This window comes from Sturnus vulgaris, chromosome 2 (genome assembly GCF_052056855.1).
Source record: "Sturnus vulgaris isolate bStuVul1 chromosome 2, bStuVul1.hap1, whole genome shotgun sequence".
Lineage (NCBI taxonomy): Eukaryota > Metazoa > Chordata > Aves > Passeriformes > Sturnidae > Sturnus > Sturnus vulgaris.
In genome coordinates, this window is record NC_142244.1 from 91,145,737 (window position 1) to 91,206,684 (window position 60,948).

General features: G+C 37.9%; 1 protein-coding gene across 1 annotated transcript; it reads left to right on the top strand.

Moving 5' to 3' along the window:
- Positions 1 to 26,310: 26,310 nt before the first annotated feature.
- Positions 26,311 to 60,390, top strand: MRPS9 (mitochondrial ribosomal protein S9). The gene is made up of 11 exons (XM_014893348.2): positions 26,311 to 26,400; positions 33,110 to 33,292; positions 41,747 to 41,809; positions 41,900 to 41,930; positions 44,175 to 44,254; positions 50,541 to 50,623; positions 53,355 to 53,430; positions 56,102 to 56,270; positions 57,668 to 57,776; positions 58,605 to 58,774; positions 60,181 to 60,390. The coding sequence occupies exons 1-11, from the start codon at positions 26,311 to 26,313 to the stop codon at positions 60,270 to 60,272; spliced, it is 1,146 nt and encodes a 381-aa protein (XP_014748834.2). The 3' UTR covers positions 60,273 to 60,390.
- Positions 60,391 to 60,948: the final 558 nt, after the last annotated feature.

Sequence of the window (60,948 nt, forward strand, 5' to 3'; positions counted from 1 at the left end):
TCTGAGGAACAGAAAGCCAGCCAAAAATAGGGTGCTAGCAAAGGCCAGGAGCTAAACTTGTGATTAATATTCACCTTCACAGAGGGTAGTGTGTCCCACCAAGCAACCACTCTAATAAAGAAAACTCCTATATGCCTGGCAAAGGTGAAGAATATACCCCAGGTTTTGCTGCGTGCAGGACACTTCCTCCCCTTATTTACCAAGCACATCGAAAATGTGATTTTTCTGGCAGAGGAATCAATATTCTGGGACTAAACGGAAGCCCCTCTGTAGGATTGCCTTGTATCCAAGTACCTGCGGTTTGAGGGCCAGGGATGAAGGCAGTGGGGACAGATGCAGGAAAGCAGCGTGCAGCTTCTTGTGAATTTTGTTCAACTCTCCACAAGTGCTGTGTCTAACTGGGATCACACCATACAAGGCCAAAGCTACAGCTAAGGATAAAAGCAGTGGCGACAAACAAATCCTTTTCCTTGCCACTTCACAGTAATGTATCTCTCTGCAGTTGTTCTAATTTCAGTGGACAGTAGTCCCTTTTGGTCCAATTTGCCTGTCTCAGGAGACAGATGATGCCATCAGGGTGGGTGCCTGAAACATTGAGGATCTGGCTTGCAGTCTTTAACTGTGCCCAAATTTCAGCTCTAATAACATGTAATTATGTAAAATAATTGTAAAAATTACAATCACACATGAATCGTGTATAATTATGCAAAAGAAATGTAAAAAATGTAAAAGCAGTACAAAATCCTTATGATACATTGCTGGTATATGGACATGTGCTATTCACTACTCTTAAATACAAGTTGATTTAAAAATATTATTTTGACCATAAATCAACCGTGTTCTATGCGATTCCTGTTGATCTACAGCTGTGACACATTCTCAGAGAAGAACAGATGTAAATATTAGGCAAAACTGGGAAGTGTTCTGCTAAGTGTTTTTCACTGGAAGATGTGGATTTGTCAAAAGCAAAGCCTTAGGGAGGAGATGGGATTTTTTAAATGAAAATGCTATATTCAAATACAATTGGAAAATGTTTTTTTTTAATTATCAAAATACCCTCTTTCTATAACTTTCAAAAGAAAAGATGTATTTTTCAGACTGAAAGTAAGTTTCTGTTTTGAAATCTAAGTAAGATTAGACCAAAAACATCAGGAAAAAATACTTAAGTAAAAATACTTCAAGGCTTACCAAAACCCAACACTGAAGAATTTTCAATCTGATCTAAATATTTGCATTTTACTCTTTAAATTCAATTTTTTTTCAGGATTTGCACTTCTGCACATGCAAAAAGTGATAAGTGCATAAACCCTTTTTTTCCCCACCTCTGCAGATCTATAAAAAGTGTGTTTTCAGCAGATCACAGATCACACAGGCTTCAGCATCTTTTCCAGAGATGCTTCACCCATTGAGTGGGCAGCAGGGGGAATCTCAATCCTTCAGCCCTGGGGAGTCAGGAAATAATCTCTACTCTGCTTCCCCAGTCTCATTCTGGACCTCAGCAAAAGCTTTTTTCCCCCCAAAGAGAAATGCAGAGGTGCCTTGCAGCTGGTCCTTCCCCCTCTACACAGAGGTAGCACCGCGGTGGGATCCTTTCTTGCACAGGCAGGTGACCTCTGTGTTCTAGTCTGCTCAAGGTCAGAGCTTGGAGAAGCAGGTACCTGCTACCTGATATGAAGCCCTGAATGAAAACTAAAAGATTTGGTTTTTGACACTGTGCCTTCCTGACAGTGACGTCTTTTCAGGAGCAATTAAATGCTAAGCATCGGTCTGTTAAATTTAGTGGCAATTTCAGTTGTATGCAGCATCAAGTCAAGGACAATTTCAGTTTCAGGGCAGCTTTTATTTCATGTTTTGAAATTGTGAGTGCTTTTTATTCAAGAGCAGCTTCTGTTTGAAATAATACAGCCTAGCTGTTTCTCTGTGGTCCTGATCCTGCATCTCAGAAAGGACCTCACTCACAGCCAGAATCCTGCTGATAATCAGATATTTTCAGCAGGGAGACTGAAGTGCCCTAAGCACAGGCTGGGCCCTGCTATGCACATCTGTCTTTGTGTGGGGAGTGTTTTTAGGATCCAGGGGTCTTCTTCCTCTAATGCCCCCAACCCACATATTGGCAAGACTCTTTGGGAGAAGAGTCACCTGCAGGATTCGACTTCAGATGCAGACCCAGATCAGAGGTTTGCAAAGGCATTTGAATGAGGCATGTCATTGGGTTCCCTGTAGGAGAAGGTTTGTGTACCCATTCATTCATGTCTGAATAGCTATACTTCATCTGTCTACAGGCAACAGCTTCCCTGAGTTGCCTTCCTTAAGACTCAGGTTTTATATTACCAGGTAAATTTCCTTTCAGTTTTATTTGCATGGAGCAAGAGTGACATTCTGTGGCCAGTTAGATTTATGGCAGCATTTCCTCACTCTTTTTCTGGTCCCATAAATACCTCGGGGTATCAACCATCCTCTTTTGTTTTGTTTGTGGCTTCTATCACAGTTTGTGAGAAATAAATATAGAGGAATTCTCTAACACATTTCTGTGGCATATAATCCTTAGGGACTGCTTTACCATGAATTCCTGACAAATTCAGATGTCTATGTACTGATTACTATTTTATGAGAGCAATGCCTGATTATAATGTAAGAAACCAGAAGCATGAAGAGACTATGACATGCTCCTCAGGCTCCATTCTAGCTGGCTCAGCCTGTTGTACTTGGAAGGGATGAGGAAACCATGTTCCAAAACCCCATAAAAAAATAAAGAGGAGTGCTGTTTAAAACAAAGCAGTGGGCTTTTTAGGCACTTATGTGCTCCAGATAATACACCAATGACACTAAATTGAACTCATTTAGCTGTAAACATGATATTACATTTGACAGCTTCCAGTGGTAAAATACCAGACAGTCCATGCTGAGGAGAAAAGAAACAATATGGAAGGGGAAAAACTCATCAAAAAAGAAGCCACAAAAGGGCCAACAGGGGAAAAAAATACCCAACAAAACCCCAGCGTTTTTCAGTGGTTACAGTCATAACTCAGCACAGACACTCATGGTACCAAAAGCAACCTGCCCAGTTTAAACAGAGAAGAGCAGGCACTGGAGTTTATGTTGTTCCCCTGTTTATTAAAAACGGATGGGAGCACTTGACAGAAAAATCAAACTTCTGGTCACGGCTCATTAATCTCTGTTGTATCTGTCAGATATGTGTGTCTAGAGTTTCAACAAGGCTCTAGAATCAAGATTACTGCTGAGTTCTGTTGTTTTCTCTAATTTTGAATGAGAGGAAATGCTGCCAATCACCCTAGGCAAGAGGCGAGCACAGGGCCATGGCTGCAACCTTTTGCAGCCGGCATCTCCCTGCCCAGTGGTTTGGATCTGAATTTCAGAGGCAGAAACTCCTCTTTCCCTTCCTCACCACAGCCAGTTTTGGCTGGCTACCTCCTCTTCTCTTCCCCTGAAAATCAGACTCATTGCCCAGCACCAAAGCACATGCCTCTCAGTGTTAAGGTGATGATGAGGTTGATCTGAGGCAGTGGTGGATGGTCCTTCATCCCTGAATTCTGCTCTCATACACAACAGTGTTAATCACATTAATCCACTGAAGACAGTGGAGCTCCTCCTGTGTAAAACCAGGGTAAGTGATGGGCTCAGCAGGCCTAGAGTGGGCTCAGCAGGCCTGAGACGAATATGGTATGAAACAATTAGCTGCAGATGGTATAGGAATCTCGTTTTCTGGAAATACAGATTTTGCCTGGAGATCTTTCTATATATATTGGATTTGTCAAACTGATAATGACTTGAACATTTGGAGAGAGAGGATAACCCACCGCAGGGCCAGATGCAGCTGTGATGGGGAGGATGGAGGATGTATATTAGCCTCAAAATGTGTCTGTCTCCCTATCACATTCCTATGCCAATCTATGGCAGTGGGAGGATGGATGAAGCTCTGAGTAGAGCAGGGCAGAGGAGCTCACCCGCTGCCTCCCCTTATGCCATTACTTTCCTTATTTGCTTTGGACATTGCTCATTTCTTCACTCATTCTTTTCTTCCCCCATTTCCTCCTCTTTAAATTGTCAGTGTTGCTGTTTCCAGAGACAGAAAAACTGATGGGCATTTAGAGGATGAGGCACAAGATTTAGCTGCTGCTTCGCTTAAGTGCAAAACACAGGCAGTTGTGAGAGAAGGTTTCCAGCTCTGTCTGCCAGAGGACAGGCTGAGGATTCCTTTCAATCCTTATACCGCAAGCACTGTTCTTCAGGCAGGAGCAGTGGACTCACACAACACAAATATAGACACAGAGAGAAAAATAGCAAGGAAAATATGATGTTTTACGACTGCAGGTACACCACAGGCAGGCAGCCTGACCCTCACTGCTCATCAACTGTAAATGGCAGCAACAAGACTGTGTAAAAGCCATGCTTGCCAGCTCCCTTCTCAATGAAACACATGGAGGTTCCCTCCAGGGGCTGTCTCTCCTGCCTGCCAAAGTCTGCCCTCAAGATCAGCCCTGCCTGCTGCGCCAACTGCAGGATTGCAGGCACGGCTGCCGCATGGTGTTTCAGATCATATGGAAAGCCATATTCCTGAGGATGTTCAGACATGCCAGAGAACCTGTCTACATGGCAGTCGGCTGGACTGGGAGTGGGCAGTAGGCAAATGGCAAAGAGCAGCACTTACCCTCTGTGCTGCAGCTCACTGTTTCTGAGAAGCATAGGCATAGCCCTGTGTTTCAGCCTTAGCAGAGCCTGCCCATGCAGAACACTTCCCAAGACTATTTTGAAGATCAGATTTATAAAGCTAGACCTGCTAAGAAACAGAATGTCTTACTAGATCTTAACAGACAGGGTGAATCCAGTTGCCTGCTAATCTGCCTGCAATGTGGTGGACCCTTCTAATTCCAAGAGTCAATTCCCATTGTTTTAATGTTAGCTCCTATCACTTAAAATATTTTTCCAGTGGGTTTTTAGGAATCTGAGTTATTGGGCCAAGAAATCTGAGCCTTCTGACCTGTTTATTCTTGCAGACATGCGAGTGGCTATACTAGTTGGTGTAACTTCCTGTTGCTCAGAGAAAACTGTGCATCTCTGTCTTTCTCTATACATATATATATATATTTGCAGCACTTCTGAAGCTTCTCTGTATTTAACACTTAATTTTTTTAATAAAGCATATATGACGTAGGAGCCATATTCAACAGCCACATTAGCACTTGAGCCTGGATCCTTTAAGCTGTTCAAGTACTTATATATATATCTTGGTGGAAGTGTCTCAGACATCTCAGCGGGTTCGATGAGTAGCTTCCACTGAAATCTGCCCCCAGCTGCAGCTCTCTCTCAGTTTCTTAAGTTGTTCTTTTTGGATTTAGATACTGAGATGACAGGTACCTAAAATATGCAATAGCTGGATGACATGCATAAGGTAAAGACGGGTGTTTGAACACCATAGGATGCAGGATCATCCTTAGCTGAGGGACAGCTTAGGAAAAGACCACGTGGCCCTCCTAGGTATCTCTTGGTCACCAACAGCCCTAGAGTAAAATTTTCAGGCAATAAATGCTGACAGGTATCTTGTTGCATGCTTAGGTATGCAAAATTTATTGTGCAGATACAGAAGGCATGGCACAGGGAAAATCTCCTTGCTAGCCAGTTTATTGGGAGCCAAGTCATAGTGGTGAGCCTCTCTACCGAGAGCAGTGCAAGTCAGCTTGGGTGTAACTGAGAGGAAAGAAGGGACATACACATCAACCTGGCAGAAATAAGGGTTTGTTTCTTTGAAATTGTGGAGCCATTTCTAATGGCAACCTGTCAGGAAACTACACTGTATTCTCCAAAAAGCAGTTGAAACTGCTGCCAGATAGGCAATAGCTGAGTGGGCTTGTTAGGCTGTATTGCTTCCTGACTTTATACATTGGTCAAAGTCACTAACTACGAACCCAGGATTGGTTATCTTCTTCCATCCTTCTGAGTGTTATTTTTTTTTTTCTAGGAGAAATAGAAAAACCTGAGGTAACAGACCTGCTCCAACTCTACTCCTATCTCCAGGATATAGGCAACACAGGAGTCCTTGGTGTTCTTTACTGCATGGTGTGACAGCAGCATTCCCTTTATTCTCAAAAAGACTTTGTGTCTCCATGGAGAGAATCACAGAATCATAGAAGGGTTTGGTTGCAAAGGACCTTAAAAGGTTATCTAGTTCAATCCCCTGCAATGAGAAGTCAGGAGATTCCCTTGGGTGACGTAATTTGGTACTGCTATGTACCAAGAATAACATTTTAAAGCAGCCACCATGTCCTTTGCCTTCGCAGTTTTCTTTCTGCTCTCTATTGCTAGCAATTTTTTTGCATGCATGTGTTATTTGAACAAAATAAAATGTTTTCAAGTGAGTAAGTATATAAAATCAAGTTACTTGTCGTTTGCTGGGAAGGTTAGTGGAAGGCAATTACAAATGTTTTTATGCTTAGCAAAATATAGCTGAAGATGTTATTTGCTTTGAACTGCAAAACCAGAAAGCACAAACCCTTTTGTTATTTGAGATGTGTCACTAAATAAAGAAATTTTTATGGAGAGAAAACTAAAAAACCCAATGATATTATATTCAGTTGCTCTGAAACTGCAACCTTTCCCTCTGCATCTCTGTTTCTACCATCAGCCATAAAAAGCCCTTCTTCTTACCACAGAATATATCAACTGCAGGTCTCCAGTTAACTCATGTGTGAAATGTGCTTGATACCAAATGAATGGATGATCATAAAAACAGCGTTCCTTTTTCCTGGAAACAAAAAGCAGTGGTGATACATATTGCTTCTGTTTGCAGCCAAAGACTATAGTACCAGATGGCTAACACAACCGTAACAGCTAGCTGCATCTGGATTAAAAAGTTTGAAGGGTGTGATCTAATCTTTAAAAAATGCCAGATAACTTTTGCCTCTTTAAATCATGCTACTGCTCACGCAATCCTAGGACTGCTCAAACATGCCTCAGTCATGTTCATTAAGCATAATTAAACTGAACAAAAGGCTAGTAACTATCTTTGTCAAGTCAGAGGCCATCTTTTGGGATATGATCCAAGATCCACTGAAGGCAAGAGAAGATGTCTCACTGATTTTTGTGGCCTTGAAGTAGGAGCCTAGTGGTTATTTCTCCTTGTCCACGTTAATTACGGCTGCAGATGAAACTTATACTAGTTAAGGTTGTTTTCCAACTTGTTTCTTTGTATGACATGACTTGGCTTTTCAAACTCAAATGTACTTTTTCCCATACAAGCAAGATGTTTGGGTAACAATGGCTGTAATCTGAATACTGATCAGCTAGAGAAGAGATATATCTTTTTGCTCTACATGATTATGAGGTACCTGAAACAATAAGCTGTAGTGAGGCCCTGGGCTTAGCTATAGGTACTTGCATTGCAACAATCAGGTACCATTTCAAATTACTTTTATTTCAATATCTTTCATAATCAACTAGAAATCAAATTAATACACTGTCAGACAGGAGAGTTGTTTGCAATGGCTTTAAGGAAAAAAGTATTTTTATTTTGTGAACAGCAAGGCTGAAATATGTGGATGATGGACTAGATACAGAGCTACTGTTCTTTTTTCCCATAGACTGTGTCAGGCTACAAAAGTTCTGAGTGCTAGCTCTTGGGTTGACTTTGCTTTTCTTCTCTTTGCCATTTTCTTTCCTGTAATGGTAGCAGCATACCTTAAAATTCCACAATTTCCCACCCTGATCTTTGCTATATGGTCAGACACTCAATGGGAAGAGTATCACAATTGCTCAGTGTTCCATGGTGTTAAAATAATAACCATTCAAGTATTTTTTCATGTGAGAACATCTATAAAATGTCATGACTCACCCTACCAGGACAGAGAAAGAGAACAGCCTTGCAATACATCATGCCATTTCTAAAATGTTGGCTATCTTAATGGGGTCGGCACTGACATTTGTCTTGAAAGCCACCCAGTAATAGCAGGAAGTTCTCACACAGTCTTCCTCGCAGATGGTGAGACCTGCCAGCAGTTTTATGGCTCAGCAGTGAATGGCTCTGCAGCTGTACGGGTATACCTGCTGGAAGGCTGCCCAAGTGATACAGACAACACGTGTGGCAAAAAATCCCAGCACCACTGGTGGCTTCCTTTGTTTAATCTTCCTCCAGCAAACAAAAAGTGACGTGGCTTCAAAACAAAGGGAAGGAAGGGAAAAAAATAAGGGACAGAGTGCTACTGAAAGATTTAGTTAAAGTCTATTCTTCTCTGGTATTTCTCAGAGTAGAGGTCAATGGTTTAAGCACAACAGGCTTGATTCACTGCCTGGATGAGGCAGATGGGGCAGATCGCCAGGCAGCGGCTTCCAAATAAAAGCTGTGGAAGGCAGCTTTAACTTTCCCTGCAGACCAAAGGGCCATTGTAACAGTGAGAATGTGAGACCTGACCTGACAGCCTTCACTTCCATCTGCTCCTGAGAATCCTTCATACAGGAGTTTGGGTCAGAAGGACCACCTGAACTATCCCTGTCCTCCTCCACCAGCATCTTGGGGATCCAGCAGAGGAACTGACACACAATCTGCACAGGGGAATACAGTGATTGCCTAAAACAATCAGCCCCGGTGTGTTGATTTATACTCTCACGTGGAGCCCACAGCTTACTGCAAAAGAAGGTGCTGCACTACCAACTCACAAAAGGTCCTCTTGCCTGAAAGAGGAGAAAGTCTAAGAATGAAACTAGACACAGCATTAGGAACACGGGCACTTAGAGGGGAACATAAAGAAAGAGAGAGCTGACATTGTTCAGCATCATGGCCAGCAGCCTGACTGATGCTGTATGTGTTGCAGGCTTTGAGATGCTTTTAAAGAAGGGAATGAGGTAAGTTTGCAGACATCTGCTGGGAATTCTTCCCAAGAGAAAGATGAGCAAAGGGGTGAAAGTACTTATTTGGAAGTGCAATAAGTGGGTCATAACTGTGGTTTCATGGGACAAGGATGCAAGATTCAAAACAATACTAGGCAGTGAAGATCCAAGCAACTGGAAACAAGCAGTTTATATCAGGAACCAAGATGGAAACCAGAAGAGAGAAGCAAAAACATTAAGTCAATATGCTGTCTAGAAGAATTACTTTTTTCAGTAGAAGTCAAAATATGTTTTTGTGGCACTCAGCTTTCATGACTTGGCTATGATGCTTATAGCTATTTACCAAGGTTCCTTTCTCTTCTCATACCTGGAACAGGCCCTAAGAAATCCCTCAGTGACCTGATAGAGGACTACCTGGAATTAACACACACAGACAGCTACTTCTTATTGAGGTTTTCAACATTGGTCGTCTGAGCATCATCGTCAGTCTACAGAAGAGTCTCCATTTTAAACCTTTTCTAACTTTTCAGAGACCCTGGCTTTGAGCTACTAGCACTCATGTTGTTTCCCAAGCTTTTGGGAAGCTTGAGTTATGAGTGTGCATAGTGATATGCAATTCTGATGAAAGGGTATTGTACAGATTCCTATCCCATGTATGGAAATGTGTGGATAAATTTTTCCATGTCTCTTTGGGCTCATGTATTATTAGCAGATAGTCTGAAAGACAAATAGTTAAAAATAAATCATTCAACACATTGTGTGTCCAGAATATTCTACTGTCAGTAAAGTAATACATACTTCTATATCTTTTTTTATTTGCTGATTCATAATATTTTCAGTTCTTTCACACCAACCTCTGGTTTCTCGAGTCTCTGAACAAGCACAGCAGAACTGCCTTTCATATGTCCAATATCTACCACCGCCTTTGCTTTCAGCCACAAAGTTTCCTAGACACCAAAACAAAGCATTCTTCAGTACATGCTCAAGAGCTTTGCTCTCATACATCACTAGCTGGCCATCTAGTTCCCCACATAGTTCAGTGCTCTACTAATCCTGAAGGAAACTACTCTTGCCCAACTTCAACAAGATTTTAATTTGGAATTCCTGTTTTCCATGTATGGACTATATATGGACTACGCTACAGATACTCAGCCACAATGAGGAAAAATGTGCAAACTACATCTGCAAGAGAAGAGAACAATGATGGAGCAGTTTGATTCCATGGTCTTGGGACAACAGGAATACTAGAACTAGGTAAAGTCATAACTTCTGCCTTCTGCCCTGTCCCTGCACCTTGTCACCAGCATGTAATTCTTCAATTACCCCTGGATTGCAGTGATAAAGCCTTGATATTTTGACTTCAATGGATTTTGAAGAGCTGGGTCAGAATGCATGTACGGTAGATAATAAGCCTTAACTATAAAAGCAATAAAATGCAGAAGGTGCTATCTGTGTAATACAGTCCCATTAACATATCACACTTGAAATCTTAATTTTGGAATTTCCTGAGGTAATTTTAACTATGCAGTCTTCACTTTACATTAAGAGTCCTCCTTGTATAACACCTAGGGTGGCACAGCAAGGGTAACAGGAACTTAAACGTGGGTTTCTGAGCTTAGTGACTTTAACCTCTGCTGCCTGAGCTTAAAGATGGCAGTCAGGAGAGACACACAGTGCCAGCGTGGGTTACAGTAGCATATTCTTCAGTTTTCTGCTACTCACACCCTTGTTTTCACAGCAGAAAAGGAAGATCAACAGGCCTGAAGGAAATTGGATGGAAGCGTTCCTAGACTCAAAATAAAATAGTAAGATTTATTTTGAGTATTAAGACACATATGCATATATGGGGGTTGGGAGTGAGGAAAAGAAAAATACTCAGCATGGGTGTTAAGGAGAGAAAAACAGTGTCTGCTTTGACAGTTAGTATTTGGTGCCCTCTTCTGCACCCATTCGTATTTTTAAAGTTCTTTAGAATGAGGAGAAGAGCATCTGTCTGTCGTCCATTTCTACATAGCAGTGCTTTGCTGTGAGGGGCAGGGGGTCATCCTAGCAGATGTCAGCCATCGTGGTGATGGGAAAAGTAGAATCTTTTTTTAGGTGAGAGGAATGAGTGTGTTAATAGAGAATAAAAGGCTGTGAATAGAAATTAAAAAATATTTAACTGAGATTTCAGTTATGACATCTAAATTATTATATTAATAAAAGAAGGCTGTATTTTGATTGTGACTGAAAAAGAAGCATACCATGTATATAAGGTATATAATCAGTTTAATCATATGCTGATCCCAGGACAATCTCAGCCCAACATTTTATGAAATTACAAATAATATATAGCACACACAATTCCTCATAGTAATTTAAATGTCACTTTGCTAAGTGAACTTGAAGACAGATTTGCACTTCTTGAATGCAGAATCATTTCAATATTAATTTCTATTTTTTCCATTACTGAAAGATAATTTTATGCTAGAATTTCAAATACTTAAAACCAAAAGGTTCGCTAATTCTGGTCTCAGCTTTCAAGTCTCAGTTTGAGTTTCAAATTCAATTGGAAAGTTTCCTAACTACCTTTTTCTGTTTACCTTGAACTTCATTTAATCCACAGATGCACAAAGCATTTCAAATATCTTTCAGCATTCTCTACCAGTCTGCCACAGCCTGGGCAGCTCTTGTTTCCTGCAAGATTATTCATTTATTTTGAAGAGGAATGGTATGGCGGTTATAATCGTGCCAGCTCACAGCTCCTCCACTGAGAACTGAAGAGAGCAGTATCTGAATTATAGATGTTGTTATGAAAATGACAAGTCTCAGATTCCTGTACAACAGCCCACCTGAGCCTCTGACCCTGGGCAGGGGTGCTCAGAAACCTCATGTGAGCAAGAAATAGCAGACTGAGTTTTTACCCTTCCAGGTATGTTTCTGTTCCTGTTTATTGCTGGTTGACTTCATGAGAAGAAATCCATTTGACATTTTAAGATTTTCTTTCTTGGATACATAGGTTTGAGCAGCTGCTGCTAACCTCCCCTACAGTTTTGAAGCCAGTTTGTTTTCAGTCAAGTTAAACCTTAGAGCCAAAACTGTCAAACTTGGGTGACTACATTCCACAGAGAGACATGAAAGCAATTGGCCAGATTTTTGAGGATGGAAAACATTCTGAATTTGGATCAACTTAGCACCTCCAAAAGTCAGGCCATTCATTTAAGAGAGCAAATTTTTGTTTAGATTCCCAAATAGATTCTAAAATTTTGAATAGTTGGCTATGGCTTTCAATTTCCCTCGACAGTGAACTGACATTTTCAGTAACCTGCCCTGAAAACTGTTACCTTCTTTCTTATTTTCAAACTTTGGAGTAGAGAAGATACATCTTTAGTGTAATGACTAAGTTTTATACATATGTCAGAGGTAGGTTTTATACATATGTCAGAGGATAGATAGAACGCGGTATATCACAGAAAAAGGCTCAGGATAATATACAGACTATTACTCTGAGCAGGCACCTGACCTCAAAAGCAGCAGATATAATGTACCCAGGCAAGCTCATCCTGAATCTGACACATTATTGTCACTAAGCAGATCTGAGCAATATAAGGAAATCTTGCTACACTGGATCTGCATCTTACCAAGCAGGAGTGCAAATCCCAAATGCAAGAACATCTCTGCAAAGCTAACTTTAGCCTAAATTTTGCCCAAGTTTAACCAGGATCCCAACTTCAGCATGGTGAAGCCTGTGGCTCTAACTGCTGGCCCACTAATGGATGCAGTCTAACAATTGATCTCCCTGTAGCAGGGACATATGTTTGCTCCATGGGAAAACTTCAAGGGTATACAGTCCTTCAGTGCCTTCTGCTCATCTAAAGAGGTCGGCCTTTTCTTATAAACAATTGACTGGGGATGTTTTGTTTTGTTTTGTTTTGCAGTTTGCTCCAGTAAAGAAATCCATAGGATGCCCATCCACAACTGTTAGTATTACATACAAGCATAGCGTGGACAAAACAAACTCTAGTGTTATTTCACAGTGTGGTTGCTTTCATGCAAACAGAGCTTATACAAACAGAGTAATTCAAGCACGGATAATTCACGTTAACTCTTCACTGAAGACACATCCATCAGTGGTGCAAAGGAAGTGATTTTACTCTTGCTTTGTTTTCACTTAGGTTGCTAATTAAGAGAAGTTAATCTAAGCAAGTTTGAACTGGATTCAAAGTGTCAGCCTCACGAATGTTTTTCTAGTTTACATGGATCAAATAAAGTTAATTGATGTAAATTTTGGAACTTTTCTATCGAGGACAAGATCCCTTATAATAGAAAATACGAGCACAGACTGCAACAATAGATTCCAGAGCTTATAGCATCTCTTTTTGTGATGTCTTATACTTTTATATCATATGACCATCTGCAGCCAAGTGGCGCTGGTCATTCAACAAAGGGACTAGTCAAGTCACTGAAATATGGAGTTGCCCTTTGCTTGTATTTGGATAACTGATGGATAAAAAATTGCTGAACCTTATTCAGGAATGACATCAAAAATTTTGCCTCTGCACACAAAAAATAGCAGTCTAGACTGAGAGGAGGCTTTCAGCATTCTTATTTTCTACTCAACTTTGCAAAAAGTCTTTTTGAATTAATTATTAAATGAAGGCATTTAAAAATAATAAACCAAAGCTGCATTTAAATTTTGAACAAGGATGAAGTACCTGTGGAAAGAGGAAGGACATGGTACCTTACAGTTTTTGAAGGTGATTAACTATTGAATGCTCTAATATGAAAAGGATTCTTAAAAAGCATTTTATTGTGAGGATTCCCGATTTAAAGAGGTGCTTCAGGAAGTAATCAGCTGTTTTACTATCCTGTTGAGATAGCTATCTCTGACACTGTAAGCTCAAGTAGGATTCATATCAATATAAGTGATGTTATGGCAAACAATCTCAGATTAAACTGTGTGGAAAGTAGCTTCTAACATTGCATCATCTACATAGTAAAAATATATGCCATTAATAGAATGTACTTACAAAGACAACAAACAAATATGATGGGTAGGCTGTTTAGGAGAATAATGCTTCATCACCATGTCATCATCATATTCCTCTAACTGAACAAAACAAAAATAACTTTGATGAGTCAGTTAAGAACATGATTTCAGAATACAACCAATTGGGTTTTCTTTTTCAACGTCAGTCTGTGCACATTGGATCAACTGCCTTGGCAATTTAACTTCTTGCCTCGTGTCACACTGCATCAGCCAAAGCAGGCAGAGGGTCTTGTGCTAAAAGTCTCTTCTTTAAAAAGAGAAGCCTTGAAGGGGGTGAATTTCAGAGGAGTTATCCTCATTTTGGAAACCATTCCCTGTACCAACTGGTTTATCTAGGTTATTTTTGTTCGAGTCTTCCTTACAGATTTCAGAAGCTAGTTGTTCTACTAGACCTGACAAGGCTCTGAAAAAGCCCCTTTTAAACTTGAAACACCACCTAGTACATACAGAGTCTAAAAGCTAAAGCAATATTCTCAGCCCAAAACTCATGAGGAAAACACTCTGACTTGCTACCTAAGGTGACTCAGCACTGATCAAAAAACATAGGTTCCTGAGGAAAAAGAGTTTAATTGATCTAATTCTAAATCTACAGTATTCCACTTACATATACAGATAAAAGGGTTGAGCCCAAGATCAAAAGTGTCTAGTAGTTGCATACGGAGAAATTAGCTTGGATCTCATCTGAATAGCTCTGGAAGTGTGTGTTGTCACACAGCTCCCCACAGCTCAGGGCACATGTCACCTTATTTAGTGCTAACCACCTCACCCTTCAAGGGAGACTCTTATCCCCTTCTAAGCCCAGCCCACACAGCCTGCAGTATGGGGACAATATGTCCAAGCAGAGGCAATACCTGTGCACAAGGACCTCAGTGTCATCATGAGTCTTAAAATCAGCAGAGGTTTTCTTCTAAATGTCCTGAAGCCAGGGCATAGAAATCAGACTCCTTGGGCTATGTCGATGTGATTCTTGATACTCTCTTACTGATCCAATCTCTAGAGGTATATATTGCTAAGTTAAACAGTGTCAGGCAAAGTTCTTGGGTAGGAGAGGTCCATCAGGTATACTGTTACAGTTAGAATATTTTAGAAAAATTGGAATAGTTGGAATAGTTGCAAGCACAGCTTTGGTCTTTCCATACAGGACTTCGCCAGCCGTAGTTCAAGAATTAGTACAGCCCTGGCACCACTCCCAACAGGTGGTGTGGATGTTGATGCCCTTTGCTGAAGGGTAACACTTTATTAGTGCAGTTGCAAGCCACTCTGTGACAGCTGGCCTTAGTGCCAGAACAGGGCCCCAGGATACTTTGCTTAACAACAAACACAGTTGAAGCACATGCCAGGTGAAAACATAATTGCCCTCTTAACAAATTCAGGACAAATTCTACTAGGCCCCATTCAAATTCAGAATCCCTCAGATGTGAGGCATTCTCCAAAGATTTGGAAACACTGAGAGAGTGGATGCTGAACTGGACCACTTCAGTCACCCTCAGAACTCCAGGGCACTCTCTGATACACCTCCAGAAAGCAATACCTTGTCCACATGTGCTGCTCTTAGCCTGAGGAAAGTGAGACAAGTATTGCTTTTCATGGCTATCAGAAATGGAAATGGAAGCACCACAATGTACAGTTTTGCTGCTGTTATAGGTGATATAAAAATGAAAAGGGTTATATATCTTCCCACCTAGGTGTTCATTCCCATAGTTGTAATTTTCAGATGAAAGAGTATGTCCTGTTGCAGTCTGAACTTCCAGTAAACAGAGATATGGTTTTTAATAAATGCATACTGTGGCCCATAGAAAGTACAAATCATGTCCCTTACTACTATGCAATAAACCTTCTGGATACCTTTTATTTAATTAATCAATGCATAGTGAGATTTTTATTTTAACATCAAGTCACTCCTTAACTATTAGAGCTCACTCCCTCGAGAGAAATGTCCCCAATTATCATAATTATCATATAGTTCAGCTCCTGCAAATTTTATATTATGCATTTAACTTCTGGCATCATAAAATGTGAAGTGCAAAGTACACATGACGTGCCTTCCTTCACAGCTAAAGAGTAGCATCACCTACTTCCTAGATCTCTGCACTTTTTGTACTTTTGACATGGAATTACATTAACATTAGTCATTCTTCTCTGTTGCAAAAGTAAGAGAAAACACTTCTTTGCTTCAAAACTACTTGCTATAAACCTTTCCTCCATTATAACAACCATCCAAAAACTGTATATTCAATTTTTAGAAAAAGTCCTGGAGAAATTTCTGAAATCAACATAACAGGCTAGTGTGTAAACTCTTCTTTTGGAGATCACATGTCTAAAAAGTTCTCAAACAAGTCTTCTATCTACAGAGACATTTGCTCAACTTGCCTAACCTTTTTCTCACTTATCTTTAAGAGATAGGAGCTGTCTCTGTTACAATGGCACTGACAAAACAGAGCTACTCCCAGCAACAGTGATGTATTAAATGCTTTCCAAGAAAGAACACTTTCTCTGCAGTGGAAGACTACTTACCTGATAAGTTATCCTACAAATTCACCATGTGAATATACTCATTCTTCTGGGGTTTCTTCAGAAGTTTTTCTAGGTACTTACTTGAGGAAAGATCAAGATAGATTATAGTTGGGAATGTTAAGATAATCTTCCGCTTGAAATGTTGAGTTGCATTTTTAAATTAAAAACAATTCATCTGTATTTGATACTTTTTATATTAGATGCTTTCAATCCTTGATTAAGCAACCTAAGGAAGTATTTAAGAAATTTTTCCTGTGCATTTAAGAATAAGAGCTTTTATTCTCAGTCTTGTTTATTTAGGTGCTTTGGACACATACTGTATCTTCCTTTCTGCCACAGGTTTCTGTCCCACCATCATCATCCATTTATTTTTACTCCTAAATGAACATTTGGAATTGTCACTTAAGAGAAAGCATATTTTGTCAACGTCCTTCTCTGTTCTACTTTACCCAGTTCTGTTTATTTTCTTTCCATATCTTCACTTACATTTCTTTAAATATTGACTTAGAAATGCTTTAAATCTTAACTAAGAAAAAAGACAGACTTCTTTATTGGTTTGTGTTAGAATTGCTCATAATGTACTATATATGCCCATGCAATAAAATAAATTTTTAAAAACAGATTTTGTTCTAAATCAAGAAAATCTACCACAAATAGAAGCATAACAGCTTGTTAGCAGACAGTGAGAATATTGCTGTGACACAAAGGTTTCTAGATTTTTTTCAAAGACAAGTAAAACAATGAGATAGTGGTGTGAAAAGGAAGAATTTTCAGATACAGATTATGGAAGAAAGCTTAAGAATGTAGATTCATTTGGAGCTACTAAAAATATTATCATATTCCAACAGTAATGTTTTTATAGATTAAAAGCAAAAGGATAACTGGCATTTTAAGGAGAAGTTATTTTGAAAAGATGAACCATCTCATTATAAAATTAGTTTTGATTCTTTAAAAACATTTGGCTTCCATCTGCTACAAATTATAAAGCAAACAGAGAATAGGTACAAAAGAATTAATATTAATTACTCTTCTTATTATTTTCTTTGATTTATGGATATGATCTTGTTTTAGTATAAACAAACACTGTATATTTTGGTTTAAGGAGAATATTTTTAAGTAAAAAGAAGATATTTCCCTTTTACAGCTCCTCTTTTGGGTCAGCTTGTTCAGACATCTTCAGCAGGGATTTAAAAGGCTGCAAGCTGCATGTGCATAACTTCATATTGTAACTCAACTATGTATTGGCCAGCACCCACAAAAGGTAGGTAGATTTAACACCTAATCACCTGCGTGCTTGGCATCCTGACAAGCACCTGATGACTTTCTGCTGGCAAGGCAGACGTCAGACACAGGGGAAAGGGCAAACTCCAGGGCTCCTGAAGATGGTCCCTCAGTGTAGCAGAGCTGCCATCTTCTACCTCAAGATGAAAGCCCCTGGCCTGAAAAAATTCCATTAATTGATCACGGAAAATCTTAGGACCTGGTTTTGAAACTCCTTCTTGTAGTGCATGGCATTGAATAGTGTGCCATTAATGGCAACAGCTTTGTTCACCAGGTAAGAAGTTCTTTAAAGACATATGGCAGCAGAATACTGGCCTTGGCTCAGCTCTAATTCCAAATAATTCCAAATAATTCCAAATAATTCTTCATATAATTTAATTATTTAATTTCATGCAACAGAATAATTACATATAGTTGACTTATTTCCCCTTTTATTTTTAATGTTTGAAACTGTAGGGTTTTTTGGAATGGTATCACACTTCCCCTGACAACTTCACTCAGAAATAGACTTTCTTCTGAAGGCTTCTTTTATTTAAAAAAATATATTTGCTCAGAACCTCTATATTCCAACAGAAACTCTTACTGAAATTCCAGTCTGATTAACTTTTTTTAATGTATTCAGAAGAGTGGAAAAGTAGAAGTCATATCCCAGGGGACAGTGAAGTCCTTTCCCAAGAGATATTTATCAAGCTTATTCATTTTGCTGTGCTTTTAAAAATTTATTTATTTTTAAAGTAAACGGAAATAATGTAATCTGGTTAAATCATATTGTATCTGTAAGTACAGATTGACCTTTCCATGTAACTTTATAAATGACTGAGAAAGCTTGGCCAAAGAGACAAAATGTCTGGCATCTTTAAAATATGCTGGAGCCTGCTTACCTCCACAAGGTTCAAGATAATTTGCTGCCAGCCAACCATGTCCGGCTGGATTATGGCAGCACATTATAAATGGCACATGGCTTATGTCATCAATAAGTAAGTAAATCAGTCAGCTTGTGACTGTGATCACAGAAGTTGGAGTTTCCTTCTCTTTTCCCCATCAAAATCTGCAAACTTTCTCTTCTGTTTCACCTCCCATTTAGAAAGAGTTATCATAATATGAGAAATACAGTTGCTTGCTGCAGATGTTCAGATTCAGGCTGACATGCAGTATTAGATTCTCACAAGTAAGGAGGTGATGATTCAGACAGTTTCTACTGAGACTTATAATAATCTCAATTACATGTGCTATTTCATGGGTGAGCTCCAGACTGTATCATTTACCCTCTTAAGTGCTTTCTTCGATGGCTGAAGATGGCAGAGCAAGAGATGTCAAAACAGGAACTGCCTTTCTACCTGTAGGTCAGGTTGAAAAGAGAAAGTATTCATTAGTGCTTCCTACTCTTCTCCTCAGGATTATTTCCCAGAGTTGGAACTTGGCTCAAAGTGGTCAATGTCTGACAGGTTCTCCAGGCAGGCATAAAACACCTGTAAATAAATTACTTTCCAGGTGCCTGCTTAGTTCTCCAAGAGCAGAGTACTATTTCTGCATTTGAGTGACCTCTTGCACTGATGTGTGAATGCTAAAGAAGCTTTCCATGCTTACTTCCCACTCCAACCATACCCACACAAGATTATTGTGGATTAAGATCTTTACTTGTGCAGCAGAACAACTTCCAGGTGTCCCATTGACTGGGTTTTCAGTACTGGCACTCACAGGGTAGACTGTAGGTAGCGCCTTGTTGCTGCAGTAAAAGAGCAGCCAAAAATGATCAGTTCTTTACTCAGAACATCTGGGAAAGACATCTGCAATATGTTAGATAGGTGGTTTTGCTGGACACTTTATGGTCTTGACATAGATTCAATACAGGCACATGATTTGCTTATTTCTGTAAAGAGTTTTACAGTAGACAATTGCAAATTATTTTCTTTGTTATTTGAATATAACGGTCAGAAAGTAAGGGCAGTGATTTGTGGGGTTTTTTTTTCCTTCTTTTTTTTTTTTTGGTCATTCTCTTTCCTTGTTATTTCTGGTAAACATGTGTTGTATTTATTTCATTCGATTTTTCTGTGGAAGCCCTGATGACTCAGAAGCTTCTGCTGCTGTGGCTGTTTTAAAACCTGAAATCATATAATTTCTTGTACTTCATTATTTCAGAGACTGGTTCAAAGCCTATTAATGTAAAGTCAAAGCTTCCTTTTCAGCTCTGAATGGGATAGTATTTTGGTCATTAGTTTCATTTTGAGGGGAGAATAAATTTAGTTCTGAATAACCACTTGGTCCTCTTTAGAACATTGCCAAGGAGACAGAAAAGTGCAAGGTGCTGGATCTGCCATTTCCTGAACTCCAGAGACACTGAGAGGACCATTCCTATTCTCTAACTTTTCAGCCTCCATACAGTTCTCAGAAGGTGGGTGCAGCCTTCTGTTAGACTAGTTTGTGGCCAAGGTGACCACAGCTTCCACAGCCTGGTCAGCTCAGCAGGATCAACCTAGTGTCTGGAACCACAGCAATCTATGGGACAGTGCTTGGTCATTGACCCTCATGCATGAATTTTAATCCAGCAGGAAAGATGCGAGGCCACAGATGCCAACCTTCAAAACCAAAGAGAGCTTGCAGTCTGACAAAGATACAGATGGAGCTCACAACTTCCAGCTGCACCCATAAACTGTAGAATGGCCAATCCCTCATGTTGTCCCAGGAGGGCGTGCTCTGAGATGCGTTTTCTGCTTATCTGGTGAAACAGACAGGACTTATAGTGCCTACTCCCTGCCTATAAATGAATATTGGGAAGCACACACAATCTGAAAAGCTACTGTTTTCACCTATTTATTCTGAATATATGTTTGTACTAGCCCTTAAAAGAATCAATAATGAAAAGTTTATAAATCTGAACAGGTTAGTAACAGGAATAGCAATATATTTCCTTCTGTGTGATGAAGGGATAAAACTACTACTGCTCTGTGTCTAGATGAGGGAGATTATTTCTACTTCTGGTTCTGTTTTGGGGTCTTCCAAGCATCTATACAGGGAAGGTGGCCCTAATCAATGCTGATGTGACTTGATTGAGGTCACTTTGCCTCTAGGCCAGTCCTTAGACTTCTTTCATTTAGAAGCATAGGCATAGCTTCTGGATATAATGTCAGCTCTGACTCAAAAGATGCTGCTAGGATCAGAAATTACATTAGTCTAATCATACTGAGAGAAAAAAGTCTGATGCAAACCCTAGTCTATAGAACAGCTCCAAATTATTCTATTATTGAAATACTGAATTAGCAAAAGTAACAGTGATAAACATATGGAGGCAAAGTGTATGGTAGACAAATGACAAAGGCACATTACATAGTCTAAAAGCACTTGCCAACTAAAAATAGGCGTAGACACTGCATTTATATCTCTTTGGGCTGACTCTGGCATTCATGTGGGATAAAACTATCTTCAGACGCCTCCAAATTACATCCATATAAGTTCTCTTTCTTTCTGGGAACTGTTTGTAAATTCAGTGGGGTCTACCCAAGCACATAAATTATGGCAGAGCTGGAAAACCATACTGCAGAAAAGAATGTTCCCCAAAATGTCTTGCAGTGCTCAATGATATGCATAAACTGTGGGGGAAAAAAAACCCAACCAGCAATCCTCAGACCGTGAAGGAAAGATGAAACAGATGCAGGGCTGTGATCCAAAGTGCAGTGAAAATCTGGGCAACACCTTCTTTCACGGAGAAGGAAAGTTGTGGTAAGGAACAAAACAAGGGGCACTGCTTTACAAATAAAGGTCTCTGGCTACTCTTGATTCACTTTTCCTAATTCTATGCTCAGTTCAAACCACTTCCACTATAAAATGAAATAGGATGCCTCTGTATTTGGTGTTGTCAGGTAAATTTGCTTTATTTTTATATTTGATAGTGTTGGAATAAAGATTCTTGAAATCTCTCTCACTACAGACTTGACTGACAGCCCCCTAAGTGCTGTGCCTTTTATAGCGTAACATAATTGACAACCTTTAGGTAGCTGGTGTATGCAGTCTATGAAATGAAGTGTGCTCGTTCCACATTTGAAGAAAAGTAGGTGCAATGAAATAGCTGTTGTTATTATTAGCCTTTTAAAATAGAATTTATGTGTTTGCATTAAAGAAAGCATGACTTCTGGATATATCAGCCTCAAGCCTTTCAATAGTGATGAGGAAGATCAATGCATAACAATTTCTGTGTCAAAAAGCACACACGTCATAAAATATCTGGAAATTAGTTAACTGGAACAGAGTTAAAATACTGCTGAACTGTCTGCATTTTTAACATTTATTTTGGTTTTTTTCAAACACATACTTATCAGCTTCTGAAACACAAAGCTTTCTGTCAAGCCACTCTTCTCCACTGCTCTCCGTAGACAAAAATTGCAGTGTTTTGTTCAGTGCTGGACCTGGATGTTCCTAAACTTCCTGGGGCCTGAAGACAATCCAGCAAGTGCTCCTGGTTAGGCTCTGAGAAACGCTCTTGGCATGAGGACACTGTAACATCCTGAGATTCTGCCACCCAGTCAGCCCCTGTTGATTGCTGTCCCTTTTGGCATATGTGCCCCAGAACTTCAGCCAAAATACTTACAGCTTAAGGGAGAAAGGTACAGGGGAAAGACAATAGAAAATGCTTTATAAGAAGAATAACTTTAGTTCAGAATTCCAAAACAAATCTACTCTTTTGTTTCTGTTTAGAGAAAACATAAAAATTAAGGCATCTCTTCAGAAATTTATTTGGATTAGGTATTCTGTGAAGTTTTAACCCTCCTATAACTATTTGCTTTGTCTTCTGGTGGATGGAGTCCCCCATCTCTGCTGCAGGTTAGCATGCTGCGTTGCAAGGCAGCAGATCTTGCCATAACCTTCATCAAGTTCTGACTTCTTCTCCTGTGTGAGTTTCTCTCATATGTAAGTCCAAGATACACTCTTCAGCTCATTACCAATGAGAAGACTTTTCCTCTGTATATCTGCTTTGTCTTTATACCTCATCACAGTCTACAACTTCCTTGTGAGGGGACAAGGAAGGGCAGGCACTGATCTCTTCTCTCTGGTGACCAATGACAAGATTGGAGGGAACAGCCTCAAGCTGTGTCAGGGAAGGTTAGGTTGGCTATTAGGAGAAGGTTCTTTCCCCTCAGGGTGGCTAGGCACTGGAACAGGCTCCCCAGGGAAGTGGTCACAGCACCAAGCCTGGCAGAGTTCAAGAACCATTTGGACAATGCTCTCAGGCACACGGTGTGATTCTTGGGGATGGTCCTGTGGAGGACCAAGAGTTGGACTTGATGATCCTGATGAGTCCCTTCCAACTCAACATATTCTGTGATTCTGTAAGTACCTATCACCGGTAGAGTGAAGCCATCAGGCTAAATGGACCTTGGGCTGCCCTTGATCCTTGCCAATTTTCAGGCTGCTTCTTATGAGCAATGAGCTGGAGAGCCATACATCTCCAGCACTGTTTCTCAAGCAATTAGTTTTCATACTACCCATACTAGTAACCTGAACTCAAGCTATCTTCAAATCCCATCTTTGATTACAAAAGAACACCCCAAATCTCACTTCAGGATTGTCTGCATGTAGGCTGGTAACATAAGCAATCAGCAACTTTGGACAGGAGCTCAGCCTTAGGTTTGTGCTTAAGAATTTGCACATACTACACATGTGCCCCTCCAGCTCTCCCTGACCTATGCATGTGGCAGGCCCAGCCTGGTTTCCCTATTCTGCTTTCAGTGATTTTTCACTTCAGAAACCTCAAGCTCCACACAGAAGCACCCTTTTGCTCATGTCAGGCCATCCTCAAAGACAGCACTCCAAAGCTTTGAATCGTCACAAATTACATGCTTACCCCTCATTATCTAAGTCTAAAGACAAAAGCAGGTAATGTGCTGCAGGCAACAGTCCCCAGTTCTGTGACTGCACAGAGTGTGGATAGCAGGTTGTATGAGGATATGGGTACTCAGGCTTACAATTGATACAGGTCCCCAGAGTAGAATATTGCCCAGCTGGGCTCAAAAAGGACATCCCTGCCACACAAGCAACTAAAGTTCCTCAGAGGGCTTAGTGAAGAATTGGGGTAGTTTGCATAGATTAGGTAAGCATTTACAGTCTGTCAACTAAACGCAGAGACAGAAAGAGAAGCCCTTTGGAATTAATCTTGGGATAAGTAGATTAAACATGGTTTTCATGCATTTCCCTCCACCCTTATCTTAACAAATTTTGACAGAGGGATGGGGTGCAGGTGGTTGAGCATGTAAATAATCGCTGCTCATTTTTATCCTACTTTCGTTTGTGCTAAAAACTGATTTTGAACTGGCAAACCAAGACTCCTGCCACCCAAGCAGAAGCGGCAATCTTTCCACTACAAGGAATTTTTCTGGAATACGCTAGCCATGCGTCCTACCACAGAAGTACAGTTCCTTTAAAGCATCCCAGGTAATAACTACATGCACTCCTGATCAGTCTAGAAAATGGTCACTCAGGGATCTCTGCACAAGTGTCTCCTAGGCACAAGCAAGCACAGGTAAACTCCTTGGCAGAAGCATGATGACTGGGGAAATATACCTGAAATTTGTGCAAAAATCTTCCACCTTGAAAGGGCAGCCATCAGTTTCTAAGGGCTGATAGCTCTAATGATCCAAGAAAAACACAGCATAGCCCTTAATTGCTGGATTTCACTTACACCATAGTCTATATTCTGCAATATGCAAGAGCAATTCTGTAACCTCCAACTGAAACCATAGGCTGTATGAACCCCGATGTCTTTGAAATCATGCTCCAGATTGCAAATGCATTTAGGATTTTTTCACAGCAAGCATAGGAGTAGAAAAATGTAGGAAATCAAGGAAGTTGTATTTACGTCAACTAGTTGCCAAGAATAAGTGGGCGATATTTTATAGGTGGCCTGCTCCTCAAGCTTAATTGATGATTAATTATATGTGGGGAACAAAAACCATTCACTCCAGCGGCGCTTTGTTCCTGTAGAGCTGACAGGGGCGAGAAGTAACAATTGCTCAGCACAGTGAGGGCTGAAGAGCTCCTCTGCTGCTGAACAAAGCCAAGCTGCGGGGCGACAGATGGCAGATGAGATTCACCATAGGCCGTGAAGAGGCCATACTCATTGCCAGCATTCCCCACCCCTTCAGCTCTGCTGGCTGCTCCAGAAGGTGGGTCAGTGGGACTGTGACCCTAAGCCAACCTCCTTTTTCTCTTCTGGAGAAACAGCTAGTAACTAAATGCCATCCCAACATACCCTGTGACTGAAGCGTGGCTGCAGTTCCCAGTGCTTGGCCATTTGTGCATGGGAGAGACACTCCAGTGCTCTCCTTCAGTGCAGTGTTCATGGCAATCATTTGCACATATCCATATCACTAAAGCTCCTGATGTTTTCACTTTCACAGTTGGCAAGAATGGATGCACCTTTCCGGGCAGCTTCTCCTTGACCTCCCTGCATGGATGACCTCCTTTGCCCATGGCCAGTTTTCTTACAACCTCTTTTATAACCCTTTTTATTACATCTGCATGGGGGGATGCAAGGGCCACTGGTGAAAAGCTTAATAGGAAAATAAACCTGGAAAAGCAGAGATTAATTTCTGGAACTTCCTCTCAAATAGTAACTCCTCTTAAAAAGAAGGTCCCAGTAAGTATACAGAAAAGCTTCTTAAATTCAGTTTTTAATTAATTTCCTCTTCTCCCATGGTAGAAAAAACTACCAGCAAAATCCAATCACCTATAAGGGTATATCCTATGTAACGCAGAGAAACTAGGAAGACTCTCAAGCTCCCAATGTTCAGCATCCAGAGACACTATCAACACCTTGGGAGATGACAGGATTGACACCAGCCTCCCCTCAGCAAGAGACGACTGCTGTGTCATCCAGAGAAGGGCAATGGAGCTGGTGAAAAGTCTGGAGCACAAGCCCTGTGAGAGGCACCTGAGGGTGCTGGGGTTGTTCAGCCTGGAGAAGAGATTGCTCAGCAGGGACCTTCTCACTCTACAACCACCTGAAAGGAGGCTCTAGCTAGGTGCGGGTCGGCCTCTTCTCCCAGGCAACCAGCGACAGGACAAAAGGACATGAACTTAAGCTGCACCAGGGGAGGTTTAGATTGGACTTTAGGAAGAACTTCTTCACAGAGAGGGCGATTAGACACTGGAATGGGCCGTCCGAGTCACCGTCCCTGGAGGTGTTTAAGGAAAAACTGGCGTGGCACTCAGTGCCCTGGTCCAGCTGGCAAGGGTGGTGATTGCAACGGGTCGGACCCGATGATCTCAGAGGTCTTTTCCAACCTAGTTGATTCTGAGATTTCTTGATTTTTTTTCCCACAGGAAAAATCCAAACAAACCAGTGCTAAGGTGAAATCTGTTTTTTTTCTACAAATCTCCAGAGCAGTTCAGTCGCCCCAGACACGCTGCAAGTCCCAGCGCTGCGTACTGAAACAGCAGTCCTGCTTTCAGCGCTGTCCTTCCTGAAACAGGAGGCTTCGCCGGGGGTATCCTGCTGACCTGGTGGCCGCCGCGAATGCAACTCCAGGTATAACCCATCACTCTCCCGACGCGACGAGATTTTAGAAAAGCCGCTGAGCGAGAACCGGCGCCAGCACCGCAGGCTCAGCCGGGGGAGCAGCGCGCAGGCGCGGCCCCGCCCCCGGCCCCGCCCGCCAATGGGAGGGCGGAGCGCCGCTGTCATGGCGGCGGCCGTGGGGCGCGTGCTGCCGCTGTGCTGCCGCTGGGGCGTGGGGCCGCGCGCGCAGGTGAGAGCCGGGCGGGCAGTGAGGGGCCGGGGTTCGCGTCCCGCCGGGAATGGCCTCAAGGGAATGGCCCCAAGGGAGGCCCCGGCGTGGTGCTGCCCCTGCTCCTGGGCCGGCGGGGCTGCGTGGGGAGTGTCGAGGGCTGGTGCTGCGTTCAGGTCGTCCTTTCCGTGAGCTGCGTTTGTTTCCTTTGATGTGTGAAGCAGAAGAAGCTTGATTAAGCCTAGAATTAACAGAGCGGTATATAGAGCAAAGCCAGCGCCAAAGATGGCAGTTTGTGGGTTCATAATTTTGAATGATAAACTTAAAACACAAGAAGTTCCACTTCGACGTGAAGAAGAACTTATTTACATAGATGTTGGCAGGGACTAGAGTCTCCCTGGGGACATTCCAAACCCACCTGGAAGCATTCCTGCCTTCCTGCTCCAGGTGACCTTGCCTTGGCAGGAGGGTTGGACTGGATGATCTCCAGAGGTTTTTTCCAGCCCTGACAATGCTGTGATTCTGTGAATGGTGTTCGGTCAGCAGGTGACTAGATTATGGAGCATAGAATCACAGAAAGATTTGGGTTGGAAAGGACCTTGAAGACCATCTGGTTCCAGTTCCCATTAGGCCAGGTTGCAAAGGGCAAGTCTCTGAATACCTGCAATGGAGAGAGAAATGTGCTCCACAAGTACGGTAACTTCTGATTAAACAGAATCATTTTGTTTTGGGGGTAGGGGTATTCAGCTGATTGCCATTTAATTAAAAAGCTTAGCTTCTGTCAGTATTTTTGTTGTAGTATTTGATACACCTCTATATATATTTAACCTGTGACCAGCAAGTGGATAAAAGGGCCTGCTGGTAACACTTTCAAGTTACAAAGTAATTTAGGATAATATGGGCTAAAGAACTGTTGGTGACTGAACTAGACCAAACCATGGGATAACAGAAGAACGATGCAGTAGGGAAATGAAACGTAGTACTGGAAGGAGCAATTGGAACTGTTTATATTGGTTACATCTAGATTAACTTTACCTATTAGGGATAGAGACCTGATGCTCATGTGGGTAGATCTTTATGCAGTCAGGAATACATGCTCTTAAGGTATGCAAGGAATGACAAAGAGAATAAAGCTGAAAATATTCTAATACGTGATTTCATTCTCAGTTGGAATCGTTTGTGTTGCTGTGGTTGTCCTGTGTTGAAAGTATGATTATGACAGTAACTTGGTTTTCCTGGGGAGGCACATCCTTGGATTTTAGCCAAAAATGATTCGTATTGTAAATGAGTGTTCTCAAAGGAAGTCACAGAGGAAGGTAGGACCGGAAGGGGTCTTGAGGGTTCATTTATCCATTCCTTTCACCCCCAGAGAGGGGATCAGTACCTAAGCTTATGGCTATACACAAATTGTCTAGCTCTCTGTGAACCAAAGGATATGGAGAAAACCAAGGGAGACAGGGCCTAGGAACCTTAGAAACTCTTCTTTCTATTACGTGTAGTTAACCTGTGGAACTGTTTAGTGAGAATGTTCAGGATGGTAAGCATCTATGTGAATACAAAAAGCAAATTGAGAAATTTGGAAGAAAATTCCACTGGGCACCATTAAAAAAGAAGATACTGGCATGCCTGAGCTGCAGATTGCTGGAAACCAGGCAAGTGCCCTGGGAAAATTATCACTACCTGTTCGTCCTGTCCTTGTGCCTCTGATACAGGCTGTGTTTGAGAAAGGGTCTAAGTTGATGTATCTATGTTCTGACCTACTACAGCAATTTCTTACATTAAACACTTACCTCTCCTGACTGTTTGGAAATTTTTTTAATTTAAAAATCATGCTTTTTCTAAAAATCCCTTGCAGTTGGTTAGCTCATTACTTCTTGTCTGTCTTAGTGGGGGAAAATGTTTAATTTCTTAATTTTAAAGTCTTTTGCATTGAGAGGCAAAATGGAAGAGGAACTTTGTAATTCCAGTTCCCTTATCATTGACTGAGCAACAGGTGTAGTTTCCTATTCTTCCAATAAGCAAATGGCAGAGATGCAGTGCTATTTATAAAGAAAAAAGGTAGCTTAGTTACTATCTATCATTCACTCTGGTGTGATTGAGTAGCTATTCTCAGCAGAAGAGTTCAGAGTTCCTATTTAATTTGATAGGGTTGAGTACCTTATGTAAATCAATGTAGATATTGTATGTACTGATATCAGAAAGAGAAGATAGTGCTTTGGTGATGGACTTTCAGAACTACATATTTTAAATGTAAGAGAAGCCTTTTATGCGGTTGTTAACTAAGATTCGATTGAAAAGCCTCTTAATTAGTACCTGAAAACAACCAGATCTGAATTCTGTTCCCTGTTATACACATCTGACTTTTACCGTGCATCGATACATTTAGAGCTATTTTTTTACTTCCCCAATGTACAGCAAAACTTAATATGTAGATTTGGTCAAACATGCACAGAAAGCAGGTTTTCTGAGCAGGTGAGATGCAGTTCTATGGTGCCTGCCAAGGGACTTAATTTTGAAAGAAGAGTTTATTCTGATTAAATACTTTGTGAAATCAGATATAAAAAATAGCATCAGATCACTTATGCATATTTGCTGACATCATGTGATTCTTTCCAATGTGTTTTGTAAAATGCTTCAGAGACATAAACCTAATATGGGTTCACATAATTAGTTTGTCGGCCAACTGAAATCTAAGATTGTATCAATGTTGTTTTAAATAAATAAACACTTTTTTGTGAAACAGCACTCTAGAAATCCAAAACTCACTTATTGAGAAAAAAGCAATTCTTTAGAAATTGAGATGGCTCTGAGTGTTTATATTCTGTATAATTGCTATATAGAAAATGTTTTTTCTTGTGCAACAAGTAAACAGAAGTCTTGCATGTCTGCTGGGATCAGTAGCAGCAGCTGTGCCAGTTGATGGAGTGTTGGACACTGGGCAGCTTTAGTGCTGTGTACTGATGTGGTTATACAGCTCCAATCCCACATCTCTTAGTGAAGTCCTATCTCAGAGATAACTTCTTGGTACAGGTTTGTTTGTGCATTGTATGGTTTTTGAAAAGCAGGTGGTTGAAGTCTGCCAGCTTAGAGCATGGAAGAATCATGAAAAGGGTGCAACAGTATGTGTGCCATGTCATTTGGTGTCATCTTCTTTCTCTGTAACTGTGTCTTCTTCTAAAACTAACAGTTTTTGGACTTGACTTTAAATCTCTTGACTCCAGTCCACCTTTCCTCCCAGTCCAAAAGTGCAGGAAGCTTGACTTCTCAGTTAGTTGGGTTGGTTTATACCCGTGTAACTCCAATGAAGCAAAATTAACAGGATGAGTAAACAGACAGTCCTAGTTACTTCTCTTCTTGGAAGAAAATAGGCCAGAGAAGTTGAAGTTGTCTGAAAATGCTAGTTTTTTTCCTAAGGCAAATTTAACATAAGCTGATTTTTCCATAAGTTTATGGTCTCCCTGTTCCAGGATTTGCCAAACAGTTTTCGTTCTAGGTTGCTCAGAAGGGAGTTGGGAATTAAGGGTTAATCACAATGAGTTGTGCCCAAAAGTAAAGGGTTTCCCTTCTCCGATGTTCTGGTGGAAGAGCATATTATTTCATGAGCATTGTTAATAAGCATTACTATTATTTAAAAAATGGTGACGCTGCTGTCTTCAGTAATGCTTTATGAAATGTGTGAGCAGTAAATGCAAACCTCAGTGGTTTCCTCCACAAAGTAGAGGAGCATACTTTCTTGTTTGCTGAAATGCCAGGAGCATTTAGCTGTGCTTTGCAGTTTCTGCCTGTGCCACCCATGAAATTGTGCTCTTATCCCAGAAGAGGTACCCAATACAATAGATATTAATTTACATAAGAGGCTGTTTTCTAATTATGAATAGTTTGTGTGTCCAGGGACTTTTGATTAGTGACGAATTGAAACTAGAGAAGAATATGAATAGCTTGAGGGAAGAAGGACAAAAATGAGAAAATTACAATAGAAATTGACAGGAATAAGATGAAAGCAATCTTTTTTAAAGTATTCTGTGTAAAGCATACCAGAGAGAAAGCTATTTTGGGCCAAGTAAAAAGGAATCATATGTTCATTAACAAGAATTACAAATAATTAGTTACTATTAAGACAAGTTAGACAGAAGATGAATTGAATTGTTTCCTGAGGAGTGACTTGGAGAGAAGAATAGGGAATACATGGAGATACCTTTGCTTTACTCGCTGCTTTATGAGGAAATCATCAGAGCCTTGCCTGTGGAAAATGTGTACATTTAAAATTTTGATTATTTTTCTTTTAATTCTGTGTATGTCAATGTTTCCTCACAGGAAACATGAATGTTAAAAAGAAAAAAAAAAACAAAGAGACTAGAGGCTAGAGCTGCATGCAATATATATAAGCTGTGAAGAGTATGAAGCAGCAATAGGCTCTTCAGCACCAAACTCTACCTTAGACCTGTTTTAAAATCTTTTCTAGCATAGGTATATCTTACTTTCCTGAGGTTCATACCCTGAGGGGCAAATCTTTGTCTGTCAGGTAAAAATATGACGGTCAGTCCTTTTTGATTCATGTGATCTTATTCAAAGATTGCTTTATCTTCTATATCAAACCTGATTGAATTCATAGGACCTATATTTCAGCCCAGGCATGGGCTACATAGCATATTGTAGTCTTCATTTCAAATTGAAATTTCAAGTAGAGTTGTTACGTTTTGTATATTGAACACTGACACAGGCATGGATGGGCAAATTGGTCATGAATCGCTTTACATATGTGCACCAAATTAGACAAGTTCCATCCTGGACTGCCAGATGTCCAAAATACCAACTAGGCTCTGTGTAAGTACAAAGAAAAGCTGTGTTTCATTTCCTGTTAATGTAGGACTTGACCATGTAATGCAGAACACCTAAAGCTTCTTGTCACAGAAGTTCTTGTAAGCTAACTTACGTTGCTAACAGAAGGTACAAGTTTGATCTGCTTTCCTGTTTGCCTTGCAAATACATTTATGTAATCTCGTTTTGATGAGACATGTTTGTATTGTTGTGCTTATAGCTGAGTTTTGAGATTATTGTTGTATTTGTGTTAGTTGTTGGAAGGTAGCAAGTGTTTTATTTATAATAGCTGAACTCAGAAGGGTGAAATCCATCAAAATGCTTGGCATGTCTAAATTGTGCTCTGAAGAAGTCAGTTCTTAAGACTTGGAGAACTTTAGTAATTTCGAATACTACCTTTGTTCTGTTCCTTGTAATCAGAACCCTAACTAGTTCACATTATTGCATGTGTTTGGTTTTTAATGTTTTGCTAAAGGTAGACTGAGGCTGCAGCTCCCAGAGCATCAGGGGCAATTTCATAGTTTGCTCAAGGAAATGAAGGTAAAGAAAGGACTCCTCCTCTACTTTCCTTTTTCCAGTTGGATGTTTCAGCCACCTTCTTGTTCAGCTTTGGCAATTCTCAAAGCGATCTCTGAACTGCTCAGACATACCAGCTTGGCTGAGAATTGCCTTCTTGTTGGGATGAAGCAGCAGTTAGTGTTCTGCCACATGCAGGCAGCTGGGTTGGCTTGCAGAGGAGTCCTGTGCCACAGCTGGCACAGGGCGAGTAAAGGGAGTGGAGGAAAGAATGCTGGCAGGGGTGAGCTGTGAGATGGGCGCTCTGCCTTGTGAGGCTGCACTGTCTTCTCACAAAACCTGGCCGAGGCATGTGGAGGGGATGGGGTGAAGTCTTTCAGGGTGCTATGCGATGTACAAAATTTGGCATTTTTCTGAATCGAATCAGAAGTGATTCTTTTTCTGTCTTTGCTTTTCTGTCTCACATTGCTTTCTTTCTTGTGATTCCCTCCCTCCGCCCCACCCACAGACGACCACACAAATAATCAATTCTCATTCAGTTCGTAGAATAATTAAGCTGCAGAGAACTTTAATACTAATGTTGGAAAGCCAAAATAGTGCATAATATTGACATTAGGCCAGAATTGAGACATTACAGCTCTCTGTGTAGCTCCTGTTGGTCTGGCAGAGAGCATCAGTGAAATTAGTCATCTTAACAGCTGATTGTCGTGATAGAAGTAAGACCAAACCTTTGTGCTGCAAAGATCAGAAGGTAACTGCCCTCTGAGCTGTGACCTGTTCTGGTACAATGCTCAGGAGTATTGGCTGGACTACCCTCCTAGTTCTCTAATCGAGACAGTGAAATAGTTTAAGAACCATTCTGGCGCCAAAAAAAAGGAAGGAGCAGCTTTGGCCTTTCCAGAGCTTTTAGCAGTTTTTGGTCAGTGACTTCTGAAAAGCCACTAGGGAGCTACCCCACATATTCTTATCATACTTTGTTGTGGCATGCCTTTAGATTAAGGCAAAATCTGCTTATTGGCTGATGGATTTTTGTTTTCTTTTTTTGATGGGATCTGTTGATCAGTGCTGTTCCTTGCTTTTGCAAGATGTTCCTCACTTAGGATAGACTATGTTTTTTTCCATTAAAAAAATCTTCTAAATTAATTGCAGTGTGTGAAAATGTTGGTTTTGGAATGTGTTTATCTGTTCATGGACATTAAACCATTGGAAGAAAATGGTTTAATGAGTAATAATGCTTTTCATAACTTATTCCTGTGATGTGTTGAATCTTGCTATAGGTATTAATAGCTTGCTGTAGTATTCATGTATTCATTTTATTCACCTTATTAAGAGCTCACTATGCCAGAAATGCAAAATAAATATCTCACCTTTTTTCTGTTGTTTGTTTTTTTGTTAGACACTAAGGCTGATCTGTACCACCACTACAGCAGTGCAGAAGAAAAATGTAGGAGCCTCAGGACCTGAAAAGTACACAGAGGCATTTATTAAAAAACAGATTGAAGAGTTCAACCTAGGAAAGAGACATTTAGCCAACATGATGGGAGAAGATCCAGAAACTTTTACCCAAGAGGATATTGATGTAAGTACAGTTGCTCTGTTGGAGAAGTAATTTACTGTAGAGTTTCAGATATTGAAAGCACTTTACTTCAGCATGAGCCCCCTCAGCTCTCTGCGAATTTTAATCAAACTGTCAGAATAAGCAAGAATTCTACTATACATTGCAAGCATTGCAACTGTGATTGTGAATAGACATTCTACTTCTGCTACCATGTGAGGTCAGACATACCAGTGTAGAGCTGTATACTATATCTTGTTAAAGCACAGTAGGTTCTTTTTAAAAGTGCTAATGGATAATCCCCTTGATCTGAGGTTATAAGAGGCACATAAAGGTTTATGTAGCATTTCAAAACGTTTACTCATAATTTGACCTGCTGTGTATATTTAGGGTTTTCTTGTATGATACTGTGGTTGCTGGTAACGTATATTAAAATTTATGGGATATTTTATAACCAATACACTGGTTTAGCTTGAGGATTTTAAAGTAGATGTGAATTTAAGCTCATATCAGTATCTACAAACATACTGTTTTGTTGTCATTCCCTCTCGTGACTGGCAGATGGGTGGCGTCCTCTTTCTCTCTGTCATTTAGGCTCATGTAAAGATAAGCTCCCTTTCACTCAGAAAAATGTTTTGTTGCATGGATTTTTATTTATTTTTTTTATTTATTTTTTTTTTTTTAATGTCTCACCTGGCCTTCATTTCTGTCATATCTGTCTTATTTTATTGTACATCAGAGATAGAAGGAGAGATTTAGTGACATTCACTCTTAGGTGAAGCTGTGTGAAGTCTCATGGCTGAAGTTTTCTTTACATAGCAGCAACACTACTGCTGTAGCCAAGGCAGCCCAGTGTGCCAGCAGAGCCCTTAGGATAGAGCTAGTGATGTGGTAAGTACAAAGAAAGAGGTGTCCATGGTTTAGTTTTCTTTCAGGGCAAGAAGATTTGTTTGTTGCCTCTCTCAGTGGCAAAATTCTGTCTGCCTGGCTGTGTCTCCATTTGAGAGGTCTTGGAAGTCTGCTTATGCCAAGAAATAATCTGTAGGTTGTGATACAGGCTCATTTCAAACATGTTTGACATGCTTCAAAACTAAGTTCTAAAAATAGGCAGCAAGGTTAAGTGATCCAGAGTAATCGCCTGTTGAGAAAAAGGCTGAAATCTGACTTGAGTTTTATCAGGTATCAGAAAATCCATAAAGGCAGCTTGAGTTCAGGTCACAAATCCATAGGAAATCAAGCTTTGTGAGTGCACCGATACTTCATCTACTTCCATGCAGAGATGTAGGAATCACTGTGCCCTTCTACAAACAAGTGCCAGTGCAGACACCCTGCCAGTCTCAGTGTAAGTGGGCAAAGCCGACAGGAAAGGTATTCACTGACGTCAGCACTAATACTAGGCTGTTTCTTTATGCTGGCTATTTTATTTCTCTGCAAACCATAAAATTTCCTTTCCATGTATTTTTCAGGTGGTTTTTTTTTCTTATCTTAAATTATCTTTATTTTTTTAGTTACTTTCTTGTAAACTAAATATGCACCAATCTACTACCAGAATACCTCCCATGTTAATACAGTACAATGATGATGCTGATAGTTCAGTATGACTGAAACGTTAATGGTAGGAGAATGCATTAATCTGTAGTCTGGCTTCCTTCCTTCCTTGACAGGGTCTAGGGGGAAGGCTTCTAGAAAGCAAGACTGCAAGAAATACAAAATGACCGTATCTATGTAGTGGTTTCTTCTTTATAAATCCACAGCACTACAATCAGTTGCACAACATTAACTAAGTTCCACCATTAGTAAAAGCAGATTCGTTCTGGAAATTAGCTTTTACAAATGCAGTGCAGGTAACAAGTATGGGACTGCTTTGCAGACTGTTTCTGAAATGATGGAGAAGTGGAGCCAAAAGAGTAGTGTTTTGTTTGGTGATAACAAGTATCTGCAGTTTGATTTCTTCATATTCCATCAGGTGTTGGGAAATAATTAGAGTGTGTAATAGTGTCTGCTATGCATAATTAAATTTCTGTTATAAAAATATAAAAGCTCCTTAAGCACTGGCAGGAGAATTACCAAGCTTTACATTTTGAACAGCAATAATTCTTTCTGATGAGTACTTATACACCTCCATGTCTTCTGCTGTTAATCAGTCTTTGCAGTGTATTTCAAAAGTAGACATCCTAGGATTCTGTCCTTCACTGGAGTTTTAGGTGGAGTTTAATAAAAGCTAAACCTTGTGAAGTTTTAAAACAGGAAAATAAGTTGACTTACTTGCTAATCCTCAGATGTTAAGGAAGCAGAATTGCCTCTTATTGGTGCTTTTATTTAGGAATGAAAAGTTAAGCTGTGCATTACAACAGTATTTCTGGAGGAGAAAAAAATCCAGCAAATTGATATATAACTCTGCACAAGTCTACCAATTGCTTTTTAATTGGTATTATAGACCTCACTCTGAAGCTAGGATGTTTTATTCTCCTATGTGTGAATATGTGCTATGAAGTTTTTCTAATTGATTTGCTTTGCCCATTCCATTTGATGTATCATTTTTCACAATATTTCATAATTTGTGCTCATTTCTAATGAACAGAGTCGTTAGGACAGGCATGTCTAAGTACAACTGACAGCTAACATTAGGTGCCAGATGCAGTTTATAAAGCTATGTAGAACTGCAGAGAACAGTTTAAATAAATTAGCACCTGTACATTAGTCTCACTTGCTGGTAATTTATAAGCGAATCAGTAGAGATGACATTTAGGTAAGTCATTGATCAAGTTAACAGCTGCATACCCACTGCCCAGCTGGGATACCTAATTAATAGAGATTGCAGTCCTGACCTAGTGCTTTTCCCCGTTTGAGTCTGTAATCCTTTTATTTTGTGATTTAACTTTTAACTTACAGTTGTAGTAAACAGCCCACAGTCATTTTCCACTGTCAGTTCTGTGATATTCCACTTTAAAGCCCAGAAATCTAAGTAAGATTAATACAAGAAGAGTGTCTTAAGCTTCATGACCTATTTATATGCCAGTATTTTTATTATTCATTTTTATGCAGTCACTAAATGCTCTCTCAGATATGAGCTCATCATAAAGCAATATTCTTTCCCCGTAAGAGTTAGTAAAACTCAAAAGCTAAAGATCTGTGTTCATTTTTGTTTGTTGTCTGTCTTATCACCTAATAGATCGTTGTCAAGCAGATGATTAATTTAAACATAAATATATGTTTTCCTGTGCTAGCATTTATACTGTTGAAAAATACCAGTAAGATGGTTAACTGTGAAAATGTTAAATGTTGAAAAACTTAATTCCTCATAAGGTTTCTATCAAAAAATTAAGGCTTCTTTCATGAAAAATTGCTTGTATTCAGTTGCTTTTAAAGGTGACTCGGCGCATCTCATTTCTAAATAATGTTCAAATTTTAGCAGCACAGAGTATTAGAAATGAATGAATATTGGCAAATGTGAAATGTCAGAAATGTTATTCAGAACAAAATGTGTTTCTGAACTGTCTGTTGTCTGCAAGAAGAGTCTCTTGTCCAGCATTGTCCTTACAAGAAATAATGGATTTTGGATTTATTTAAATAGTTGAAGCTAGATTGCCTTTTTTCAATTCTTTTTAATTTTTTTCCCAGTGGAAGCAAACTCTGCATCAGTATTTTTTTTACTTATGCATCAATCCGAGCTGATGACTGCTGTTTTTTTGGTTTTTTTACTCTTTCTAATTCTGTTCTATATTTTGAACAAATGAAATGAAGATAGAAATAAAGACTGTTTCTTTCGACTGATTTTTTGGGTTTTGTTTTGCTCTGCAAGCTCATGACAAGACATTAATTTTAATTTTGAAAGTGATTACCTAATATAAAAGTAATATAATAGAAAAGGTGGGGTTTTTCATATAATGATGACAGTGGATTGTTCTGCTTGTTTTGGTTTTTTTTCAAGTAATAGAGTTAAAATGGTATGTCACTTTGGATTTCAAACTTGTACAAGCTAGAATTCAGCTTTAGATGAGCAGTGATTGGGAGATTTCAATAAATTTTAGTAGTTAATTGCTAGAGGAGGGGTTTGTTTTGCAATATAAACTTGTGTCACTTTTTTTTTGGTGGAGGGGATTGTGGTTTGTTTTGTACTTAACCTTTTGTGCCTTGTTAAATAAAAAAAATATTTCAGGGTTAACATTTTGTGTCCCATTTTTGTTTCATTCATTCCTGGGTTTACCCCAGATATTCTGGATTTTGGGTGCTGAAAACTGTTAAAGAATACTGCCAGTGTGGTTAGAAGGAAAACAGCTGTTTCAGAAAATATCTCGGTCTGAGAAGTGATGAAGTACAGTGACTAAATGATGTGATTCAAGAGGCACAGTTTAAGAAGCAAAGTGGCTCTCGTGTGATCAAGTTGAGGAGTAGAAGCTGAAACAGCTTTTGCTCAGGTGTTTCATTAAAATGTTATGGCATAAAGTGTCACTTCTCACTTCAGTGTTTTGATGATTAGAATTTCGTGTATATTTAAAAAGGAATGAGCTGGATTCTTGAGCCTGCTGCCAAAAAGGGTGCTGCTGCAAAGGAGCCCCCAGGGTAGAGGTGGTGTTTGTTTTGGTTTTTGAATTTTTTTTTCTTCTTTCATTTTCCCTAAAATGCCTTTCTTTGCTGGATGTTACTTAGATAACTATCTTTGCACGTATTTTTAGCAGAGGAAATTAGTGGAATGTTTTTGTGTTTGAGCTTCAATAAAAATGGGCACGATCAATTGAAGAACTGAACTGTTGAAGTCTCCTATTCCAATATGACTCAATCAACTCTATTTGAATAAAAGTATTGAGTTCCTAATTTCTCAAGACATTGGGAAAAAAAAAAAGGCAAAATAAAAAGTACTGACTCTTACTGACCCAGCTGAACTGATTCAGTTAGTGTCTGATGTGTGAGAAAGTGAGCAAACAAGACTCCTTGGCTTGTAGGGAGGTGGTAGGAAGGGAAGGAGGATCAGACGTCAGGATGTGCAACATCCACAGGGATGAGAAAGGTGAGGGTGTGGCAGGTACACTGAATTTGCACAACATACACATGCATTGCTGGACACGTTATTTAATTAACTGGTTTGCATGTTTGAATGACTGCCAGATTTTTTGTGTTTCTCTGTTTTTTCGTAATAGGGATGGAAGGTTGGACTTGTTGTTCCAACTGGCTTGAATTCAAACTTAAGCTGCAAGCAAAATACATTTTGGTCCTGTAGGCAGTATATTGACTCTTTTGATGATATAACAGAATTTCTTTTAGTTTGGTACAGGAAAGTTAAGTTTATCAACTGTAAAGTTTAAGAAATGTCAGATGTAAACTATCTTGTTACTAACGTATTTATTATGATCTGCTGTTTTTAAAGGTGTGAATACTGGGTATTTTCCTCTTCTCTGTGTGGATCAACAGTGAAACTCAAAAACAAAGATTTTCAAATCCTTGAAAGACCCGACTAATTTTTTTCTTTTAGTAACTCATAGCTGAAGTCGACTGTACCCCATTCCACCTTTTCAAAGTAATTTATGTAATTCTCTTTGGAAACACTGTGGTGTTACTAGGTACCAGGAGTTTTAATTGTGATTCTGCTGGAAATAATCATAGATGTTTAATTATTCATTTTTAGAAACTTGTGTTTTATTTCCAAGGACATTGGCAACAGTGTGATTTAACAAACAGAATGTGAAATAGCAGTCCCAGAAGCTGTAGAGTCTAGAGTGGGGGGAATGTATTTTCTATAGCTGACATGATGATATTGAAAAAATAGTTCTTCATATTTAGCACAAGCATTTCTTTAATCTGGATTTCAAGTCCAAATAAGCACTAAAAAAAGGGTATTGGCCAGGACCCTTGAGGTGAAAACCACTTCTGGAATGGGAAACTGAAGTAAAATGTAAAAGGTTTCTTGGCAACTTTACTGCTAGCATTTACACCTTGGTTATAAAGTTTTAAGAGAGACATTCACCTGCTTTTTCTGCTCAGGAAAATGCAACACATGCAATTAATTCTCTGTGGAATATTGGTTTGAGACCTGGAGATTCCTGAAAGTAAACCTATGTTCCATATCTGAAGACATTTTAAAAAGATTTCAGGAAAATCATTTCATGGTTATATGCTTCATCTGTAGTTTGGAAAGAGTAATTCTGATGTAATTCCTCAGATTGATCCGCCATCTTTTTATATTGCTAGTACAGGGCTTTTAAAAAAGATTTCTTTTCTGCAAAAATGAAACATTTGCTTAGATAAAATCAGCTTCTGTAGATGAAGTTCCCAAGAGACAGTCTGAATTTCTGTGTAGTTTGTGAAGTACAGCCTGAGGACCTAGCTATGTAAAATTAAGAAGAAACTTCTAAATAAAGCTTAACTGGAATCTGTTGCATTCCGGGATAGTTCATCCTTGATTACTTTTCCATAAAAAGAGAGAAGTCAGGAAGACTATTTTTTTCAATTTTGTTACAACAAAAAAAAAAAAAAGTTTGTAAAATGAGCTGTTCTTCTTTGGTTAGTTGTTGTGTGGAGACCTGACAGTAGATGTTAGGATTTCTTAATACAGGATGTATTCATGCTGTAGTGTGAAAGACATGAGTGTATTTAGTGACACTTAGCAATAAAATAAACTTTCCAAGAAGTAGAATGATGGCAGCTACTTTTTCATTGTGAATATTAAATTGTTATATTTGGCATTTATTAAGGTGTCGTAGTTACAGTAACTGTTTTGGCTGAGATTCTGGAAATGCTTGTATAAAGATTATGTCTTAAGTACACACAGAGTCAGTCTCAGGACCCTGTAGTAATTTCTTTTAATATATTATATAAGGTGTTGGTTTAACATCATTTGGCTCACAGTAGATTTCTCGCTTGTCATTATAATTAATCCCCATTTGTTCATAAATAGGTGTTCACCTACTGTGTGTATGCATAAAATGCCCATTGACTAACAAATGGGAATACAGTAGTCACTAAGAGAAACAAAATTGCCATTTTATAAAATCAAGTTAAGCCTTTTGTTTGCTTCAGAATTCTGAAAATTTCTGTTCAGAATGCCAGTAGGGGATTAATGAAAGTAATAGGTTAGGTCTTTTTACACTCCATGCATATTAAATCTGTTGAAGCTCTGACAAACCAATCCAAGTCTATGGAAAAAAATATCGGTGAGTAATAGCCCGAAGGTAGCCTAACTAACAAAGAACCATTCTTCTTGAGAGAAGATTTTAGACTCAGATTTTATTGTAATTCTGCTTTTCTGTACTGTCTAATGAAAATATAAATGAGACCACAGCCAGAAGGGTTTATTTGGTTGGTCCATTTTACTGTACAAGCGCAGTATTTCTGTCTGAAGATCTACTACCCACTCTCTGAAGTTGGCTACACTTGCCAGACTCCTACATCTGGGAGCTTTTGGTGGCTAGCTTTTTCTGGTTTGTTTTTAAAAACAAATGAAAATAAACAGCTCTGATAAATGCATGTTTTTGCATTATTGAATTATGGTTTAGTTACATTGAAGAGGGAGGGTAAGATGATGAAAAGAAATGTGTGTCATAGGGCTTTGTAAGGTGCTTTGCCTTACATTTTGGCCAGAATGGTTTTGGAATATTGATACGCTAACTTCATTTTGTTGTAGGCAAATAATGCTCGTTTTATATATCACATAAATACTGGTAAATATTGATTAAGTAAAAATAAATTATGTACCTTGTACTTAGTGAAAACAGTAAATAATGACTGTGTAATGAATGTCATAAATTTTTCTGAAGTGTTTTAGCAAACCTTCAGGTATCTAAGAAAAAAAAGATGTCATTTGAGTCTTTCTTCTCTGGACAGTTAGTTCAAGTTCAGCAAAGATTTTAGTGCTTCACAGTTGTTTCCAAATGCGTTGATCAATGAAATGCTTATTTAGGCTATGTAAAACAGCTATTACTGCCACAACAAACATGGCTTTTTAGACTTGAGGAAACTATGTCTGGAAATTGTAGAAAGTGGAATTCCAAATGTTTAAAATTTGGCTTTTTCCTGTTACCTTAAATAAAATTTCTGTTCTTGAGCTGTCAGTAGGCACTGTTAGCAAGCACTGATATTTTCAGAATGATAAATAGATAAGTGTTGTGATTTCCTCTGGAAGTCACAGCACTTGAAATTTTACTGGAAAATCACCGTGTATAAAGGTGGTCTTTGCACTTGAGTACTTCTGGTAAGTTATGATAAATGCATTCCATAAAAACTAAATTTGGCAGAGGAAAATTCACTCATTCTGGTGCAGTAGAGTACAGCCTTCAGAATGAGGTTTTACTTCTGAGGATTCCAGAAGAAATTATATGTGCTTTTTTTCAGCACACCAGATATGTGTCATATTTTCTTACTGATTTGGTTGCCTGCTGTACAAATGTTATGCTATTTTTACATAAGAAATATTTTTACATAAGAAATGTTTGATGCTTTTGTGGGAAAAAAAGTTACATACAAGGTCTTTCTTCTTGTTTTCAGAGAGCTATTGCCTATCTCTTTCCTTCTGGCTTGTTTGATGAGCAAGCCAGACCTGTGATGAAGGTAGGTTTTTCTTGTTACATTTCTGAATAACTGTAGCATGATACTTTGAGTACCTCTTTCCTTTTGCTGATATTTTTTATTTATTTACAGCATCCTAATGAAGTTTTTCCAGAGCAGAGAAGTAAGTGTTCTTAGATACTTATTTTATTATTTCTAAGTATTAGAATTGTTGCATATGTAGAACTTCATACTTTAATGGGTTGGTTCTTTTCCCTATGTCCCTAATGACTGCTAAGACATGAGCAGTAAAAGTCTCTTCTGATATTCTGTGTTTTAGGATAAAAATTATTGGTCTATTCTAGACTTCCACTGATCTTCTCAGAAGTCGCATTAACTGACTAAGAGAAATGTTTTTCATTGTTTAAAAATAAGCAATAAATAAAATTATGTGGAGAATCTCTTGAAGTTATGGGAAAACCTTTTGTTAAATTCAGTAGCTTTTTGTCAGAGCTGTCATCACCTCCATAAAATATTCGTTAATACTATTTTAAACTAAAAGTTTTCTTCATAATGTTGTTGTTCTAGAAGATTAGAAATTACAGTTTTGAATTTTTTGAAATAATAGGCACTGTGGAACCTCTCCTAATCAGATCTTTGACATGTCTCCATACTGTCTTTGGTCTTGCTCCTGAGATACTGTATAAAGTCCCAGATGTCAGTGGTATGCCAATATGTTGGTCAGTTCACTAAAATCAACCATTTCATTTTACATAAAACATTCAAAAGATAGGGTCAAAACTCGTAGTCTGTTTTTTGACTAGTATTTCATATTAACTAGTAGCATGGGTGTGAAATTCTACATTCACCGAGCTGTCAAGTCCCACATAAACATTTCTGATTATCATTAAAATCTTACAATTTTCCTTCCTTTTTCCTGCTGGAATAATCGATACTTGTTTTTTGGAGGGAATTTGTGTCTTTAGAAAGCTGTCTAAACTATCTGAAATTTTGGAATTTCAGTTTTCAAATTGTACCATGGCTTATTTTTTCACTTCCCTGTATTGTGAAGTAAAAAAGTAGAAAGTGAAAGGGTAGGAGAGAGTTAATCATTAAGTAGTTTTAAAATCCAAGAGCTGTTTTATGTAAGAACTAGGCTACTACTCTATATGCTTTCAGGACTAAAGAATTCTTTGAAATGCTAGCTATATCCTGAGGACTGTAAGAAAAAAATAATATAAATGTGTAGTTTTGTATTTACATGTGAAAATAACACTTTCAATAAGTATCTCTTAAGGCAGCTTTGTCTTGTCTATGTATTGTGTCTTTGATAACTTTGAAGTACAAAAACTTAAATTTATACTTTGGAAAGTTTCCAGAACAGTACAAAATTTGCTTTCACAACTGCATACATGGAAAATCACATAGTCCACTAGTAGTATATGTGGGTAAAACTCCCCTGTAGTCCTTCTTTTCTTCTAAATTTTGCATCTTTACATTCAATATCTGCTGTATTATATCTTGATGTTCCAATCAAGAACATCAATATATATATTGTGCTTATCAGACAGGTTTTTTGAGTCTTATTTTTACCTTTAGTTTATAGATAGCGTTCATTAACTTCACTGGATAAAATGCCTGGGACTTTCTCTACAATTCAATTTGTAAAAAGCTCTCAGGTTTTTATTTTTGTAACTTTTCTTTTTTTGAAAGAGCTATTTGTTATATTACCTAAGTTTGCCTTTTTTTTTTCTCCTGAGTTGATTTGTCTTTAAATAGCATTTTGTAATGAATAAAACACACTGGATGTGCTGAATTAATATGGAACATTTGTTTTCTTGCTGAACTAATTATGTAAACTATTGGATAGGTCTTTGTACTTAAATATTCCAAATGTAATAACATTAAAGAGTTCTAAAATCACCCAAGTTCTGAATATGGTTGTAGCCCGCTAAAGACAATTGTACACATACTTAGTTTAGCTTAGATTTATTATGCTAATAAAAACCTTCTTTGTTTTAGCACTGTTTTCTCCAGAGCTGTTAATTTTTCATCTTTCACTTTTCAAAGTAGATTTCAGTTGTCTCTTACTTTGTACCTGTTTTTACTCTAAAATGTATACTTCTATTTGTAACGCCACCTATACAGTCTTTTAGAGTTGTACATGAGGGATTTCCTTATGTAAAATGTTATTTACAGCTATAATGTTAAATATTTTATTATAATTGCAGAGGGAGATTAGGTTTTAAAAAGGTTGTCTAAAGTATTAGATTTCCAGGCAGATTGAACACCTGTAAAATGTCTTTGTTCTCTGATATTTAAAAGGACAATCAGTATTATGAAAGAGGTTTATAGCTGCAGTTAAATACAAGGGATGTTTATTCAGTGATTGTATATTGCTTTCTTGTCTAATCTTGCCTTCCATTAGAAATCCAATGGGGAGAAGATGGCCGACCATTTAACTTCCTCTTTTATACTGGCAAGCAATCATATTATTCATTAATGCATGTAAGTATGTTCTCTGTAATAAATAATGTCAGCTCCCAGTCAAGTGCATGTTATTCTAGAGGTGCCACTCAGGAACTCCTGAGTTCCTTAGTTATGTTTTTACAGTAGGCTATAATATCACCACTGAAGCTACATGCAATGTATATTTTTGTGTCACAATATTCATTATTATGAGCATTTTTATGTCACATTTAAGAGAACACACTACATAATAGTTCTTCCTTTAATTTTTGGATTCGTTTTACAGTTTTGGCTATGGACTGGATTTGAATAGTCTGAACACTTTCCTGTGGGCTGTATCTAGTTGGTAGCAAAAGATTAGTAGTGGAGAATGCACATACAACAAAAATGGCTAGTTCTAGCAAAGTTCATTGTAGAATAAAAAATAGTTCTTTTTTTTTTTTTCCTCTGTGAAGGGCAAAGCTATAGGAAATGTTATTTGTGCTGACATTTAGTGTGAAGAAAATTTGCATTTAAACTGCTTAATTGATTTTTCTAAGATGGTTCTATTCATGCAAACTTAAGGCTTTTTCTGATTAATATGGTTCCAGGAGTAAAGGATCTGCATCTTTTACCTTTATGAAAAAAGCTGTATCTAATAGAACACTACTCGACCCTGAGTCTTGGCATGGGTTATGAACAGACCTTTTATATTTGTGACCATCAGTAGCACAAGCATTATCTGCATCTTCAGAAGAGTCTATGGAAAGACATTCATGTCTTACATGTACTTGTAGAGGACAAAAGCATTAATAATATGTAATGTAATAATGCAGAAATATTTAATTGAATATTCATGTCAGATTTTGTTTCCTCATTAGATAGTTTTAAGAAGTTAGTTCTGTGGTTAGTTGTCAGAAAAGCAAACTTTATGGTCACAAATTCAGTGCACAGCTTTACTGAGTATAGTGTTTTTATTAGAATGATCTGATATTTATTTGCGTTCTGTGCACCCAAAGGACAAAATCCCCTCTTGTCAGGTACATTTATTTCTTTGGGAGAATAAAAAACACCCCCACTTTTTTTTTCTTTTTTTTTTTGTTGTTGACCTTGGGCAAATGAGCTTCTTGCCCTGGCAGAAATGAAATGAATGATAAATGTAGAGAGTGTCTTTGCTGAGTAATGGAGCTGCAGCGTAGGCTTTCCACAGAGGTTTTCTCCTGCACAGCCCGAGGCAGCCCGAGGACCCCTGCTGTTCATTTAAATAGGTATGTCAAATCTGCCTCGAAACGCCGCTGGTTTGATCTGTGGTAATATTTGTGAAGGTTCCATATGGACTTGAGCCCCCTGCAGTGCTAAGAAATAATGTACAACGCTTCATGGTGCAGACGCAAATTTTCTCTGAAAAGGGATGCAATGCTGCGTTTTAGCTGTCGGAGAGGATGATGGAGCTGACGCGCTAGGCCTGTCAACTTGTTACACGGATGGGTTGCACGCAGCAAGGCTGTGGAAAATCTGTGCCTTTTAACTTTTCTACTTAATCACGGTTGTAGCATTGCCTTTAGACTGTATGCTACATTAATTCTCTTCCTGCCTTCTGCCTTTCATCCCAAGTTTCACGGAAAAAAGTAAAGCATGCAGGTCTTGTAGAGGAGCCTTATCAAACAGCTGTCATCTGACAAGCCATTTGCATTTGTTTTGGCTGAAACAGAGCAACCCAAGGGCAAGATGTTTTGTTGCATTCCATCATAATGAAGAAATTACAAATTTTACAAGGAGCACAAGTTTATTTTTAGCTCTTCCTAGCAGTTAGAGTATGCAAGCTTACCTTGGAAGTCTCTGAACATATAGTGCACGTTTTGTTTCCGAGAGCGTGACAACCACCTTCAAACAAATGGCCTTGACAAAAGCATTTTTCATTAGTATAGGATACTTGAATGTTCTTCAACTGTTTCTGAATATTTTCATTAAATAGGCTTCTAGAGATGTAAATCCATTAAGCAAGATTTAACAGGGTTTTTTTAAGTCGGACAAAATCTGCATGAAATTCCCAACATTGTTTTAACCGCTTATTAAACTAATAAGTGGTTAACCTTAATGCAGTGTATTTAACAAAATGTCTTCTTAAGTCTCAAAGCTACTTAATTTGTCCAGAAAAGAGTTCTATGTTAATAAAGCCTAGAGTAAGTAATCAATCCGATTTGAAGATGTCCCTTAAATTGCTATCAAATCTAATAAACAGGATAAACATATTATTTAGCTTAAACTTGTATGCCATTAATTACTACAATAGGCTCATGTGGAACTTGAATTTTATTACTTGTTAGTTATATAACTGGGCATATAATTATTATTTAGTTAGTGCTAAAAATATCATTATTGTTTAGTTAGTGCTAATAAATATCGTTCACTTAGATAATAAAGATAAATACTTAGAAAATAAGCTATCTTTGTATGTATTATAATTGCCAGTATACATGTTTGGCTTTCAATATGAAATGAACTATCATACAAGGTATTTGTTACATGTATTATTGTTTCTGTTCTGCTTGTTGAATAAAGTTTAGCTGTAGGGAAAAGGATAATTTATTTTTCTTCTGATACACAAATGAATGTTTATTGCATGAAACACCATTTTACAAATGTTTGATAGTACATTTGATCATCACTTAAAAGTTTTGTAGAATAATAACATTTTTGTAATGTGCAGAGCAACACAAAATGGTATCTTCATACCATTGTGTACAGGAGAATAGTAATTCCATGTAATCATGCTTCTTGTACGTTTTTTAGAAATATCAGGGCTTGTGGATTGAGGTAAATGCTCTAACAACTGAGCATTTTAACTCTCAAAAATATTCCAAAACTTAAAACCCTTCAAAGTGTATGCTGCACTCAAAACACAAGAAACAAAGTAAAGTGCAAGCTGAGATAAAATGTGGGCTCTGCAGCATATCTTAACTATAATATTAATAGAATTTTTTCCCCATAAAAATCTCTTTTGGGGTTTCATTTGCTGATTTCTTCTCTATTTTTTTAATGCAGAGTAAAATATTTTTTTATTATTTTAAGTGTCCTCGTAGAGATCCGAAATTTGATCTCTCTATTAGAAATGGAAGTGTTTCAGTACATAGTCAATCTTGTAAAATCAGCTATTTTGATTGTGTAATAGCTGAGTTTACAAGACACACAGATGTGTACAGTCATGAATTGGACTATTGAATCCTCAAGTGATTAGTAAAATCTTCACCTGCCAGCTTTGAAAAAGCAAGTGTGTCTTCAGAAGCTTTCTTTAGCCGTTGGGGAGTGAAGATTTGTCAGATAAATTATTGGGCATTAGATGTGATTCCTGATTTTGCAAAGGCTCATCCACATACTTTACTTCACACGTGAGTGGTTCTTTCAGTCTGTTGGCTTTATCTCTATACAGAGATTAGATACATGCATCAATTTTTTTATTTTTTTTTTTGGTACTTCAGACCAAAATTTTATAAGAGTTGCAAGTCCACTTTCATTGCCAGAAATATGTATATGTAGGAAATTATATTTAACATTTCTCTTACACTTGGAATTACTTTAAAATGCTACTTTTCAATGTTGCTTGACTTCATCTCCCGTGTAAAGGGTTCTTTGTCTGAATAGACATGATTGCTGTAATTTAACTTAGAACAGTTTAAAGAGATCATTTTAATTCTTAAAAGTGCCTGTTCTTGGAACTTAAACAGGCTGTGGAGTGTTGGTGTTCTTTGGGATTACTTAGGGAGAGTCTTCGGGGGAATTTTATTGTTGCAGCTGTTCTAAAGCTTTTTGTCATTGAGACTGACAATTTCTGAGGCTAAAAAGTGATAGGTCATAACCTATGTATCGTTTTATTTGCCCATGTTTATCAGTAGTTTCCAAATATGACAAAATCCTGAAGTCTTCTTTTAAGTTGTGTCATGTTACTGAAAGTACTTGACTTGCTGTTTAGAAGCAGTTCTGACTGTAGTCAGTCTGTCCAAAGGTCACAACTGTGATTACTTCCCTCTGTCCTTTTTTAAGGAGCTGAGTTGTAGCCGTGTTGAGCTCCTGTTCATGTATTTTTGCTGACCATACCAGTAAATAAATATGTATGCCAGAATGTATTGGAGGAGGATGGGTGCTTGTGAGGAGGCAGGCAGGAAACTGCTTTTGCAGGTAGAGTGGTGACACCCTCTGCCTTTGAAGGCAAGAGGTAAGTCAAGAGTAGCAGCAAGATGAAAAACCTCTTACACGTTTATAAGACCTAATAACCCAGTACCTGTTCTAAGCATCTGACACAAAAATATCATCTTTGTGCCTGGTTTGACTTCTTCAAATGCAGAAACTCATGGAGCTCGTCAGATTCAATCTCTAAAACTGTTCCAGCTGAGCTCTCCCCAGTTTGCTGAGGGACACACACAGCCCTCCTTCCCCTTCTCTTCCCTTGCTCTGTGGTCCCAAGCAGAAGTTTCCATACTCATTCTTTCCCATGTCTTAGCTACAGATACCTAAAAATTGCTTGGTGCAGGCACACCTCATGCTCTCTAACCCAGACTGTCTATGCTTTTAATGTATAGGCAATAGTTTTTGAAGCCTAATGGTCAGCTCTGAATGGAGTTGTTGATTACTAGAGTGATGTGACATAAATCTTGCCCACAGTAGTAGTACCTTATCTTGTTTTCTTAGATGACTACGGTTATATTTGTGAGATTTGGAAATACTTGAAAATAGGATTTCTGCTCTTTTAGTAATGTTGCCTGTATTTGAGGATAAATAAACTTTAAGTTGAAAATTTTTCCTGGTTCCTATCTGATACAATTATCTCATGAAAAATAAAGGATTTCTGAAAGGCTTACTACCATAATATATGAATTCTCATGCTGTCACAAAAATGAATTATTTTGTACTTCAAGATTTTTAAATGTGGAATTATTTAAAAAATATATTTGTTCCACTGTGCCATTAAAAAATGTCATCAGTGACCTGCGTCAGAGACTTCAGTGAGTTGTCTCTATTTAAATAGAGAGTGCAGCTTAGATAACAATCTGTTCTTTGTTCATAAATTTTAAGTACAAATATTTTTAGTGTATGTGCAGGTGTATTTTATATTACTGAAAAAATCAGCTTGAACAGTAGGTGTTCATAACTAAGCAAGGGGCTTCTATTTTGGGGTTATTTTTAAGCTGTTGCAGAAATTTCACTATATCCTGTTATAAATCCCAGTTTTATGTTAAGAACTAATATTTCATTTGTTAATATCTGACAGGACAGAGCTGTCTCATGTTTCATCTTTTACTGTTTTTTTTGTAGGTAATACAAACTAAAAAACCCCAAACCATTGTTTCTTGTCCTCACTAATTTCTACACTGTTGTTTCTCTCTAGTGTATGCTAAAACTCATATTACTTTCATATAGGAAAGTGACTATAAGCTTTCTATTTCACTTGTAAAAGGAAGTAAATTATTTGGCATAGAAGAACTTGGTTGTAATACAACTGTCCGGTTGTTTCAATATAATTCATAATTATTTCTCAAAATACTCCTATTTATCTTTGCATTTAGATCGCTGTTATGATTAAGAGTATTAGATGTATTTTAGAACAAGTAGTCTTCATAAGTTTCTAAACTGAAAAAAAAGATGCTAAAAATACTTTATTTGAAATATGTTTCTTCTGTAATATTTTTACTGTGATTTGAGTATTTTCTCCTTTGGTTTTGGTTTTTTTTTTTCCTTTTTTTTCCTGAAGTATTAAATCGCTGTCATGTCATTGTTTGAAAATAATAACGTAGCTAAGAATTTTGAGAAAATATTTAAAAATACTGGAAATTCAAAGTGCCTCTATACAATTGAAAGAAGCGAAGTTCTTACTATGGTAAATGTGCAACTTGGAGTCCATGTAGACATGCCAGGGTAAGAAGTTGTGACTGATACAGACCACCAGTAAATCTGACACTTCTACATGTACAAAAATCCTAACTAAATTAAATTAAATAAGTCTTAAACCTTGTCAGTATTTTGAGGAAGTCAAACCAAAATGTGAATGCACTGATAAAATTAATGTGCAGTAAGTTTTGGAGTAGCATTCATTATACAAATGTAGTTGTCTTTCTGTATATAGGTGAGAATATTTTTACAAGCATATGTAAGAAGGCAAAAAACACTTGCAGAATTCAAAATCAATTAATTTGAACTGCACATGATTTTTTTTTTTTGTCAGAGCTCTTCTTTTCTGACCTCTGTATTTTAAGTGTTTGAAGAGTAAAACCCATAAGCGTTTTTTAAGTAGCAACATTTAAATATTAAGTGAAAAAAATCCTTTTAAATATTTCTTCCATCTACATTTAAGGAAACATATGAAAAATTGCTGAATCTTCAGAAACATCAAGACCAACTGATAGCTCAAGACCTTCCTCTTCAGAAGGAAAAAAGGTAAGCTTCCAATTAGAATTACTCTTGGTAGTAGTTTTCTTAATGTGCTTTCATACAGTGTTTTGGAACTTCTGGTAGTTCTCCACCCTACCTGCCTTCTATTCCACAAATACATTTTCAGGCTTTTGCTCTATTCCTTGTAATATTTGTATGGTAATTTCATGTTGAAAAGTTCTACCACATATGTGTGGAGCACTCAGTTCTCATTGTTAGAGTCGGGAACTCCTATCTATTTCTCTTACTCTTTCATCTCTCTCTGCTCTTTTCAATATTCTTTGCTTTATAAAAGTTCTGAAGTGTGATTTGAAAATAAACAGAAAATATCCAGAATTCTATGTTTCTGTATGAAACATATGTATATTCATATATGAATGTTTTATATATGTATAATACATATATTCTGTATTAATTTTTCTAATTATGTCTTTTATTGAAGCATTTTGAAAAAAGGAGGTAAACTTTCTATAAGAAAACGAGGGCTTTTAAAGTACTAACTACATTGTTCCTGCTTTAAAAAAATCTCAAGACTTACGGCTGAACTCTTTAGTAGTCTTTAATTACAGTTCTTGAATATTTTAACTTATCAATATTTAAATTTAAGAGTCTCAAAATATTTAATTTCACTATTTTCATTCTAATAGCTTTGAACAGAAATCATCAAAACCTAGTAATTTTAGAAAAACTCGTTTGACTGGATTTCTTTAATTATCACCACCACTATTAGTAATTGAATTTAGTGTCTGTTTTTTTTTTCTGTTTAACTTCTCTGGTATGCACAGCAAGCTGTTCATCTTTTCTCTCCAGTTAGCCACTGGACAGAAGAGATCCATGTCAGCCAGAAGCTATGGGAGATCTACAGTTGTTGGTTTCTAAGTGTATTTGGTCAGGAAATGCTTTTAAGTGCTGTTTGCACCTCTTAGAATTTAGTCTTGATTTTTTATTTTTTTAAGATGTCTTGAAAGGATTTTATATTAACAAATTAGTTAAGCAAGTGTTTAAAATAAATGGATATAGCTAGGAAGTTTTCGTTTAGGCATTTACTTTAGGCTTTTCTGTATAGTAACTTTTTTCCCATTCTCAAGTTGTTTTTATCTTTGTTCTTGCTGTGTATTTTCTAGCCAGATTTATGCATTGCTCCAGGAGCACATCATGTTGGTTTGTCACTTCTTCATTTCAGCCATTTGTTATTTGTGTTAGGAAGAGAAAGGATTAATTTGCTGAGATTATTTCAATTTCTTAAATAACAGAAGTTCATGTTTCTTCATGATATAAATAGCATTCTGTGACCCACAGAATGTTTTATTATGGATTCATGTTAGGGTCTGAGCAGACAAGAGAACAAATGAATTTAGTTTCTTGCTGCATGCTGCTGAAAAATAGCCTGGCTCCTTACAGAGCTCAGCCAGTGGATTTACTGATGTGAAAAACGACCTAAAGCTACTCAGAGATGAAAGGTTTTTTCCCTGTTAGGTTTGTAAAGCTCAGAGAATTTAAAGGATTTTTGAGACTTACTTCTCACACTGGATATGGTACTTCGTCTGAGATTAGGCTGGATAGGATAATTTATCTTGTAAGTGTAGGTAGAGGGTTGGTGGGAAGGGCTGGTTTTTATTTTGTTGGAGAGGTATGAGGTTTGTTGGGGTTTGGTTTGGGGATTTTTTTTCCCAGAAAATGATCTATTTTGAATGCATTCTGTAATACTAACTGTAGGGCTAGGACCTGATCTGAGCTACTTCAAGTTTATAGCTTTTCACATGCAAGAAATTTTTTCCAGCTTCAATGGAAGTAGCAAGTAACAATACGTAAATGTAAGTGTATACTTGAGTCTGTCAGGATTGAAGCTTTTTAAAATCATTGTTAAAATCTGCATTCTTTCTAAATAATCCTTTCTCATGGCCTGACTCAGTAAAGCATTAAAATGCATGCTTGAGAAGTAGTACTCCTTAAAAACACCTTCAGAAGGAGTGTTTTACTGAATCACAGCTTCCTTAATGCTGCTGAAAAAGCTGTTTCTAAAAAACCTGCGGAGTTAAGAAGCTAGTTACATCTTTGCCTTAAATTTACCTGATAGTGTTGGTGTATGTATTTATAGATGTTTAGTTGGTCACTTCAAGCACTGGTTTTTCTTTGTGTTAGCATCTCTGTATGTGTGTTTCCTTTGAAATTTCTGCTTTTGCTGTCATCAGTGCAGTCACTGTGCTGAGCAGCTCAGGATTGCGCAGTAGATAGAATACAGGGTGTCACTGCTACGTTAGTACTTTGACTATGCTCACTGCTAGTGCTGTTCTCCATATTGATCAGAAAAGTAAAGACCAGCGGCAAAAGAATTTGGTTTTAACATTCTGCCTTTGATTTTGCTCTTTGCTGCTAGTAAACCAAATTTTTCCTGGCAGCAGGCTTTTAAAATAAGTCGTAAGTTGGTAGGAAGATCACTTCCTATTACAATATTACTCGAATTCAATCTCAGACTTCAATAATATGAATAATGCATAGCTGATACTCATAATGGTCATGTGGTTAATTCAATACATGAAGTTACCATACCTTTCAAAAGGCAGATCTTTTAAAATCAACATAGGCCTTCTCATGTTTACTGTAGGAATGTGATCTGCATTCATTTGTAATGGAAAATGTATTTCTGAACAAAAACTGACTGTATGTGTGGTCTTTTGTGATGTAACTCTAATTGCATGGTTAATTAAAGGAAGAATATATGTGATATTTTAAACAGAAACCTGGCTGGCAGCAGATGGCTGACTAAGATTGAATTGGAAGAAATGTTGTTAGAAAAAGTGTCAGATGATGATGTAAGTAATTAATCTTCCCAATCTTAAGGAGGCTTGTGTTTTAAGATTATGGACTCTGGATGCGTTTTTGGATACTGAAAACGTATTATGCAAAAGGAGGTGCTGTTCAGAAAGTCTCCTGTCTTCTGATGAAGTCTGTATATGTTCACATCACTGTCACATTGATGTTGTTTCAGAGTGACTTGTGTTGATATTTTTTATCTAATGCAATACATAACTTTTAAGAACTTTCCATTGTTACTACCATAATTTCATTTTCTTCTGGCAACATTGTGAGACCTAGAGCACTTGTTCCTTGTTATCTAATTATGTGTTCAGGAATGGGGTATAAGAATTTATTATAGAAATAAATGGTCGTTTATTGTAGTTACAAATAAAAAAATAAACAGGGCTAGAACCTCTATTACTGATTGTAGAGAAGGGGTAAATACTCATGATGAAATGCAATGGATTTGTACAAGAGTAAACCTACATAGAGTTAATTTATTTAATGTTAAGGATGACATGGTAATGATGGAAAAGTGACAGAGGGCTTACTAGAAATTAGGAGTCCTTTTTCTTAGTTATCGACAACAAAATCAAATAACAGAAACAAGACACAAAGGTGTATAGATCTGTGGTGTGAAACAGATATCTCCTGTTGCATTCCCCTTGGTGTGAATATGGCGGGAGAGAGGAGAGTTTTGCAGTTTCCTCAGTGTCTGCAAACTGTATCACTCTTAAGTTTGGAGTTTTTCTTTACATCCATCTCTGGAGAATAAGACTGTTCATCCTAGCAGTCATACACTTTTTTTCTCACTCAGAGCTTTTCCCTACAATCCCCTGAAGAGCATTAGATTTTGTAACAGCAAGTTCAGTCTGTGTGGTCAGCTTTTGGAAACTTGAATATGACAGTACCAGAGAACGTAACTCTATTTGTCTGAACATTCCAAGTGTTTTATCACCTAGAAGCAGTGTTCCTCAATCTTGTCTGTCCTGTGAACAACAGCTTTGCAAAAATAGCACAAGAGCAGCAAACATGCCCTTTGCTCAGTTGTCATCTGGAACAGTGGCATGTGGTGGCTTCCTTGTCTGTGGGGGATATAAAAAGGTCTCGAGCAGATTGCGGTCCATAAACATAAGTTAGAAGCAGTTGTTGTAAATTCTTCATTCTGATAATATCCAGGAGACTTTCTCTATCTTGTTTGCAGTAGAAGCTGGTAAGACTTCAGTATTTTCAATAGTTCCTGCATTTGGAATGGCCATTTTTCCTCTCCAAGTGTCTGATCTACTTGTACAACCAAACAGTCTGGTGTTCTTCACTGCTTGGTTTTAGTGCATTCTGCATCTGTAAATTACATTGCAATAAACTTAAAAAAACCCCAACCACCCAAAAACCTACACCAAACCCTTCTACACACTGGCCTCTCCCATGTAAGATCAGAAAGTCTCAGGCTACTGTAAAAAACATTGTTTACATATATTTGAATGTCTCAGTATAAGCTGCCAGTCTTGCCCTCTCAGATTCTTACCTTTTGCCACTGCAACAAAAATTTCGGTGCTGCTTACATTATTAAACAAAATTTGAGCTATTGATTTTTTCCCCTTTGCACTCTCCAAGTGAAAACTGTTGGAAGCTTTCTACTTCTATAGTCTCTATAATGTACACTTTTGTATTTCCATATTTCTGCTCTTCAAAGGCTTTACCACAAGCGTGTGTTCATATTGTTAGGTAGAAGTAGTTTTCAAGTGATGTCAAAGTTCCAGGGACTGTTGTTAAGTTACAAGAAAAGTAGTGATTTTGTGCTAGAGAAGACTCTGGTAATGGAGAGGAGAACAAATACTTGCAATAACTGGTCGTAAGTAAAAAAGCCCTTCAAAAATCAGGTTATGATATCTGTATGAAAAATCCATTTTTGATGGTATGATATCTTTATATCTGGTGACAGCTGTCTGGAGCTCCTGCCAATAACACTTGGTAACAGGACATCCCAGCTTTTGGCACAAATGGGTTAACACACCAGTGTGTACTCTTTAATCACATGTTGAAGAACTTTGGAGGGAGGTATAAGGGGGAAGGAGAACCACACAGTAGTGAAGGATAATTTATTTCAAGAGGTTGCCCTTTAAGTCAAGTATCTCTTGAATTTTTAAATACCTTGATTGTTCAGTTTTAAAGGAAATCATAAACATTAAAGTAACTCAGCTTGAACAGCGAAAGATAGGCATTTTTTTTGTATATGTTATGAAATATAATCATTTATGAGATTCAGTTCAGTGAAATAAAATTACTTCCAAATCAGTGAATATGCTGACTTACTAAAAAGCAGATGAAAATCTTTTCCTATTTTAATAAAACAATAATAAAATAATTAAGAGATCCCCCAACAATTTTATTTTTTTCCAAGTGAGATGAACTTCATTCTAATACAATAATCCTTTATTAAAATCGGTTGGTTATGCTTTGGAGTAAAGTTTCACTGTTTTCTGAAGAAAGAACTAGATATCTTTAGTCACACAGAAAATGATGCAACTGCATGCTGTTCTTGAATCAGCATGTAGGTGCAAAAGTGTCATCTTGTCAGAAATCATCAATAAAAGTGAAGTAGCAAAGATCCATTAAATAAAAATAGAAAGTTTTTGCAAATGCAATTATACTTGCATACGTTAATGAAGTCTTGTTGTTTTACAGTATTCAAGATTTATTCAACTCTTACAAAAATTGGTAGCATTGCCATGTGCTGACATCGAGGAGAAGTATATACAGAAGTTTTCCAAAGAAGTTCCAGTGCAGTTGCAGAAGGTGATTATTGAGCCCTTGCAGTATGATGAACGAGGAGTGGCCTTCAGCACCGGGGAAGGTAATAATTTCAAGTTGATTGGTAACAGTGCAGACTTTTTTCTTCCTCACACTGCTTTCTTTATAGTAAGTACAACACTGCTGAAAGTGTCACTACTTCATTTTATATGCTTATATATATGCATACTGCATGTATAGCTGTTAGTGATGTTATGGAATACCAAGTTAAGACATGACTGGTCAGAAAGTATAAGTTTTTGGCCCAGACTCCTATCATCTGTTTTTTATATGTATTTCTATACAGTGATACCCCTGTAGAGAGGACCCCATTGTGTTACAGGTTGTAGGATACAATAAGACTTATATTTTTCACCAGAGCTGACTGCTGAACATAAAGAGTGGAGGACTGCAGGAGCACAAACACATATGAATAATTCCATGGATATAAAGTGTCTTTGCTTAGTATAAAAATGACATGCTTAGACTACTGAGTAGCCTTTCTCATGACTTTTGTAGGCAGTCCAACAAAAGGGAACTTTGAAGATGCAAAGAATAAATAGCAAGGCATTTGGATATTTACAAACGGCCTAGGAAAATGTGAAGAGGAAATGTCTAAATATTATGGGACAGAGATGGATAAGGGGATATTGATCATCCATACCGAGATAAAGGGGATGCTAGAGAAAAGCCATGAAGGTCTCTGTATCTTCTAAACACAGGCTGTTAGGTTTTCACTGGAGAGACACACATTGCTGGAAAACAATACAGTACAGGATATGAGTGATTGCATAGAAAATAATAATTTGGCAACAATATGTATAGGAAAGACTGATGACTTTCTGGACAAAGCATATGTGCACACACACTTTATGCTGTACATTTAGGAGGAATCTTAGAAATTATGGGTATTATGCAGCAGGCAGCAGATGATAGTAATTTGAGTGGCAAAATGGCTAGAGAGCTCTGCTTTACCTGGGTTGTCATCAAGATTACATGACAACAAAGAGATGTGAGAGCACGAAACCATGATTTAATTTGTACTGGTTTTCAGTAGTATCTTCAGAACAGTAGTTAATGAAGTTTGATGAGCATGCAACCCGTGTGATTTAAGAAAAGCCACCAAGTTTAGTAAGTTGAAAACCAGTTTGTTTGTGCCCCATCACCCCCAAATGAAGAAGAATGTCTTATTTGTTTCATAATTCCTTTATCAGAATGATTGCTTCCTTTGTGCTGAAGGAGCTTGGTTTCCTAACACACACTTCTCCCCCACTTAATAGACATTGATTTAAATATATTGAAAAATAGTTGTTCTTTCTTTGCATTTTTTTTTGTTACCTCAGCCTGTAAAACCAAACAGCTAGCACTGTATGAATGTGTTAGATTTGTTTAACTACTTGGGCACTTGAAGTTCTGTAGAATATTGAAGCCTTATAAAAGATGTGGTTTAATTCCTTTAAGGGAAAAGAAAAACTGCAAGAGCTACTGCAGTAGTATATGACAATGGGACTGGAAAAATTACAGTGAATGGAATAGACATTTTACATTACTTCCCAGTGCTGCAGGACAGGTGAGAGCACTATGAAATTTTTACTGTACTTAAATTATTCCAGGAAAAGTAACACCCTACAGTTATATATTGGGGCTGTGTAGATTCTATGTTCTTGTCTCTGTATAACTATCTCTTTTATGAAAATGTGTATTGCATTTCCTCCTAATTTTCAGGAGTTTACTGATAGGTAAGCCATGCTCTGTGCTCCTTGCCTTACCTTTTCTGAACAGATGCAAAAACCAAGAGCATGGACTATTTTAATAGTTCCAATTTTAATCCCCTTAGAAAGGGCTTGAAATTTATTTTAAGAATAAATAATAAACATTATCTTTAAGTGTTTTGCAAGAGATTTGCAAATTGCTTGCATGTGTAATTACTCTGGTATACAGTAGCATAGTGGAAGCAAACAACATGAGGCTTTTCATGTAAAGCTTCAGATTTTGGAGGATGTGTACAGTCTGATATAGAAAAGATTTCGCATTAGGCTGACATAAAGTTTCTATTCCTAATGTGATTTTTATTTTATATTGTGATTTTTAAGCTCAAGAATAGAGGGAGAGGTTGCTCACTCAATATCCAGAGCTGATGGATCTTGCCTTCCTTACAGAAGTAGTGGAATAAAAGTAATTGTAAAACTGAGCTTAAAGTGCTTACCATTGGCAGTTGGAATATGTTCCTAGCTGCTAATTTCCTATTGATTTGAATGAGATATGAATGCCTTTCTGGATCTCTGCCCAAAAGTTAGCTATGTTTTTGTATATATAAAGATAAGAAATGTGCATAGCATGGAACTTTATGCACATGAATCTTTTTAATTTTTCTTCTTTCCCCCCCCCCCCACCTTAGGGAACAGTTGTTGTTCCCTTTCCAGTTTCTTGGCAGAATTGGAAAACACGATACAGTTTGCACAGTCTCTGGTGGAGGAAGATCTGCACAGGCTGGAGCAATACGTTTAGCCACTGCAAAAGCCTTAAGGAGTTTTGTGACAGAAAAGGAAGTGGAATTCATGAGGCAAGGTAGAAATTGAAATTATTTCAATGTTTCTTAATGTGTTTCTGGTAATTAACAGAATTAATACAAGGATCATTAAGGATCAGATTTGAGTAAATAATCCCAGTGAAACCTTGTATATTGTATGAAAGGGATCTGCATTTATTTATAGACTGTTTTCACTTGTTTCCTAGCATCCTTTGTGTACATTTTGGGTGACTTCTCAAGCGTTTTTCCATCTGTTCATGACCTCTTTTAGGTCTATTAACCAGCTTATATTGCCTCAACATAGAATCACAAAACATGAATGTGTATTCACTACTAAATTAATCTGGATCAGACATTAGTGAGCTGTAAGGTACTGAGATTGTGGTTTGTTTTACTTGGCTGGTCACGTCTTGTTCATATTTTAGAAAGTTTTCTTCTCCAGCATAAACGCTGGAGGCTTGGCTTTGAAGAGAGAGTAATCAGCACAAACGTACTGCATGCTACTAGCCAAACCGAGGGAGCTTCTTTCTTCTCTTGCATAATTTAGTGTTTACAAGGTACCTAGGATAAGATAGAATTTGTTTAGATAACTGCAGGATTTGATGCTTCTTGGTGATGAGATGCCCATGCTGTTTCAGCAAATGCAGAGTTTTGAACGGTGAGCTTTTAACTATGCTCTTTCTGGACTAGTAGCAAGAGTACCTGCCTGTATTAGTGGCAGAACAGCAGTGATATTTTTCACTCTACTGCCAGCCATGAAACCAAAGGTATCTTCACACTTTGCAGCAAGTTTCTTTGACTGTACCTTTTCAGCACTGGCAAGTATGACTTGCTAGGAAAACCCTTGTAAATAGACACTGTAATGAACTTAGTATCTTGAGATCAGCATAATTCTGAACATGTTTGGGACATTGCCAAATATACTTCTAAGTGTATTTATATATATATAAATATATTGTATTAATATATAAATATACCACAAAACAGTGGTCTTCAGAATGGCAAATGCACAACTGATCCATTGGGATTCAGTAGGAATGTGCTGTATATAATTCATAAGTGAATAAATACATATATTTGGGAGTACATGCTCAAAAATACTGTTAAGACTGCATGATCAAAAAAGTTTGGAGACCACTGCTTCAAGGGCTTAAGCAATATGGGTAATGCTTAGGTAAATATATTTTTTATAAGATAAAAAACAATGAGTGGTTATTTTAGTGGTGTGTAAAGGAAAATATGAAGTTCAGTTGCTAAAGAGAATTTAAAATGTTAAGAGGATCTGACGACACTCCTTTCAGTGTTTTGTGGTTCTGAACCTTTAGCCCTCTAGATGCTGCAAATCATACTGCTAGTGAAAGTCAAAGTTATTTGCTCACAGGTAGTACACCTGTAATTCTAACTAGTAGCAGTAAATAAATGGATGCTTTTCTGTGTTTTGTAGCTGGATTACTAACAGTTGACCCACGTGTGAAGGAACGAAAAAAGCCTGGTCAAGAGGGACCAAGACGGAAATTCACCTGGAAAAAGCGATAAGTCTTGAGTATTTAAAGAGTGACAAAGTGCTACCAAAATTTCAAAACATACTGATTTATGATTTAAAACCATTGTATGAATATATTTAGTAATAAAGACTTTTTTTTTCCATTTATAATTATTATGTCTTTGTTTAAAAAGCAACAAACAACTCTAAATTTATTTAAAAATGTGGAAAATCATGGTGCAATTTGATGGAATGTTAAATCTAAAATAGTCACCCAAGTGCCAACTTTGCATCTCAACTCCAATGAAGTCAATAGCAATTTATAAAACTGTTGGTGGATTATAACTTCTAAAAATGAGTCTATTTGTTTAATGATTTGGCAGTTTAAATTCTGACATTAGGCAGCTCCTAACCAGGTATTTGGATATCTTCAATGTGCCTCCCCATCTGCCTTGCAGGTATCTGAGAATAAGCAACAGCTTCCTACCTAAACTGTGGTGGAGTTGAGAAGCCAGTGAGAATAGTACTGACAATTGAGGGGATGTTGAGAGAGGAGCTGTCACAGAGGATAACCTTTGCCTGTGGAATCAGTTGTCTCCAGGATGCTTCCCCAGGTTAAGTAGAGAGTGATTCAGAACAAGTACCTAAATTTAGGTTCTCTGAATCATCCTCTGGAGGAGTCAGTTTTTCTGTTCTTCCCCCAAATGCAGAAAGAGCTGCAGGGATTGA

Coding starts and splice junctions, on each gene's coding strand:
- MRPS9 (XM_014893348.2), top strand. CDS start 26,311: ATGGGAGGGCGGAGCGCCGCTGTCATGGCGGCGGCCGTGGGGCGCGTG. Junction 41,810..41,899: donor AAGCCAGACCTGTGATGAAG/GTAGGTTTTTCT, acceptor ATTTATTTACAG/CATCCTAATGAAGTTTTTCC. Junction 53,431..56,101: donor AAAAAGTGTCAGATGATGAT/GTAAGTAATTAA, acceptor GTTGTTTTACAG/TATTCAAGATTTATTCAACT.